The 63,865-nt window shown below is 36.9% G+C and overlaps 2 protein-coding genes across 2 annotated transcripts; one reads left to right on the top strand and one right to left on the bottom strand.

Moving 5' to 3' along the window:
• Positions 1 to 19,579: 19,579 nt before the first annotated feature.
• LOC115927634 lies at positions 19,580 to 21,463 on the top strand. Its single transcript, XM_030993747.1, has 2 exons — positions 19,580 to 20,628; positions 21,099 to 21,463. The coding sequence occupies exons 1-2, from the start codon at positions 19,638 to 19,640 to the stop codon at positions 21,461 to 21,463; spliced, it is 1,356 nt and encodes a 451-aa protein (XP_030849607.1). The 5' UTR covers positions 19,580 to 19,637.
• Positions 21,464 to 42,768: 21,305 nt separating this feature from the next.
• LOC115918871 (NSFL1 cofactor p47-like) lies at positions 42,769 to 60,377 on the bottom strand. The gene is given in 11 exon segments (XM_030993011.1): positions 42,769 to 43,971; positions 45,404 to 45,463; positions 46,761 to 46,919; positions 48,315 to 48,452; positions 49,452 to 49,561; positions 50,876 to 51,041; positions 52,471 to 52,551; positions 53,386 to 53,499; positions 54,845 to 55,008; positions 60,129 to 60,181; positions 60,184 to 60,377. Coding segments are annotated over 11 exon segments (1,242 nt in total). The 5' UTR covers positions 60,248 to 60,377; the 3' UTR covers positions 42,769 to 43,838.
• Between the last annotated feature and the right edge of the window lie 3,488 nt (positions 60,378 to 63,865).

Raw genomic sequence — 63,865 nt, forward strand, 5'->3', positions numbered from 1 at the left:
TCTGATCGATTCCACAACGTTTGTCATAATATTGGTTTAACCAGTGGCGCAGGTACGGGCTGAGAAGGACGTCAATCGAATGAGAGATGATGGAAAAGGGGGAATTCAAATAACGTGAGATCATTTAAGGAGATAGATTACTTTACAAATACTCTTAACAAATTATAATATTATGTGAATCAGTAAGAGGTGTATTAAAATATTATCATAAAATGCGTTTCGCCCTTAAGGTAGCAAAGAAGAAGAAAAAAAGAAGATAGGAGTGAAAGATAGAAAACATATAGGAAAAAAAACATAGAGAGAGAGTATGTATGTGTGTCTATTTCTCTTTAATATGCACAGTTTGTTCCACTCTAAAGGAGCAAGGGGTATATTTACCTCTCGACCTGGTCAATCTTCTTCCTCATTTTGGGGACCTTTTTACGTTACATGTTTAAACCCCTTATGCCACACCCTACCAATATTAAGTGTCCATTTGTATGTCTTTTCATCTTTTGTTACCAAATTAATTTCACTAGCATTAAAGGCATTATTGTTCTATCTACCTGGAACAAAGAAAAAGGACATAGACAACTAGTTTTGCAATTGGCCATGGTATTTATTAGTTGTAATATAGAAACTTTTCATCGTCATTAGACTAGTGGTATAACAAATATTTCAAATGAAAATAGTCTGTTAGCCTCACAATGAACAGCAGTTCTCTGGTTTGAGACACGTAGCGTTAAAATAATAAAAACAAATCAACGCAGTTCTCTGGCCTGAGACACGTAGCGTTCCCAAAATAAAAACAAATCGACGCAGTTCTCTGGCCTGAGACACGTAGCGTTCACATTAACACTTTATTGCCTAAAACTGAGGATAACGAAAGCAAAGGCCTTATTGGTCATCCTCCGCCTACAAGCAAAGTGTAAACGGGGTGTAAACAATACTTATTGCAATAAAATGACCCCAATTAGATTAAAACAAATCAACGCAGTTCTCTGGCCTGAAACACATAGCGTTCACCTAATAAAATAAAACCAAAACAACGCAGTTCTCTGGCCTGAGACACGTAGCGTTCACATAATAAAATAAAACCAATTCAACGCAGTTCTCTGGCCTGAGACACGTAGCGTTCACATAGTAAAAACAAATCAACGCAGTTCTCTGGCCTGAAACACATAGCGTTCACCTAATAAATAAAACCAAATCAACGCAGTTCTCTGGCCTGAGACACGTAGCGTTCACATAATAAAATAAAACCAATTCAACGCAGTTCTCTGGCCTGAGACACGTAGCATTCACATAGTAAAAACAAATCAACGCAGTTCTCTGGCCTGAAACACATAGCGTTCACCTAATAAATAAAACCAAATCAACGCAGTTCTCTGGCCTGAGACACGTAGCGTTCACATAATAAAATAAAACCAATTCAACGCAGTTCTCTGGCCTGAGACACGTAGCATTCACATAGTAAAAACAAATCAACGCAGTTCTCTGGCCTGAGACACGTAGCGTTCACATAATAAAACCAAATCAACGCAGTTCTCTGGCCTGAGACACGTAGCGTTCACATAATAAAATAAAACCAAATCAACGCAGTTCTCTGGCCTGAGACACGTAGCGTTCACATAAACACTTTCTTTCCTAAAACTGAGGATAACTAAAGCAAAGGCCTTATCGGTCATCCTCAGCCTACAAACCAAGTGTAAATGGGGTGACAATACTAATTGCATTAAAATTTCCCATCATTGGCTCGAAGCCTGTTATCTTGCAAACTGGTATGTTCAACATGTGCAAATTAAAGACAATTCCGCGGTTTGGCGGTCAAAATTGTAAGATTTTCTGCCTTAGGACAGGATTCAACAGTTTCATAAAGTACTGTTACAGAAGCACCCAAAATTCATATAGTACACAGTCATGACGATACATGTAGCATTGAGTATTAACGTATGACGTCATAATGTCTAAGGTTTCAAGGTTGCTGGTTCCGATCAATGTTGTGCTTAACAATGGTGTCACCGTGTGGTGAACACACCGGCGTCAAGCACTGCCCTGCTCCGAATGCCCTGCTCCGTGCGTTGCTTGAATGATTTTACAGTGAACCTCATACGCATGCTTTGTTGTTTAATAAGAACTAGTACCCTGGATTACGAACAAATATGACATTAGCACGTCGGTACTATATGCTGAGTACTATTGAAAACCATAGACATTCATAGACAATTCGCTAAAAGAAGATTATGTAAAGGCACTCTCAAATGTTAAGCAGAATGTAGGTATTGGTATTGATATATCTAAATGACTTGAAAATCAAATACTCTAGGAACACTTGTACAAGAGATGAAATACAATAAAAGAACTGTTCACAACTGTAGCGAAAGAAAGAGAAAGATTGATTTTAAGCCAAATCATACATATAATGTACTTAAAAATATTATGTATACTTCAGAAGCACCCAAAATTCATATAGTACACAGTCATGACGATACATGTAGCATTGAGTATTAACGTATGACGTCATAATGTCTAAGGTTTCAAGGTTGCTGGTTCCGATCAATGTTGTGCTTAACAATGGTGTCACCGTGTGGTGAACACACCGGCGTCAAGCACTGCCCTGCTCCGAATGCCCTGCTCCGTGCGTTGCTTGAATGATTTTACAGTGAACCTCATACGCATGCTTTGTTGTTTAATAAGAACTAGTACCCTGGATTACGAACAAATATGACATTAGCACGTCGGTACTATATGCTGAGTACTATTGAAAACCATAGACATTCATAGACAATTCGCTAAAAGAAGATTATGTAAAGGCACTCTCAAATGTTAAGCAGAATGTAGGTATTGGTATTGATATATCTAAATGACTTGAAAATCAAATACTCTAGGAACACTTGTACAAGAGATGAAATACAATAAAAGAACTGTTCACAACTGTAGCGAAAGAAAGAGAAAGATTGATTTTAAGCCAAATCATACATATAATGTACTTAAAAATATTATGTATACTTCAACTGATCTGCTACTGTTGTTCCACATTAAAGGCCTTGCATTAGCAAAAGTTCTCTCTTATCACGTTGACTTCAACATGGAAGAACACGTAATCTAGATTTGATAGAGTTTCATGATCTTTCTTATCCTTATGAAAATATTTATCTAATCACTTAATCCTTCTACATTGGATACAATGATAATACTAAGTCTTGTCACCAAAATATATCTCTGAAGAACTTTGTGTAACTACGGTTGGTTATCTGCATTTATAATTCTTCCTAGCGAAATAAAAATATTTGTTTCAAGGGAGGTCGGCATAAGCATACCCCCCCCCCCCTCTCCACGTTCACGAACCCCTGTAACGCTTCTCTATGCATAACAAGGAACGTGAATGCATTCATCCTATGCTAGACTGCTATGATTCATATTAATATTAATCTATTCACAAAACCCAACGGAGCACATCCTTTGTCAAAGCTCCTACATTATGTGTTTGGGGGAGGAATTTGTTTGCAAATTTGTGCCAAGTGAGCATCAGTTTGACGTGGGATGGTATACAAATAGACGCCATCTTGATTGGCACCTGATACACATGTTACACGAGGCTGGATGAATTGTACTTCTTCAAACAGTTTCAATTATAAAAGGAGCATCTAGATGATCAAATTTCTTTCTGACTTCACATTACGAAGAATAACATTGCAACATACCGGTATACAAGGTGAGCTTTACATTGTATGTAGGTCATTTTGCTGTGAAAAAGTTCGGTTTCATACAAGGAAGTGGATGAAAAATCGTAATTATGTGATCAAAGGAGAAACAGATGTATTTATGCGGGATGGCGTATGTTTATCTCTCTGGGGGAAGAAATATATGTTTTAATGTAACACTACCTTGTATAATGTGTTGGAGTATGAAGTTTTTAACGCTAACTATAAAATGCTTCGTAACATTGGTTTGAAAACACAAAGTAAGGGCAAAGTCTGATCCAATCCAAAAGGTATTTGATTTTATAACACCTTTTTCTTGCAGTTATAACGCGTTGCATCTATTGCCCTTATATTACGCTTCGGCCACTAGATAATATCACTTTTCAAGACCACTGCCATTAAAGCGTGCATACGATCCTTAACCTATGTAAAGAACAAGATCAACATGTCAATGTTGCTTTCAATAATTAATTCTGCAATTGTAATAATTTATACAAATCATATTACTAAATTGTGAAGTCCATTTTGTCTTATCAATAGAAAGCCTTTCAAAAATACAAATGTTTTGGGCAATGCATGTATAATATAGGTTTGCTCTCAGTGCCTTATTATTTTACATAGGTTTTATGTTGATCTTGCCAATGTTCATGACCATACAAGTGTTTGATTAAATAAATGCAAAAACAGTAAATGACATTTGTATATCAATTTCAAAGCAATTTCACTGAAGAAAGTACATTGGCATTTATTAATCATTCTTTGTTTTATGTGCATAAGGACATATTATTTAATAATGGAAGTCATTTTACTAAACATATTTTATTCTCTTCTTTTCCCTCTGTCTTTTCCTTCCTCCTTATTCTTCAATCCCCTCTTTCAATCTCTTCCTTTTTCACTTTGTCCTCGTCCTCTTTCTCTCCCTCCGTGGCTCCCCCATCCCTCCTGACGTTCCCTCATTCTTTCTCCCTTCCTTTTCTCTCTGTCTATCTCTTCCCCGCTCATCCAACCCATAACTGCCCCATCACCACCTCTCTCTCTCTCTCCCTCTCTCTCTCTCTCTCTCATCAGAATTGTTCTGGATACAGGTCAATACTCTGATCAGGATGGCGGCGAACTTCAGCTCAGCAGGAAACACCTGTGAAGGAGAGAACTGTGAGGTCATCACAGATGTGACGTACTACGTGAAGGAGAAGAAGACGCTCTGCGATGGCTGCGCCTCCAAAGAGGGATGCATCGGAAAAGCCAGAAAGGGTGGGTTGAATCTTTATTGTGAGGAGCATGATGAAGAAATGAAACTGTATTGTACAACGCATAATGTAGCAGTGTGTCAATTATGCGCAATGATAGATCATCGTGACATGTCTTGCGTGCAACAGGGTTTAGACCGCGCCATCATGGAAAGTAAACGGAGCCTAATCACTCTAAAAGAACAGGCAAAGGACAAATTGAAGCTGTGTCGAGTTTATGGAGATCAGATTCATAAGTGTAGAAAAGACACCGACACCCATCTACAAGCTTTGAAAGATGAAGTTGATTTTCTAATCAATAAGGCGATCCAAACAGACAAGGACAAAGAGAAGGAGGATGCTGCAAAAATCAACCAGGAGACTGATGAGAAGAATACAAAACTTCACGAGGAGATTAAACAAATCAATGAAAAGATTCGAAAAAACGATGAGGAGAAAAAAAATCTACTTGAATTAAACCGTTCAAATGCAGAGAGGAGACGAGAACCCATCGAAAATAAACGACATGGTCTTCAAACCGACATTAAAAAAATCGCTGAAGAGAACGAACGAAAGATTGGTGAATTGGAGAACGCATGGCAAAATGACACACACAAAACAGAGACTACAGTACAGACACTTGATACAGTACTCGAAAATGATACAAATGTCATCAAAGACGGGCATCGTGTACAGATATCGGTGAGTGATATATTAAAGAAGCCATTGAACGAGGGTGAGGTGAAACAAGTCACTAATACCATATCAGGTGTGAGGTTTGTGAAGGGTGCTGGGAGAAAGAAGTATGATGGGAGGATTGGTGGTTATGATGGGGAGTGGAAGCTCATTGATACAATCAATGTCAGTGATAACATCACATTCCCAGCCGCTGTAGGATACATAGATGAATGTAATGTGATCTTCACAGATAGCTTAATTGATAGCCGACATACTTACATGTTAGATATGAATACTAAAACCAGTGAGAGAGTGGTAACCAGTAGTGGTACATCATGGGTTTCTTCCTGCGCATTGCTGAATGATGGCAAGGTAGTATGCGGCAAACGCAGTAAAGGGTGTACAGGGGACAGTTTGACTGGATGCATCAGTGTGTATGACAGACAATGGAAGCACATCAATGACGTCACAATACCAAGACACACAACGCGTGATAACACAAGGGTGGATGTAGCTGTTGACCAGGATGGGATGATCATCGCTGTTGAGTCGACTCAGTCTAAGATATACGTCATCAACCCATCTGATGGTAAGATCATGAATACCATCACATGTAAACAGGGTATAAAAATGCGTGGTGTATTATCATCAGGTCATATCATCGCTCGACCCTCACGACCAGATCACAAATTGTTCATCATCGACAGACAGGGTGCTCAAACGGAAATCCCCCACAGTGGTGTCATCATGAATGCCTGCATCGATCCTATGACAGACGACCTCTACATTGTGACATCAGATTATGAGAGGAAGACGTGTGTGATTGATCAGGTGATGAGTGGGGATGACATGAAAAATAGAAGAGTAGCATCATTCCCTCTATCAACAGAACTGAGTGATAGGATGGGTCACCTTTTATTATCTGGGGTGATGATGACGTCATCAGGGAAACTGATTGCTTGCGATGGAGACAACATTCTCGTATTTACAAACAGATTCCTCCTCTAAATCGAATCTCCTTTGAATACATTTTTTCATGTTCATTACGTATGCACATGCATGCACGTAAACACATGATATCTACAAATTATTATTTTGATGTACTCATTTCGCTTCAATCTTTACAGACTAGAAAACCCTCATTTGATCATGGTTCCAACATGTTAAGTTCCTAAGATAGCATGACATGATGTCATCACTAGCATCCGAATAATTACATGCATATCTCAATTGTGTCTTATAACATGTACATAGATAAACAGGATAAACACTTTTCACATGAATAAATGAATCGTTATCATGTCTTTATTTCAAGGAAAAGTATAGCCATACATGAATTTGCATGAGTACAATTACAATTTCCATAATCAGGTGCAAGCCAAGTTTGTACTATGAATAATAAAATACAAAAAGCGGGAGAAAATCTATATATCACTGCTATCAATCTAATTGAAATCAGGTTTGATTATAATTTTCCATTTGCACTTTGTATTAACATGTATGTACATAAACAAATGGTTTGGCTATCACCACTAGCATTACAAAAATTACGTGTTTGTTATTACATGTAGCTAGACTAGATATGTTCTTATAAGAAAAGTGTAGCAATAATCATTACCATATTCGGTTCTAGCCAGGTTGGTGCAAGTATAATACAACAAGCAAGAGGAAATACAAAAATGCAAAAAAATTGAATAAAATCATAGTGACTCTAGGAGAAAATAAATGACTTTTATTGAAATACTTTAATAATGCAATACGATACAGAGTTTCCTGTTCTGTCAAAATACTATTTGCACGACATTAGCTCATAACATATGTTAATTCGTGCATTATACAGAGATTAAAGAAGATTCAAACTTAGGCATTTTAAATTTGTCTCGTTACATGTTGATATAGTTCATTGTGTTCTGCTAAGAGCAGTCCACACAGGAGAGCCCCCTTTAATTATATCTCTTTTCCACTCGATATTCTAGCCTTCTTCTTAATTATGTCATATGATCTGTCACATATAAGCTGAAAATTGGAATAATATTAATGTTACCAAATAAAAGAAAAAGGTTGCATAACCTTTCTATTTATCAAGAAACTATTCATATAACATGTTTATATGCTTTAATACACACATAACGTGTACATGTAGATAACTGCATTCTAAAGAGTATTAAGATTTAATTTGTTTTCTTGTTGTTGATTTTTTGTAATGATTTTGTGGTTGAGAGATATGTTAATATTATATGTACATTTACTTTTTTTATGGAAATATCTTACGACAATAAAGGAAAATTAATTGTTAATATACTACGCTGATGTAATCAGTTTAGAGCCCAAAAGGAGTAACCTCTGACTATATACTATGTTACTGTTCTTATATGGCTCAGAAAACCCAACATTTACACGATACACGCTCATTTATAGGTACATGTACACAGCTGCATTACACAAGTACATGTATAGGTATATTTGTTTGAAAACTTTTAATTTATTGATCGTTTTTAAGCTAGAGTAATCGACTAAGCTTTGTTTTCTGGTCATGAGTAAACATGATATTCCTTTTTATGACAATTATGGATACAAATATGGAAAGCAAAAACACTTTCTACCAAACCTACGACTAAGAAATAATTAATGGTACATCTTTCGTCTTGTCAATATCCAGCACACTTCTACACATATTATGCCATAAGTTGCATGTAATTTATCATGTACAAATTCGCATACAAAATGCTCACAACATGTAAACATGTATATAGCTGTATAATACCCAGTATTTTCAAGATTTAACTTTGTTGTTTCACTTTTTTTCTATGAGATTTGTTGTAATGTATATGTAGTTTAAAAGAAGTGATGCTAAAATAATGAAATATGTTGTAAATTGTTGTCATGATCGTCTTACACACTAACAACATGTAAATAGCTGTATACACCGAGCTTTTGAAAAGTAAATTTGTTGATATATCAATTTGGTTTTAGAGATTGTAATATATGCATTTATCCGAAAAGCATTTCTAATATAATGAATAATATAACAACTAAATAGGGCAAAGTCTCATTATCTATCAAGTACTGAGTATTTACATTACAAGTATGCTTGTGATATGTTCATAGTAGAAAGTACCCAGTATTTTGGTAAGATTCAACACTGTTAATGATTGTATTATTATTATATGATATATGTTAATCGTGTACATTTTTTTTGATAGAACATATACTGCGTTATATTGAGTTTGTGTATGATTCAAATTGTTTGCTTTTCATTTGACTACATATGACATGTTTATATTGTATGTATCCAACCAGTATATGTGATAGAAAAATAAATAGGTTGTATAGTCTCTGTATGTAGTTTGATAGAAGAGATGCTGAAATAATGAAAGAAGTTACACAGTTGAATCATCCCACACACTCACAACCTGTACATAGTTGCATTATACTAACTCAGTTTGTATAACATTCAGATTGTGGATTGTTCGTTTCGGTATGTGAAATGTTGATATATGTGTATCCACCAAGTATATATTAAATAATGTTATTAAGTAGGTTGCAACATAGTATCAAGCATTTTTAAGATTCAACACTGTTGATGTTATAATGTTCCTATGGGAAATATCGATGTTTGATAATAGTTTGATAAAACAGATAGTAGAATTATATTATAAGCTGCACAGTATGTCTTCTCTCACAATCACCAAATGTACATTATACTGATTACTGGCTTGTAATATTTAAATTTTAGATTTTGATTTGGCTATTGGACAAGTGTATAGATGTATACAGGTGAAGAACAATGGCGTATGTACATTTTAAAAAGGTATATTCATTACATCAAATAAAAGAACAATGCTGCAAGGTCATGGGGATGATGATGGCTCACAATGTAGTAAATAGCAAGGGTATGTCATCTTCAAGTATCAAAACATTATTTACATTTCGGGTATGCTCATGATATGTACATAGCTGCAAAATACCCAGTATTTGTAAGAATGCAATACTGTTGATTTGATAACTTTGCGATGGGAAATATCAAACTTTGATATAGTTTTCAAATGAATGGACTACGTGTAAGCTGCAAAGTTTCTCATCGCTTAAAACACCGCAAGTAGATCATACTAATTACTTGTAACATTTAAATGGTTTGTTTTCTATTTGCTCTGAGGCGTGATGATACATACATGTATCTTTCAAACAAGTGTTACAACTAATAATATAACAACGCTGTAAGGTCATGAGGATGATATGATGATGATGGCTTGAAATGTATTGTAAAGAGAGGGTTTGTTATCAATGTATCAAGAAACTATTTACATTACAAGTACGCTTATGAAATGTACATAGCCGCATAATTCATAGTATTTGTAAGATTTTTCTTGGTTGATTGCCAATTATTATATGAGATATGTTAAATTTTGTTGTGTAGGTTGATGAAAGAGATGTTATGACAGTAACATAAGCTGTGGTTTCTTCTTTCCATCTCATTCACTCACAGTATAAAGACCACGGCATGTTATGGTATCCAAGTCCGCATACTACCACTGGCAATCACTAATCTTCTTTGCCACTTGAAATGTTATATTCTTTTATTTGTTTGCTTCATTCGTTTGATTATTTTCGGGGGAGGGGTATTCTTCTTTTATCCTCTTGAATGTACAATATCGTTTGTATCGCTGCATGAGTTTATTTCTTGTTTGTTCATTTTGCTTGCTAGTTGATTTCGGTTTGCAGAAGATGAATACAATGAAAATGCTAAACGAATATACATAGTATATATACATAGTATTATACATACATTATTAGCTATCAAGAGACCGTTTATATTACACAGTCATGAAAATAGCTATCACATAGAGTACCACAGTATGACTTCATACTGGCCACGTTGTCAGGTTCAAAGCAATTTGTGCTCAACAGTGGTGTGGTGATCAGACCAGTCCCAACCACTGAATGTTCCCTATCCCAGCAGGAAGCCTGGATGATTTCACGGTGAACCTCATACGCAGGCCCTGACTGTTGTTTAGAACAAGTATAAACCAATACGACGAGCAAATATGATGTTAGCACTTCGGTACTCTGTCTTGTGTACTACTGGATACCATGGAAATCTATTGAGAGTTTGCTAGAAGATGATTATAACAAAGGCAATGTGTGAATGTGTGCCCTGTCAGTTCAGTTTTGGAACATTTGATAAGACATTAATCAGTTTGACATAACCACATTAAGGGGAAATTGCAGTTGATATTGTGTTGTTAAGTCATCATTAAAGTTTCCGTTGGTTATGAACATATTTTAATGTCTATAAACAATTTTCTTTATGCTTCAAACGTGTCTTCTAAATTTAAATGGTTATCTTTGTCAGTTTCATGAGAGATATCAAAATTAGAGGTAATCGGAAGGAAAATTAGATGAAGAAAAGGTTTAAAGTGATGGGTTTGTTACAATATTTTAAGAGGGGTAGGGGCATTGACCGGGATAGTGGGTAATAGTTGACAGGAGAGAGGGTGATAGTAGGGAACATGAGAGAGAGAGAGCAGGAGGAGGAGAGAAGTGAGTATTAGAGAGAGAGAGAGAGAGAGAGACCGAGACAGAGAGACAGAGATAGAAAGAGAGACAGAGGTGGTAAGGAAGAGAGAGACACAGAAACCTTCTTGCTATAACGAATCATGAGAAATACATTCATGAACATTTTTTTCTGAATGGCATGTTCCCTAAGTCCATGTTGCGCCCTCCCCCCCCCCCCCCCCCCTCATTTCACTGGTACTCCCTCATTGGCTGGATCCATGCTACAACATTGTACCTATCTTTAAATGTTCTCATTATGATTATCTATAATCATTTCTCTTAACTCCCCCGTCCCTTCTGTCTCTCTCAGATACAAACACTCATTTTCCTCCCTTCTCTCTTTCCTTCATTATCCCCTCTCTTGTCTGTTTTGTCCTCTCTTTCTCTCTCTTTCCCATTCCCTCTTTGTCTCGCTATCCTCTTTTCTCACTCTTACCTTCTCTCTTTCCTTCATTATCCCCTCTCTTGTCTGTTTTGTCCTCTCTTTCTCTCTCTTTTCCACTCCCTCTTTCTGTCGCTATCCCATTTTTTCACTCTTACCTCCTTTCTTTCCGTCTTTGTCTCCCCTCTCTATTTACTTCTTCATCCCCGATTTACCTTATCCTTTCACCCTTTATTTCCATATTTCACACTATCTACATCTTTTATTTCTGCCTTATCGTCTCTCTTACTATTTCCCTCCTCCTCCCCTACTTAATTACACTGTTTTCCTCAACCCACCCCCTCTCAATTATATTTTTTGCACAAAAAAAGAGTGAAAGTTTCAGATTATGTTATGCATATTTGATATATTCCAATGTTTATACAGAATACTTTCATAATACATATGTTTATACATGATCATGCTGCAAAACATTACACTTTGTCTCGCACCACAACAGTGTATGAAGCACTATCGATTATACAGAAATGTATTATTACTTTCACTAAAGTATTGTTTGCAAGATCAGGGGCGGCTTCGAGATTGTATAAATTGCAGGAGGAGTTCAATTCCTCAAAAATCTCGTGAAGAAAAAATGAAAGGAAAAACTATATGGCAAATATAGGGGTTCATTCATCCAACACTTTATGATTTATATGAAGCATACCAAAAAGGCATACAAGGAATTGAGAGTTACAGTGCCTACTTTGCCCCCTGGAACCACCCCTGCAGATTGTGCCAGGAACACATATTGCTCCTCTTCCCATGAATATTCATGAGGGAAACGCTGCTTCAACTTACATAAATATATTATGTACTTTTCATACATTCTCCATATTCATTAAGAAATATGTTCATGTGTTTCAAACAAGCTGTTTTGCATATCGATTTTACAATAACTCATGAAAGAAAGAGATCATATTATAAGGTTACATGTATGCAATATTTTGCATCAGTTTGAAATAGATTTAATTCAAAATTTGGTATTAAGTTTGAATTTCCCTTTAGATTCAACCACATCTAAACAAGCCTTAAAGGCACACTGTCCTACTTGTAGCTACTTGCTCCCTCTATATAGAAAACTTCCCCAATCGGTGCCTGCTGAAGTAGTAAAGCCTACCTTTAAGAGATAAAATAATTGGACAAGCTTATGTGTAATGCTTTCAACATAACTGTTCCAGGAGTTTCATTTTTGACAGACATGGCGCATTATAAATGTTCACTATTATTATTATTGCTGCATGAGATTATATCTTGTTTGTTATTTTCTCTGTTGTTTATTTCTGGTGCGCGGTATACAATAACAAAATAAACATGCAATACCATTTAAATAATTACACCGTTTTGTTATTTATCAGGAGACAATTCATATTACACAGTCATAAAAATAGATGTAGCATAGAGTATTAACGTATGACGTCATAATATTTAAATTGTCAATGTCGCAGGTTCCAATCGCCCCCCCCCCCCCCCACTCCGTGAACGGAGGATACTTAGTCCAGAATCTGGCCTATTTAATTTTGATCTCCACCATGCACGCTAACGCTACCTCTCCCTACTTACTTGCTACCAGCCGATGATGGCGTGATAGAGGGGTGTTTTCAAACGGAGGGAACATGCATATGCGTACCCTAAAAAACACTGAATGTGGGGGGGGGGCGGGGTTCCAATCAAAGCTGTGCTTAACAATGGTGTCACCGTGTGGTGATCACGCCTACGTCAGGCCAGGGAGGTGAAAGAAAAGGAGGCGAAACTCTTGTAAACGCATTCTTGAGTTCTAAAGCGTAACAATGGGATGTGTAACATTCCACTTGGCTTTGAAGTTCCATGCTCCGAACCGCGCTTCCACTGCGGGGACTTTCGGAAGCCAGGCACCAGTTTTACATTTATTACAAAATATTAAATTACCGGCAAAATTTTAGTGTAAATCAAAAACTTTATATGGGGATTTTATTGGGAATAGTGCATCAAACAAATTTTCAAATTTAAAACTCCGTCCTTCCTTTAATTTGTGTGCCAGAGTTGGTAAAAGAAAAATTACATCCTGTCAAAAACTCAATATTTTAGGATGATGCGCTAATTTGTGCATGCTTTAATGTCCCGTTATTTGATCCATGGTTTACAATCTTCAATAACATTAAGTTTGCTAATGCGTGTTTTCGCGTGTTTTTTGTATTTTTCAAGTTTAAAAAAGGATGAAAGTGTTCGCTTGTTCTACTCTTTACACATTCAACAATGGATGAGAAATCATTGGAAGGGACAGCGAACAGTTGCAGTGATACCATTTTTTGATGTAGGAATTCTAACTCCTGAAATGTCATGCGCTCTTTTATCTCACCACCTGGTCAACAGTTGCAGATTAGCGCATAACTTTTCGGCGGCTTGGAGCATGGGGTCAAAGGAGAGCGGCTTGATTCCAGTCCTTCTCTATCACGTCCCTGGTCAGGCACTGCCCTGCTCCAGTGCGTTGCTTGAATGATTTCACAGTGAACCTCATACGCATGCTTTGTTGTTAAGAACTAGTACCCTGGATTAAGAGCAAATATGACATTAGCGCTTTGGTACTATATGCTGAGTACTATTGAAAACCTGGAACCTGAAACCTGAAGCTAGAATATGTAAAGGCACTCTCAATCGTTAAGCAGAATGTAAGTATTGGTATTGATATATCTAAATGATTTCAAAATCAAATACTCTAGGAACACTTGTGCAAGAGATGAACACAACTGTAGCGAAAAAGAGAGAAAGATTGATTTTAAGCCAAATCATACAGATACTGTACATAAAAATATTATGTATACTTCAACTGATCTGCTACTTTTGTTCCACAGTAAAGGCCTTGCATTAGCAAAAGTTCTCTCTTCTCACGTTGACTTCAACATGGAAGAACACGTTATCTAGAGTTGATGGAGTTTCATGATCTTTCTTACCCTTATGGAAATACTTATCTAATCAATTAATCCTTCGACATTGGATAGAATGGCAATACAAAGTCGTGTGACCGAAATATACCTCTGAAGAAATTTGTCTAATTTGTCTGCATTGTATATAACTCTTCCTAGCAAAATAAAAAGATTTGTTTCAAGGGAGGTCGGCATAATCATACTTCTCCCCCCCCCCCCCCCCCACTACACGTCCACGAACCCCTGTAACGCTTCTATAGCCATAACAAGGAACGTGAATGCATTCATCCTATGCTAGACTGCTATGATTCATATTCATATTAATCTATTCACAAAGACCAACGGAGCACATCCTTTTTCAACGCTCCTACATTGTGAGTTTGGGGGAGGAATTCGTTTGCAAATTTGTACCTAGTGAGCATCAGTTTGACGTGGGATGGTATACAAATAGACGCCATCTTGATTGGCACCAGATACACATGTTACACGAGGTTGGATGCATTGTGCTTCTTCAAACAGTTTCAATCATAAAAAAAGCATCTAGATAATCAGCTTTCTGTCTGACTTCACATTACGAAGATTTGAATTGCAACATACCGGTATTAAGGTGAGCTTAACGTTATATGTAGGTCATTTTGCTGTGAAAAAGTTTGGTTTCATACAAGGAAGTTGATGAAAAATACGTAACTATGCGATAAAGGGGTATTTATGCGGGATGGAGTATGTTTATCTTATCTGGAGGAAGAAATATGAGAATACAAAGTTAAATTTATGGGATATCAACCTGTCTATTTTGTTCATTTTCTTTACTTCTCACAAAATTGATAAATCAGGAAGATTCCTGGCAACGAAATGACTGAATACATTGTTTTTCTCACTTGCTCACAATATTTAAAAAATCTAGATAGTATATTTTTGAGTTGGAGGCTTTCACCACCAAAATATGTATATTTGTACACAAAATGGAAAACAAATATTCTGATACCTTTTGGATAATGGTGACGTAAAACAAAGAAACAGAGACTCTTGGAGGGAAAATTAGATGGAAAAGAAGTTTCAAGTTGCGGGTTTGTCACTTGACAGAAATATTATGAAAGGAAGCAATAGCAAGGGAGTGGGAGATAGAGAGGGAGACTAAGAGAAAGAAAGAAAGTTGGGGAACAAAGGAATTGATAGAGAAAGAGAAAGAGAGAGCAGGGGAGAGGGGGGAGAGAAAGTTGGGGAACAAAGGAATCGATAGGAAAAAGAGAAATATAGAGAAGGAGAGAGTGAGGGAAGAAGACATATATTAGATATAGAAGGAAAGAGAGAGCAGGAAGAGACAACTAATGACAGATAATTATAATGATCTAAGACGTTTGCACTGTTGTACCATAGGTCCAGGCAATGAGGGGTCATCGGTGAAATAGGGGGTGAAAAAGAGAGGGGAGGGGGAGCAACATGCACTCAGGGTACATGCCATGAGGTAAAATATTAATGCATGTAATTCTCAAATATTGTTGTAGTGAGAATATTGAAATAAGTTGGATATCAAATACTCAATAAAGACCATTCCTGCACGAGATGAAATAACATACAAACACTACACACGACTGTAGTGAAAGAAAGAGAAAGCATGATTTAAAACAGATACTAGTCTTGTTCAGACGGAGGCAGGTTACCCTTGGGTAAAGGTCGTGTTAAGAGCTAGTCAGGGTAAATATGGTACGGTAGGTGTTAAGGTTGGAGTAATAACCGTCTGAAAGATGATCGTGTCAGCTACACCAACCTTTACCCCGAGCTATTTACTCCTGGAAAAATCCACGAGTAACTCGCTAACACTACTAGAGGGTAGCGTAAGTTGGCCATGTTGATGCACTCACTTACATCCGGGAGTATCTGTGACGTTTCACGAGCCATCTATACACAGACTTTGGCTAACTTGGTTTCACTGGGTCACAACATGGCGTTTGTTCTTTTGTTTGGTGCTTGCCCAACAAAACAGTAGTCGCCATAAAGAAGGCCGGAATTCACGAAGAAGGTTTGTCGACAAACCTAGGTTTATGTGCGTCATATGACGCGTTTTGACGCGTTTCAGACCAAGGTTTGTCTGAACCTTGGTCTGAAACGCATGGAAACGCGTCATATAACGCAAATAAATCTAGGTTTGTCTACAAATCTCCTTTGTGAATTGGGGCCATTGTGTCAAACTCAAACCGGGTTGGCCAAACTCTGTGTATATATGGCTCTGAGTAAGTTACGCTGGTCGGTGGAAGGGTCGTGTTAACTAAATCGTGGCAAGCTAGTCCTAGTAAGAGAATGTGGACAACTTATGGTGTAAGTGAAATATAAATGAGGATTTACTGATGCAGGGATTAACTCACGCCGAATAGCAAAACCCCACCTAAACAAATATGTAGTTTAGATTATTATTTATACTTCAACTGATCTGCTACATCTGCTCCACAGCGAACGCCTTGCATTAACAGAATCTCTCCACTCACTTTGTCTTTAGCATTGAAAGAACACGTAATCCAAAGCTTTTAGAGATTCATAAATCCGTCTTTAATACCCTGATGCAACCATTGATCTAATGACTTTATTAAGGACTTTTAGATTTGCGTGGACTGATACGTGTGACGTTCATTCAAGGCAGTGCATTATTTAGGACGTCGATCGTAGCAATCTACGTTGTCGTTGTGCAATTCTAAAAGATATAACTTGTAAAAGATTTTTGTCTAACTACAGCTGGTTATTTCCTTTTAGGGATTAGGATAAGCGCGCCCCCCCCCCCCTGACACGATTCAATGGATTGAGATCACAAGGAATGTCAATGCATTCAGTTATATTCATGATAAATATTTCACAAATAGAGCAACGGAGCACATCTTTTGTCAACGCTCGTTCATTGTGTGTTTTGGGGACAATTACTCTGTTTTTCTACTTGCCATATGCATGCACTGTATGCATGCATGAGTGGAAAATGCCCATGAAATTGTGTGCAAATTTTGGCCAAGTGAGCATCAGTTTGACGTACAACTAGAGGCCATCTTGATTTGCACTTTAATACAAATATTACGATTAATACAGGTTGGAGGAGTTTTGTATCAGCTTTCTTTCTGACTTCATATTACGAAGGTTAAAATCGCAACAAACTGGTGTGTAAAGTGGGCTGTAAATTGAATGTATATCATTTTTGCTTTGAACAAGGTTGGTTTCATAAAAGGAAGGGGATGAAAAATATATACAATTGTAAAATGCAATAAAAATAGAAACAGATGTATGCATGTGAGATGGGGTATGTATGTCTTATTTGGAAGTAAAAAGATGAGAATTCAAATTATGAATCCACTTTATATAAGAAAGCTTTCAGAAATTAAGGTCCTACAACATGAAAATAATTGTTAATAATATCTCACACTGTATGTCTCTTTCTCTTTCTTCTTTTCTCTATCTCTTACTGCCCGAATTGCGTCATTATTTGCTTGGCATGGCACCCGAATATAACCTTATTTATTGTATTTCTATATCGAAATGAAATGTATGCCACAACAAAATTTTCTCTTTTTACCACTCGTGGATTTACTTATCGAAAAATTGATAAATCATATGATTCCTGGCAAGGAGATACAATGTTTTTCTCGCTTGCTCGCAATATTTGGGACCCGAGCAATATCTTTTCAGACGAGAGACCCTATTTACAATGGAAAATAAATCAAAACGCATGTATCTTATTAGTTAACGTACCACATAAAGTAAAACATTATTTACTTTGAATTTAAAATGAACCTCATGGGATAAGACTAGATGATACTTGATTGTTTCCATAAATACAATTATAATTGTTCATAATCTAGAATGAGAAGTGGTTTAAACATCACATTACTTACAGTGCCGTTACTCGTTTTCTATGAAATTGTTATTCTCATATATTCTCTCAACGTTAGACAACAGAATACTTTTCTATGAGTATCATAATTCAATCAAACACTTTATGATTATATTGACGGAATGGTTTCAATATGTTTTAATGTAACACTAACTTGTATGATGTGTTGGAGTATGAGGTTGTTAACGCTAACTATAAAATGCGTCGTAACATTGGTTTTAAAACACAAAGTAAGGGCTCAGTCTAATCCAATCCAAAAGGTTTTTTGAATTTATAACACCTTTTTGTTGCAGTTATAACGCGTTGCATACATTGGCCTTATATTATGGTTCGGCCACTTGATAATAGGGACTTGTAGAGTATGCACGACGAGAACGCGGACTGCCCTTTTAAGGCAATGTGACGTCACTGTCAGTGCCTCAAAAGGACGTCACATTGCCTTAAAAGGCCAGTCCACGTTCTCGTCGTGCAGAATATAAAAGTCCCTAACATCACCTTTCAAGAACAATGCCATTAAAACGCGCATACGATCCTAAACCTATGTAAATAACAAGATCAACATGTCAATTTTGCTTTGAATCATTAATTCCGCAATTTCAATAATTTATACAAATCATGTTACTATAAAATTGTGAAGTCCATTTTGTCTAATCCTTCGAAAGCCTTTCAAAAATACACATGTTTTGGGAAATGCATGTATAATATAGGTCACGACCACTTACTGACACAAAATATATATTTAATTTATTTGTTATTTGCTCTCAGTGCATTATTCAATATATACAGAGGTTAAATGTTGATCTTGTAGATGCGCATCGCCAATGTTCAAAATGATACAAGTGTTTGATTAAAATGTATGAAAAAACAGTAAATGACCTTTGTATATCAATTTCAAAGCAATTTCACTGAAGGAAATACAATGGCATTCATCAGCATTATTTTTTATAATGTTTATGAGGACATATTATTAATGGAAGTCATTTTACTAAACATATTTTATTATCTTCTTTTCAATCTGTCTTTCCCTTCCTCCTTCTTCTTCAATCCCCTCTTTAAATCTCTTTCTTTTTCACTTTTTACTCATCCTCTTCCTCTCCCTCCGTGGCTCCCGCATCCCTCCTAACGTTCACTCAATCTTTCTCCCTTCCTTTCCTCCCTGTTTATCTCTTCCCTGTTCATCCAACCCATAATTTCCCCTCCCCCCTCTCTCTCTCCCTCTCTCTCTCTCTCCCGATGTCTCTCTCTCTCTCTCTCTCTCTCTCTTGAGAATTGTTCTTTCTACAGGACAATACTCTGATCAAGATGGCGGCACACTTCAGCTCTGCAGAAAACATCTGTGAAGGAGAGAACTGTCAATCAATCACAGATGTGACGTACTACGTGAAGGAGAAGAAGAAGCTCTGCGATGACTGTGCCTCCAAAGAGGAATGCATCGGAAAAGTTAGAAAGGGTAGGCCAAATCTGTATTGTGAGAAGCATGATGGTGAAGAAATCAAACTGTATTGTAAAACACATAATGTAGCAGTGTGTCAATTATGCGCAACGATAGATCATCGTGACATGTCTTGCATGCAACAGGATATAGAGGGCGCCATCATGGATAGTAGAGCAAGACTAAACATTCTAAAAGAAAAGGCAAAGGACAAATTGGAGCTTTGTCGAGTTATTGGAGTTCAGATTCATCAGTGTAGGACAGACACCGACACCCATCTTCAAGCTTTGAAAGATGAAGTAGATGCGGTAATCAATGAGGCGATCCAAACAGACAAAGACAAAGAGAAGGAGGATGCTGCAAAAATCAACCAGGATACAGATGAAAAGAATCAGAAACTTCAAGATGAGATTCAGAAGATAAAGGAAAAGATTGGAAAGAACGATGAAGAGAGAGAAAAACGACTTGAACTAAACCGTACAAATGCAGAGAGGAGACGAGAACCCATTGACAATAAAGAGCATGGTCTTCAAACAGACATTAAGAACATCGCTGAAGAGAAAAAAAGAAAGATTAGTGAGTTGGAGAAAGCATGGCAGGATAACACAAAAACCACAAAGACTACAGTACAGACACTCGATACAGTGCTCGAAAATGATCAAAATGTCGTAAAAGACGGGCATCGTGTGAAGACATCGGTGAGTGATGAACTAAAGAAGCCACTGAATGAGGGTGAGGTGAAACAAATCACTGATACTATATCGGGTGTGAGGTTTGTAAAGGGTGCTGGGAGAAAGAAGTATGATGGGAGGATTGATGGGTATGATGGGGAGTGGAAGCTCATTGATACACTCAATGTCGGTGATAAAATCAAATTTCCAGCCGTTGTAGGATACATATATGAATGCAATGTAATCATCACAGATAGCTTAAGTGATAGCCTACATACTTACATGTTAAATATATATACTAAAAACAGTCAGAGAGTGATAACCAGTAGTGGTACATCACGGATCCTCTCCTGTGCATTGCTGAATGATGGCAAAAAAGTATGCGGTATTATATACTCAGTAGAGGTTGTACAGGGGACAGTTTGACTGAATCAATCAGTGTCTATGACAGAAAATGGAAGCACATCCATGACGTCACAATACCAAAAAACACAACGCGTGATAACGCAAGGGTGGATGTAGCTGTTGACCGGGATGGGATGATCATCGCTGCTGAGTGGTGTCAGTCTCAGATATACGTCATCAACCCATCTGATGGTAAGATCATGAATACCATCACATGTAAACAGGATATAATAATGTATGGTGTACTATCATCAGGTCATATCATCGCTCAACCCTTCCCACCGGATCACAGAGTGTTCATTATCGACAGACAAGGTGCCCAAAGGGAAATCTCCCACAGTGGTGTCATCCTCAATGCCTGCATCGATCCTATGACAGACGACCTCTACGTCGTGACATCAGATGATGAGTATGGTACGTGTGTGATTGATCAGGTGATGAGCGGGGATGAAATCGAGAAGAGAAGAGTAGCATCATTCCCTCTATCAACCGAACTGGACTCACTGGAGGATAGGGAGTGTCACCTTCTATCATCTCGGGTGTTGATGACGTCATCAGGGAAACTTTTTGCTTGCGATGGAGACAATATTCTCGTATTCAAAAACAGATTTATCCTCTAAAATCGTATCCACTTTGAATACAGTTTTCCATGTTCACTACCGTAACGTACACACACGTTTAATACGTACAAACACATTGATGTGGTTATCATAACTAGCATCCCGAAAATGACATGTTTATTTTAATATGTGTGTTAGAACATAAATGTCTATCAAGAGACTAATTACTTGGGCAGCAGAAATGCCAAAGCGATGGATCGACGAAACCGCGCACCGGGACGACCAGCTATAGCCACACACCTAGGAATATCATTGTTAAATTCAATAGCTATCGCACCCGAAAACAGGTCTACAGTGCACGATCTAAGTTAAAGAATCTTAGCGATGAGAATAAACACCATGTCTACATCAATGAAAGCCTCACTATTAAGAAGCGGAAAGAACTTCTTTGGAAGGTTAGAAACAAATTAAGGAAATCATTGATAAGACATGGACCCAAGTAATTTTCAAACTGTCGAGTCAGGAATTCCACAGGGATCAATACTGGGTCATTATTTTTTTGCCTCTATGTGAATGGTATTTGTAACCTGCAACTCCAAGACAAAGCTTTCCTCAATGCAGATGACACGGCAGTGTTTCATCATGAAAAGGATCATAAAGTTTGTGAATGCAATCTCCCCAAAAGACTTTTCAAGTATCCTGAAATGGCTAAAATAAGATGGATGGTTTTTTAAATGCAAATAAAAGCCAAACAATACTATTTGGTTACAAAAGAAAAAATCTAAATAATAATATTTGTATTCAATACAGTGATAATATACTCGACTCAGTCAAAACTAAGAAAACAAATATCTAGGTGTAACAGATAAATGTCTATCATGGTCGCTACATGTAAGATAAGTTGTTAAGAAAGTATCGGGTACGATTGCCTGCATTAGACGTATACGCCATTATATTTCCCGTAACATTCTGATTACATTATACACTCTAAAAAAAAACTGCTCAATTTGAGTCAAAATGTTACTCTTTTGAGTAGTCAAAAGGGAACCACCCGACTTTTGAGTAAACTTTACTCAGCATGTGTTGAGTAACAAATCTACTCATCTGTTGAGTAAAAATATTACTCAATAAAAGACTAAATCTCTACTCAGTTTGAATGAGTCAACCTTTACTCAATATTTACTCCTTTGTTGAGCGGTTCCCTTTTTTACTCAGTACTGAGTAGAAACGTAATCAACTCATGTCGAGTAAGAAACTGCTCATGAGTTGAGCCAAGTTTTACTCAATTAACGAGTACATGTTTTGACTCAAATTGTTTGAGCAATTTTTTGCTCAAATATTGAGTATGATGTTATCTGGGTAACGCTTAGTTGCTTAATCAATATTGAGTAAAAACATGTACTAAGTTAAGTACATGTTTTTACTCAATACTGATTAAAACAAAGGTGGATTCAACTAGGGTTTGAAACATCTTGTAGCAGTAGTCAACTGCTGCTTTCAATGAAGAGCATGAATAGGCGCTTCTCTCGATGACTACGTAACACTGTCCTGGCTTCATTGGTGTCCCTCGAAGTACAATCAAAAGCAGTTAGCTCCTTCCTCTGAAGGAGGCCAGAAAAAAAGTCCAAGCCAGTTCCTTCCTAAAATGATAAAAATGTTGATATGTAGTTAACATGATAGTAATTAACAAGGTAGAGGTTAATTTATGTGCATTAAGTTTCGATAGGATGATGACAACTAATTGGTTTTGATAAAATCGGGGGGGGGAGGAAGTTGTCCTAATCCGAGTCCTAGGGGGTAATTGTCCTCTGGGTTGGTTGTCTTCAGAGGGTTATTTTCTGGGGGGGGGCGTAATTGTCCCGCTGGTAATTGGCCAATTGCCCAGGGGTAATTGTCCTACAACCATCTGCATCAATAGGCCTACCCCAGGCCAATACGTGTTTAATACAAATACAATAAAGTAGGCTAGCTATTACCGGTCACTAAATTAATGCATGCACACTCGCCCTTAGAGAATTGCCCAAGTTCACAATCAAAATAATGACATCGACAGTGACAACAATAATTACACAATGTTGATCAACACAGTGTCCTTGAAACTTGACTAAATATCACACGGTAGCTCTTTTAATATTATCATGAGGATTTCTTACCTAGAAATGTCGGTTGGAGCTGATCCAAGCTCGATCCATGAGCTCAGAATTTCTTCCCAATGTGTCACATCTATCTCAGTTCTTTTGCATCCACTATGAACATGACAGACAAAGAAAGCGGACAAAATATACAGTTCCTCAGGTACACAAAGGAACATCCCTTCACTGCTATTATGTAGAAAGGTGAATATGCATGTGACACCTGTTCTACACATGTTTACATAATAGCAGAGAAGGGATGTTCCTTTGTCTACCTGGGGAACTGTATATTTTGTCCGCTTTCTTTGTCAGTCATCTCTCTGCACGCGCACATGCATGCACGAGACAGCTAATACACAACCGTAGTTTACTCAAAATTGACACAAACGAAGTTCTTACTCAATGTTGAGTCATTGATTTACTCTTTATCGAAGGTAACATTTTTTTTTTTAATTTTTAAATCATCAACGACCTATCACCACCATTTCAAATCCATGTATTAGTACAAAACTGGTATTGTATTCTACTCGTTCTAAACAGTCCATTATTCATTCAAAAATGTAAAAACAAATTTTAAAATAAAAACCTTAGCGGTTTCAGGGGCTAAATTATTATAAATTACCCTGTAATATTCACAATTGTAAGTCTCTGCAAAGTCTTTGTTTTCCTCTTTCTTATTTATATTAGATTGAGTTGAATTATTGTATATGCCATGTATATTTGTACCTTTGTATGTATGTTTTGAATTTATGTTTTCATCGTTGTATAACGTTATTACTCTCTTGGAGATCAGGTCCAGAAATGGACTTGAAATAAGACCACCCTGTTGAAATAAAACTATAATACATAATAAATAAATAAAGGTACATACCTGCTTTACACCAAGTACATGTTTAGGTATATTCATGTAATAGTTTTAAGTTGATTAACCGCTTTTTTCAGCTAGTGAAATCCAATCAAATTTGTTTTATAGTCATGAGTAAACAAGATATAAAATTATGGGGGGGTGACAGGCAAAAAGACTTTCTTACAACTGAGCACAAATTGAATGATACACCTTTTGTCTCGTCAATATTTCTAACAAACCCTTGTAAATAATATGCTTAACATTGCATAGCATTGTAATGTATCATGCAATAACATGCATAGCAAATATGCTTAGAACATATAAACATGGTTGATTATATTATTTACTATATGCATTTTGACATGTTATTACAAAAAGAAAGAAAGAGTGTGTTTGCTGGATATAAATTTCCTTCTATTTTGCTATAAACAGTGCGTTGAAAATTGATTTATATCACATAATTATATGTTTCCAAACAGAATATTCATTTATTACATTACATTGTAAAGTGATTTATATGTTCATAAACAGAATATTGATTTACATTAATGAAGTTTCATAAATATAATACAATACATGTTTATAGCTGCATAATACCCAGTACTTGTGAGATACACATTTGTTGATTTTGTCATCTTTCTGTGAGACTATTTGTTATGTAGCATGTAGTTTAATAAAAGATGCTATACTATTGCATGAGGGTTTTTTTTTTTAATCTAACGCACAACTTGTATAAAGCTGCATTATACTAAGTTTCTGCAACGTTTGATTCAATTTGTTGACTTTATTTTGGTAAGGCATATGTACATATTATGTATTCAACAAGTGCATTTTGATTGAATGACTAATACGATACACCATATAAATAGTTTGTAAAGGCTCGTTATCTTTAACAAATTAAAAACATTAAAACTATGCTCATTATAATATACATAGAATAATACCCAAATATTTGCAAAGATTCAACATTATTGATGTTATCATTTCGTTTAATGGAATTTTTTTCCCTAGTCAAATGCAATAACATTGAAATAAAACTCACACAATGTAGATGGCTGTACATTGTTTAGTTTGTCTAAGATTCAATATGTTAATTTATAATTTTGTTTTGATACATTCAATATATTAATGTTCCCAAAAAGTATATTTGATAGAATGAATAATATTATAATTATATATATGGAAAATTTCCATTATCTATCAAGGAAGTATTTATGTTACAAGTATGCTTATGGTATCTTAATAACACAATAAACCCAGTATTTGTAAAAATTAAAATCTGTTGATCTAGTTATTATCTTATGCTATATGTTAATCTTTGATAGAACAGATACTGCGTATTAAGTATTAGTATGATTTAATTTGTTGATTTTTCATCTGGCTATATGATATGTTGATTGTTTAAAGATACCAGTTTTGTGTGTTGAAACGTGAAATTAAATGCTATACAATGAAATAAATTACAGAGTTTTGTTATATATCAGGAGACCATAGGGTACCGAAGTATGGCGTCATACTGACTAAGTTGTCAAGGTTACTGGCTCCAAACGATTGCGTGCTCAACAATAGTGTGGTGATCATACCAGCGCCAACCACTGAATTTGCCCTGTACCAGCCCGTAGATTGAGTGATGTCAGTGTAAATCTCATACGCAGGCTCTGAACTAGTAAACTGGACGACGAGCGAATATCATGTTAGCGATTCTGTACTCTGTTCTGAGTACAATTGATAACCATGGTCATCCATTAACAGTTTGCTAGAAGATGATTATGCAAAGGCAATGCCAAGCTCTACCCGGAATGCAATTAACAGACATTTTCGTGCACAAATATTGTTTTTTAAGGCATTAACATTACATGTATTCAATGCCAACTCATATTCGGAATATTCAACAAGACATTAATGGGTTTTATATTAACTAATTGGGGAAATTCTTTTTAGCAGATGCATCTATTTATTATATTTCGAAGCCATCAAACAATTTTTCATTGGTTATAACAATCTTTGTCTATGTATAATGGCTTTATGCTTTAAACATGTCTTCAACATTTAAATGGTTCTCAATGTGAGTTTCAGCAGAACTTTCAAGTTAGACGCTTGAGAGGAACGAAGGGACGAAAGTATTGACAGTGAAAACATAATAGAATTGAAAACAGGAGAATGGGAGATAGATGAAAAGAGAGAAAGAGAGAGAGAGAGAGAGAGATAAGGAGGGAAAGCGAGATTTACAAAAAAGTAAGAGATAGAGAGAAAGAGAGGGGGAGATGAAAAGGAAGCATAATCACGGAAGTGGTTAGGGCGAGAGAGGAGAGAGATAATGGAGAAAAGGGAGTGCAGGGAGAAATGCTATAAAGAAGTACAAAGAGTAAGGGGAAAAAAGAAAGAGATATATACATGAGGGGAAGACAGATGTAGATATAGATACTCATAATGAGAACATGTTAAGATATTTATTATTTGTAAAAAAAAAGGGTCTAGCCAATACCAGGGCACCAGTGAAATAGGGGGGGGGGAATGCACAATAGGGTACATGCCATTCAGCCAAATGTTCGTAAACAAAACATTCAACATTTGTTACAGTATTTCGGATATACTTTTTCTAACTACAGCTGGTTATTTGCATCATATAGATACCCCCCCCCCTCACTCCACCCATGTTACGCTTCTTTTGACATCACGATGAGTGTTAATGCATTCATCCTATGCTAGACTGCTATGATTCATATTCATAACAGTCTATTCACAAAGAGCAACAGAGCATATCTGTTGTCAACGCTCATACATTGTGTGTTTGGGGGACAATTACTTGTTTTCTCTACTTGCAATATTAATGCACTGTATGCATGCAAGCCATGTGTGAAGAATGCCCATACATTTGTGAGCAAATCGAGTCAGTGGCAAGTGATCATCAGTTTCACGTAGGCTGGCATACAGTAAGACGCCATCTTGATTTGTACTTAATACACATATCACAATAGGTGAATTTCTCGATCTAGAATATCAACTTTCTTTCTGCCTTGACATTACGAAGGTGAAATTCGCAAGAAGCTGATATTTAAGGTAAGCTGTACATTTTAGGTTAAACTTAATATAATTTGGAGTGGACTTTAAAAGATTATTATTATTGTTATTGTATGTAGGTTATTTTGCTGTGAACAAGGTTAGGGCCATATAGGAAAGTGAATGAGAAAGGGTAATTAGGCAATAACAGGAAAACGGGTTCATGCATTTGGAATTGGTGCGTGTTTTTTCTTGAAAAAGAAAGATGAGAATACAAAAGAAAAAGCCACTTTAAGAAAGTTTTCAGATAGATTACAGCCTACAACATGACTAGAAATGTGAGCGATATCTTCTTCTATATGTCTCTATCTTTTGCGTCCCTTCTCTATTTCCCACTGCACGAATTTCGTCATGTTTCGGGAAGCATGGTTCCCATATATAACATTATTTATTTCATTTCTATATCGAAATGGCAACAAGATGGCTGAACATATCATATGGATAGTATCGTTTTCAGCCGAGAGGCTGTCATACGGCTCTCACACTTAAATGTTCCCGTACACCTTTGTGCACGAGGAATGAAAATTAGTTCCTCTGATGATTTGTTTAAATAGGGTGACGTGAAAATCCTAAACGGGTGCCGCAAATTAAAAGAGCTAACAAATGCTTATCTCGTAGACAAAATACTGGTGCACCCCTCCTCCCCTCAATAATTCTCGCTACCCCAAATAGCGATTCTGCCGAGATCCGGGGAAAATCCTGAAAACGCGCATTGCATTATGGGATAGCTTTTCGACATTACAGCTTCCTGTGCAGGCGCGCGATAGCGCAAACGTAAAACGCCGTCGCCACACAACGTGTATGCACCGAATATGTCGTCTGCTCGGTCTTGTTTTTTTTTCGCAAATATTTCAACGTTTATTTGAACATTTCATTCGTTGTTTTTTGCGTCTTTTGACATCAGTGACGATGGTTTTCTTTTGTGAGGCTGCACAGTGCTGGGCTCATGATTCCAAGCGTAAGAACCCTGAAAATGGGGGTGGATGAAGGCCGTGACTTGGGATGGGACTCTATACCGGAAGTTGTAGTGACGACCCGAGAGAGTGAAAATTACCTCGTCTCGCGAATTTCGAGATTTTCGTACCTATTTAGGGTAGCGAGAATTGAGTCCACAATATGCTACTGGGTTTGTGCACTTTACATTCGATCACCTGTTCCTTGCAGTTATAAAGCGATGCATACATTGCTCCACATGTCTCAGCCACTTGATAATATAACTTCAAAAAAAAGAAAACGCTCTATTATACACAGTCAAATACCTATGTTAACAACAAGATGAAAATGTCAATTTGCTTTAACTATTATTAATTGTAATGATTCATGCAAACCATATAAATAAATACATATATTATATAGAGATTTATTTCTAGTCATGATAATGCTGTAGAAAGTACTATTTATTTTGCAAAGCATGTGAAATAGAGCTTCATTATAGACACTAAGAATGAAAGAAACTATTCATTTTATCTACATTTCATATGATATGCTCTCAGTGCATTTTTGTTTATGTAAATTTTATTTAAATACCATACGACTGTTTGAATACATGGATGAGAAGAACAGTACGTGACCTTTTATAGCAACTCAAAAGCAAATACATCGCATGAAATACGTCCACTGGTATTCTTTTGATTTAATATATGTATACTTACATTTTACTAATGGAGTTCATTGTAATAAATAAAGTCCATTCCCTTCCTCTCGTTCTATCCCTCCCTTCATCCCTCCTTCTCTCTCCCTTCATCCATCCATCCTACCCCTTATTCTCCCCACCCCTCTTTCTTTCTTTCACTCTCTCTCTCTCTCTCTCCACTTTCTCTTCCACTCTCTCTCTCTCCCTCTCTCTCCTAATGCGGCGGCCTCTTTCTCCCCATCTCTGTCTCTCTCTCACTCTCTCTCTCTCTCTCTCTCTCTCTCTCTCTCTCTCTCTCTCTCTCTCTCTTTGTATCTACAGGTCAATACTCTGATCAGGATGGCTGCGAACTTCAGCTCAGCAGGAAACATCTGTGAAGGAGAAAACTGTCAGTCAATCACAGATGTGACGTACTACGTGAAGGAGAAGAAGAAGCTCTGCGATGACTGCGCCTCTAAAGAGGAATGCATGGGAAAGGCAGGAAAGGGTAGGCCCAATCTTTATTGTGCGAAGCATGGTGGTGAAGAAATCAAACTGTATTGTAAAACACATAATGTAGCAGTGTGTCAATTATGCGCAATGATAGATCATCGTGACATGTCTTGCGTACGACAGGATATAGAGGGCGCCATCATGGATAGTAGAGCAATACTAGACATTATGAAAGAAAAGGCAAATGACAAATTGAAGCTTTGTCGAGTTTATGGATATCAGATTCATCAGTGTAGGAAAGATACCGACATCCATCTACAAACTTTGAAAGATGAAGTTGATTCGGTAATCAATGAGGCAATCCAAACAGACAAAGACAAAGAGAAGGAGGATGCTGCAAGAATCAACCGGGAGATTGATGAGAAGAATAACAAACTTCAAGATGAGATTAAACGAATCAATGAAAAGATGCAAAAGAACAATGAGGAGAGAGGGAAGCGACTTGAGCTAAACCATACAAATGCAGAGAAAAGACGAGAACCCATTAACAACAAACAACATGTTCTGCAAACAGACATTAAAAACATCGCTGAAGAGAAAGAGAGAAAGATTGGACAGTTAGAGATATCTTGGCAAGATAACACAACAACCACAGAGACTACAGTACAGACACTCGATACAGTACTCAAAGATGATTCAAATGTCGTTAAAGACGGGCATCGTGTGAAGACATCAGTGAGTGATGAACTAAAGAAGCCACTGAACGAGGATGAGGTGAAACACATCACTGGTACCATATCGGGTGTGAGGTTCGTGAAGGGTGCTGGGAGAAAGAAGTGCATATATGATGGGAGGATTGATGGGTATGATGGGGAGTGGAAGCTAATTGATAAAATCAATGTCAGTGATAAAATCACATTCCCAGCCGTTGTAGGATACATAGATGAATGTAATGTGATCATCACAGATAGATTACGTGGTAGCAAACATACGTACATGTTAGATATGAACACTAAATACAGTCAGAGAGTGATAACCGGTAGTGATACATCATGGGTTTCTTCCTGTGCATTGCTGAATGATAGCAACGTAGTACGCTGTAAATACAGTAAAGGGTGTACAGGGGACAGTTTGACTGGAATCATCAGTGTTTATGACATACAAGGGAAGCACATTAATGACGTCACAATATCCAGAAACACAACGGGTTGTGACGCAAGGGTGGATGTAGCTGTTGACCAGAATGGGATGATCATCGCTGCTGAGTGGAATCAGTCTAAGATATACGTCATCAACCCAGCTGATGGTAAGATCATGAATACCATCACATGTAAACAGGATATAATAATGCGTGGTGTTCAATCATCAGGTCATATCATCGCTCAACCCTACCCACTAGATCACAGAGTGTTCAACGTCGACAGACAGGGTGCTCAAAGGGTAATCCCCCATAGTGGTGTCATCCTGAATGCCTGCATCGATCCTTTGACAGACGACCTCTACGTCGTGACATCAGATGATGAGTACAAGACATGTGTGATTGATCAGGTGATGAGTGGAGATGACATGAAGAACAGAAGAGTAGCATCATTCCCTCTGTCAACTAGACTCGGTAATAGGAAGGGACACCTTGCTGCATCTCGGGTGATGATGACGTCATCGGGAAAACTGTTTGTTAGCGATGGAGACAGCATTCTCGTTTTTAAAAACAGATTTACCCTCTAAATCAAATCCTGTTTGAATACAATTGTCCATGTTCGCTACGTATACACATGCATGTACATAAACACATGATATCTTCAAAATATTATATTGATGTACTCATTGCGCTTCAATCGTTACAGACTAGAACACCCTTATTTGACCATGGCTCCTAAGATAGAGAGACATGATGCCATCACTAGCATCCGAATAATTACATGCATATCTCTATTGTGTCTTATAACATGTACATAGATAAACAGGATAAACACTTTCCACATGAATAAATGAATCGTTATCATTTCTTTATTTCAAGGAAAAGTATAGCCATACATGAATTTGCATGAGTACAATTACAATCACAATAATCAGGTTCAAGCCAAGTTTGTACTATGAATAATAGAATACAAAAAGCAAGAGAAAATCTATCACTGTTATTGATCTAAATCAAATCAAATGTTTGATTACAATTTTCCATATGCACTTTGTATTTAAATATATGTACATAAACAAATAATATGGCTATCACCACCATCATTACAATAATTACATGTAAATCTAAATATGTTGGTTGTTACATGTAACTAGATTAGATACGATTATATGATATACAGGATCAAGGATTGTCCCATTTAAATAAATAAATTGTTGTAATCATTTCTTGTTTTATAAGAAAAGTGTGGCAATCAAGTATTTGCTTAAGTATAATAACCATTACCATATTATGTTCTAGCTAGGTTTGTGCAAATAGAATACAACAAGCAAGAGGAAATACAAAAATGCACAAATAGAATTAAAATCATAATGACTTTGGGAGGAGATAAATGACTTTTATTCAAATACTCTAATAATGCAATACGATACAAAGTTTCCTGATCTGTAAAGATACTATTTGCACGACATTATCTCATAACATATGTTAATTCATGCATTATACCAAGATTAAAGAAGATTCAAGCTTAGACATTTTACAATTTTCTCTGTTACATGTTGATATAGTTCATTGTGTTTTGCTAAGGGCAGTTCACACAGGAGAGCCCCTTTCAATTATATTTCCATCCAACCCGATATGTTAGCCTTCTTCTTCATTATGATTTATGATCCGTCACCTATCAGCTGGAAATTGGAATAAAATAAATGTTATCAAATGAAAGAAAAAGGTTGCATAACCGCCCTATTTATCAAGAAATTATTCATATCACATATGATTATATGCTGCAATACACACATAACGTGTACATGTAGATGACTGCATTCTTAAGAGTACTATTTAATTTGTTTGTTTATTTTTGTTTTCGATTGAGAGATACGTTGATATATATTATACGTACATTTACTTTTGTATGGACATAAAAAAACAATGAAGGAAAATGTTCCAGTTCGTTAAGAGACTACGTTTATTTAATCAGTTTAGAGCCAAAAGGGAGTAAATTTAGACTATATACATGTACTATGTTATTGGTCTTATATGGCTCAGAAAACCCAACATGTACACGATACACGCCCATTTATAGGTATATGTATATAGCTGCATTACTCTAAGTACATGTATAGGTATATTCGTTTAAAAGCTATATTTTTTTTTTCCGCTAGAGAAATCAAATCATGTGTTTTAAAGTCATAAGTTAACAAGATATATACTTTTTTGACAATTGTGGGGGGGGGGGGGAGCAGGCCCAAACACTTTCTATCAATTATACTACTGATAACAAATTGTTTTTGTTAACATCTTTTGTCTTGTCGATATCTTTAATAAACCGTTTAAAATAATATGCTTTAAATTGCATGGCATTGTTATCTATCGTGCAGGAATATGCATTTTAAATATGCTCAGAACATGTAAACATGTATATAGCTACATAATAACCATTATCTGTAAGATTTAACGTTGTTATTTTATGAATATGCTATGACAATTTTTGCTATGAATGTGTAGTTCCTTAGTAGCGATGCTAACATAAGAATGAAATAAGTTGCATAGTTTTGTCTTTTAACATACTAACAACTTCTAAACAGCTGTATCATACTGAGTTTGTATGTATATATGATTCAATTTGTTGAATTTGCAAATTTGCTATGAGGCATGTTGATATATATGTATCAAACGAGCTTACTTGGTAGAATGTCTGAGTAAAATAACAATCCATTAGGTTGCAAAGTCTCATTATCCCTATTTACATTACAAGTATGATCACGATTTGTACATAGATGTATAATAACAAGTGTTTGTACGATTCAACGCTTTCGATGTTATAACGTTGCAGTGGAACATTTAAACCTTTGATATGTAATTTTTGAAAGGCAAATGATACAATATTAGATAAGTTGCATACCTTTGTCATCTAATAAAGTCATAACATGTAACTAACTGCATAAAATACTATTTGGGGCAACTTTCATTTGTTGTTTCCATTCTACTATGAAATATGTTGATATTTGTATCCAACAAGTGTTTTCAATAAAATTAATAATATCACAATCAAATGAGCTACAAAGTCTTGTTATTTTGTATGAAATCGTTCACATTAAAAGTATGCTCACAACATGTATATAGCGAAATAATTACCCAGTATCTGTAAGATTCAAAATGTGTGTTTATATTAGTTTGCTACGAGATAGCTTAATCTTTGTTTGTAGTTTGTAAGAAGCGATGTATAAAAATATAATAAGTTGCAGTCTTGTTATATAACACTCTCACAACATGTTAATAGTTGCATAATACTAAGTTCTGCAACAACAGATTTCGTTATTTGTTTTAATTTTGTTATGAGATATGTTGGTATTTGTATCCGAGAAGTATGTTAGATTTAATGATATACCAATTAAATACGTCGACGTTTCATTATCTATCAAGAAAGTATTTACAATAAAAATACACTCACGATATATAATATGCTTTAGAATGCATGCAAGAATTTGCATTTTAAATATGCTCAGAACATGTCAACATGTATATAGATGTATAATACCCAGTATTTGTAATATTTAGTTTCGTTATTTTATGAATGTTTTATGACGCAAAAGCAATGCTAAAATAGTGGAATAATTTGCACAGTTTTGTCTTTTAAAATACTCACAACTTGTAAACAGCTGTATTATACTGGTTTTGTGTGGTATGATTTATGTTGTTGAATTTATAAATTTGCCATGAGTAATGTTGATACATGTACATCCAACACGATTACTTGGTAGAATGTCTGAATAATATAACGATCAATTAGGTTGCAAAGTGTCCTTATCTATCACCAAGATATTTACATTGCAAGTATGCTCATGATATGTACATAGCAGTATAATAACAAGTATTTTTACGATTCAACGCTATTGAGTCCATAATGCTGCAATGGAACATGTGGACCATTGATATGTATTTTTTGAATGGCAAATGCTACATTATTATAAGTTGCAGACTTCTGTCATTTAATAGACTCATAACGTGTAAGTAGCTGCATATAATACTATTGTTGGGTAAATGTCGTTGTTTTGTTTTTATTCTGCTATGAAATATGTTGATATGTGTATCCAAAAAGTGCTTTCAATTATAATGATCAATATAACAATCAAATGGGCTGCAACGACTTGTAATTTTCTAAGAAATCCTTCACATTACAAGTATGCTCACAACTTGTTCATAGCAATATAATACCCAATATTTGTAAGATTAAAAAAAAAATTGTTTATATCAGTTTGCTACGAGATATCTTAATCTTTGTTTATAGTTTATGAGAAGCGATTTATAACAACAAATATGTTGCAGTCTTGTTATCTAACACACTCACAGCATGTAAATAGCTGCATTATACTAAGTTTCTGCAACATTGGATTTTGTTAACTTTTAATTTTGTTATGACATATGTTGATACATGTAACCAAGAAGTATATTTGATATATTCAGTAATATAACAATTGAATAAGGCGAAGATTAATTATCTATCAAGAAGTATTTGCATGGCAAATATGCTCATATACATAACAGCATAATATCCCGTATTTGTAAGTTTCAATACTGTTGATTGTATAATGTTGCCATGAGAAATATGAATCTCCGATATGTAGTTTGATAGAACGGATACAATAACTTGTAACATTTAAATAGTTGATTTTTTTTAATTGCTTTTAGACATTTTGATACATACCTGTGTCTATCAAACAAGTATTACAACAAATATTATAACAATGCTGCAAGGTCATGAAGATGATGATGACGATGATAATAATGCCATATAATGGCATAGCGGTGGTTTGCTATCGACATGTATCAAACAATTATTGACATTACAAGTAATCTAATGAAATGTATATATATGAAGCAGCATAATTCCCGGTATTTGTAAGATTTGAATTTGTTGATTACTATTCATTGTATGAGATATGATCTTTTTTCTTCATATTCCCCCCCCCCCTACCGGGATTTTATTGATTTTCGAATTAACTAACAAATTAAATAACAAATATTCAGGGTGATTTAGCCTACATTTATAATATAGATGAAATTGACTACTCAAGATATATAACAAATATATGTTGAACTGTTGAGGTTTACAGAAGACGAACATATTTTCAATAATGTACTTCTGATGTTCATGGAAAGAAAAAGGAAAAAAAATACAAAAAACACATATTATCGTGTGATTATTGGGCTACATAATTACATTGTTGTGACAACTGCTAATGATTTGGAAAATACATTTTCAATCGGCAACACCTTAAAGATGATGCACAATAATCCAGTTTGGAGCTATAGTTGTATGTGCATTGCCGTTTTGGTTGTGTTTTTGGTTTGGCCTCATTATTAGGCAATGTTAATTCAATTTTGGGTAGAAAAAAGCGAAAGAACATTTTTTTTTTTACTGATTTGCTGCAAGTTGGGGCAAGCACAATCGCGCTTATAAGGCGATGTTAATTACATATTTGGGAGTGAGCGTATAGCGAGCAAGCAAAAATACTCTTTTCTTTCAATGATAATTGGTATATAAACATATATTTTTATGTTGCAGGTCGGAATGACACAAATCAACTCATATATCAATCACTAAAATCAATCAATTCATCAATTCTGGCGAACGAGGAAACAATATCTCTTAAAATAACGTTTGGTACTTATTTAGCATAGCGAGCAAGCAAAAAAAATCAATTCTCTTTTAATAGAAATTAATACATGAACTTGTTTTTATTGCTGCAGGTCGGGATATCAATTCCTTTTTGGCGAGAGGGAGAAAAAACACTTCCATTTGTAATGATATTGTTGCAGGTCAAAGGTGGACACAATTATTGTTTTCAAAGCAATGTCTATTCCATTTATTCGCGAGCGAGCATAGCGAGCGAGAAAAAATAAATTAGTCGCTTTTAGTAACATTTGGTACATAAATTGGGTGTTATTGTTGCCATGGTTGCAGGTCGGGGCCCGTCGGGAGAAGAAACTCAAAAGCGAAAGGAGTGAAGGGAGTTCGAGCGACCGAACTGGTCATGAGGGTACTTCTGCATTTTCAAAAGTAGAATTGAAGGATTTGATATAGGCCCACACTACTTGTGAGCTTTGTTAAACATTTTCAGGAAAAAAACTGTACGTTTTCAAAATATCTGGGGTTACCTGCCCCCCCCCCCCATGCGTACAGCCATGGTCTTCTTTTTTTTTAATTTTCCCATTTTTTTTCTTTTTTTAATATCCCCATTTTTTTCTTTCCTTTTCTTTTCCCTTTTTCTTCCTGTTCTCTTCTTCTTTCTTTTTTCTTTCCTTTTCCTTTTTCTCTTTCTTTTCTTTTCCCTTTTTTTTCTCTCTCCCCTTTTTTTTTCTCGTTTCCTCTTCCCCCTTCCCCCTTTTTCTTTTTCCCCCTGGAGCCCGTCAGGGGGGGGGGGCACTCTGCCCCCCCCCTCAGGTACGCTACTGTTTCTACTTGTACAGCGGCTATCTCCTATTGAGTTATATTTATATATTCATGAGTTATGTTATATTTATGTCATGGAGAGTCATTTATGAATGATTTTTGGTATGCACGAACTTAAAGGGACTTTGTAACATTGTTCAAATGAGAGATAGTGGTGCTAAGGTAGTGACTTCAAGGCTAGATGTACAATTAAAAATAATCTGAAAATTTGAGTGAAAACGGATCATTATTCATGGTACAAATTGGGAAAAACTGATCTGATCGATTCCTTAATTCTCCCAACTATATTATTCTACTTCTATTCTGCTACTTGTCAAAGCCTGTTCAGCATCAAGACAAGGACAATTTTATTACATGTTAGGTGAATGTAAATCGTCACAAAGCAATAAAATGGCTCTACATTATATTTCAGACAGTTAAGTGTTGACAGATTTTTATTGCCTGTTTTACGTATTTTTCTCATGGAAAAACGGTTGGGAAAGTTCAAAAATGGTTGGGAAAATTTACTGTTAATCACTGTTAGAGGGTGCCTCACATCGACGCCTTCAAAGAAAACCATAGATATCTTTGTGGTTTGAGAATTTGTTAAGGATTTTTTGCATGTCAGAGGGTTAGTATATAGTAGAAGGAATATAGTAAGTAACATTTTATACACAAATTAAGCATTTTTTTTTCATCAACCTTCAACAATGTTACCGAGTCACTTTAACGTCATGGGTAAGCTTCTGGTCACACCCATGTTCATGCGCGCGTCATGATGGACTGTACATTATGCGTGGAATATAAATGGAATATGGGTTTCTTTTTTAATAGATCAAATCTCCCATGGAGTTCCTACATGCGTTGTTTCGATCAGTGCGGCAGATCACCTAATTCGTCTTCGTGATGATTTTCAATGTCTAGTTGTTGTTTTGTCTCTTTTTTTTTCAGTGTGGGTTTGTTTGTTTTTCGGGGGAGGGACATTCTTCTTTTATTCTATCATGAAGTGTACTATATCATTTGAATTATTGCATGAGTTTTTTTGCATGTTTGTTATTGTTGGTGTGTGGTAAATAAATACAAATTAAAGGTACTACAAAGTTTTGGGAACTTTTAAAAACTGGGTGGATAGTGATTCTTTACAATTTTGATATATTTGGATGCCCCTGTGGATGTATTATAAGCACTAGAACATTTAGCCCCTGAAACACTTCTGCTTTCGAGAAAAATTGAATATAAATATTACCCGGGTGCTCCGGTAGATTTTGATAAATTTCAAATAGCGCCTACACAGGCGTGAAAATAGCTGTATGGAGTACCAAAGTATGACGTCATAATGGCAAGTTGTCAAGGTTGCTTGTTCCAAACAATTTTGAGCTAAACAATGGCGCGGTGATCACACCAGCGCCAACCACTGAATTTGCCCTGTTCCAGCTCGTTGCTTGAATGATTTCAAGATGAACACAGGCTCTTTGATGGAGAACTAGTAATTTGTACGACGAGCGAATATGACGCTAGCACTTCCATCAAGACCGTATTCTATACCAAGTATTATTGATAACCCTGGAAATATATAAATAGTTTGCTAGATAATGATTATGAAAAGGCACTCTCAATCTTTACCCAGAATGCAGTTAACCAAAATTTTCGTGAAAACAATAACATCAACTTTTCACATAATGCATTGCTAGCTCATTTGGGGGATATTCGACAAGACATTAATCAGTTTGACAGTACCAAATTGAGAAGAAAGAAATCTTGAATATATTCATTGTATGGTGAAGTTATCAGAACATTTTCTGTTGGTTATGAAAATCTTAGTCTATTTCAAATTGGCTTTATACATGAATATCTTCATTGTATGGTGAAGTTATCAGGAAATTTTCCATTGGTAATGAAAATCTTTGTCTATTAAAAATTGGCTTTATGCTTGAAACAAGTCTTCCAAATCTAAATGTTTGTCATGGTAACGTCTCATTAGAGATTTCAATATTAGAGGCAATCAGAAAGAAGAGTTAAATAAAGTTTGAAATTATGGGTCTGTTAAATTACACACAAAAAATATTAGGGGTTGGGGGTATGGCAGTGAAAGCGGAAAATAATTGATAAACAGAAGAGAGGGAGATAGAAGGGAAGATTATGTAGATATATAGAGAGAGAGAAGGAGTCATGTGAAAGCTTCTAAGCCAATAAGATGCTCTCTAACATATACCCTTTTTTCATATGATATATCAGAGTATCTGTTTAATCCATTAATCCAATAGCATGCGGTAGCTTCTCAACCGATAAAATGCTCTCTAACAAATGCCATATTTTATACGAGATTTTAAAGTAGATATTCATTGATTTTAAAAACTAAAGTCATTTTCATTATTGCAAAGTTGAAACTTTGATTCGACAAGGTTAACAGAATTCAATGCTTGGAAACATTCGAAGTAATGATTATTATAAATTACAAAACGCTTAAATACAGCCCCGGCATAGCACCTGAAGAGCTCTCCGAAAGCTGCTGAGATGTGTGAGATCACGGTATGGACATGATTTGCACAAGCAGACGATGTCCCATGACATCTCACACATTTTCAGTGCCTGTTTTCTCATCTTCTCTTGAGTTCTTTCTCTTTCTTCACTACCGACAGGTTAACTATATAATATATTGCCTCACTCTAAACCCCGCGCATGGTTTTATTTTGATGAAAAATGCAGCGATACAAAAATAAAGGAATCTGTCGCTTGTAAACAAAATAAGACGCCATTGTATATTCAGCTGCACACACCGCGCTGTTCGGCGGTTCAAGAGGGAACACATGCCGTCCTCAATATCATTCCGGGGGTTTTACAATTTGAAAGTCTGGTTTCTTTGATTGTTAATTAACCCCTATCCTTTGTATTTACAAGCAAAAAAAAAAGTTATCAGAATCGGGTCATATCCCCTTTTGAATGGTTTGACATGCCATTACATTTATATACACTAAACTCATTATAATTTGAGAAATAATAGCTTTGCAATTATGTTCATTCTTTATGGGATGTCGTCTGCTTGGGCAGTATTGGTCCATATAGTGACGTCATTAAAACATCATTATTTTTCCGGCGAATCTCTCGTATATCCCAGCTGCTATGGAGGGGGTTGTATTTGTATATTTATAAATCACCCGATATGTAGTTGACCTCAAACTTGTACGATGGACATCTGTTAGCTTACCAGTTTCTAGTGATACAGTAGTTGACATATTTTTGATTTTCTTTGAATTTCACCTTTAATGTAAAATAAAGTGTATAACAAAATGATCAGTGTCATGTGAAAGCTTCTAAGCCAATGAGATGTTCTCTAACAAATGCCATATTTTATACGAGATTTTAATGTAAAATAAAGTGTATAACAAAATGATCAGTGTCATGTGATAGCTTTTAAGCCAATGAGATGTTCTCTAACAAATGCCATAATTTATACGAGATTTTAATGTAAAATAAAGTGTATAACAAAATAATCAGTGTCATGTGATAACTTCTAAGCCAATGTGATGCTCTCTAACAAATACCATATTTCACATGAGATTTTAATGTAAAATAAAGTGTATAACAAAATGATCAGTGTCATGTGATAGCTTCTAAGCCAATGAGATGCTCTCTAACAAATACCATATTTTATACGAGATTTTAATGTAAAATAAAGTGCATACCAAAATAATCAGTGTCATGTGATAGCTTCTAAGCCAATGAGATGCTCTCTAACATATACCCTTTTTCATATGATATATTGGAGTATCTGTTTAATCTATTAATCCAATAGAACTACTCCAAAATGGTTATGAGGCCAAAAATGAGGTTGAATAACGCATGTTATGTCATTTCGCTTGCAGAATTTTATTGAACCATTGAAATTGAACCACAATTTGTAGAGTGCGTCCCAGAACAAACGAAACCGAGAACTATCGATGTTTTATCATAACTTAGTCACATTTATCATCAATAAATGACACATATTTGGAAAGCTTAGACTCTCCTCTTTCATTTGATGCAACTCATATAATGCATATTTCACGCATGAGAGATTTAAATGAATTTGAAGAGAGGAAACCAAAAATTCATTTGGCGGACGGTATCTGAATTTCAAAGAGAAAATTACATTTCTAGAAAGTTGAGTTTCCGCTCTTTCAGTCATGCATGAAGTTTTTCGTCTACGGCTGATTGTTAACGAAACGGAGTTAAGTCTTTTGTTAATTCGTTTAGTGAAATTATGGAAATGCAAGCACTACTTTAAACAAACAGAACTTGGTTATTCCTAGTTCATTTTTCCTTATTGAGGTGTCATATGAAAGGGCAGAAACTCAACTTTCTAGAAATGTGATTTTCTCTTTGAAATTCAGATACCGTCCGCCAATTGAATTTTTGGTTTCCTCTCTTCAAATTCATTTAAATCACTCATGCATTATATGAGTTGCATCAAATGAAAGAGGAGGGTCTAAGCTTTCCAAATATGTGTCATTTATTAATTATAATTGTGATTAAGTTATGATAAAACATCGATAATTCTCGGTTTCGTTTTTTCTGGAACGCACTGTATAATAACAGCATCATACTATACGAATTGTTGGGAAACATGGCATGGATTAAAATATCAAGACTAAAGAGGAACACCATCAGAATTTTTTTAGCAGCTTTTAACTTTTTCTTAATCACACTAAATCTCATTGTTATATATCATTGTTTGTTTTGTATTTGTATGATTGAGAAACAAAATAAAGTGAATCAGATATCATGGACTTATATTTCATTTGACATTTATTTTTGAACATTTCACATTATGTCATGTGCTTTAAGTGTCTGAAGTGTCGAGCACATGCTAAAGAAGAAAAAAATTGCTTATATATTGTATTTCAATTGACATTTATTTCTTAACATTTCACACAGTCATGCGACTGACACAATTTTCATCAATCAATGGTCTACTATAAATGAATATTTCTGATTATATTTTTTTAGTCTACTTGAATGAAATTTGTGTACGTTTAGAGGGAAAAAAAACAATACATATTTTCACGACCTTCGTGTGCTTGATATAGCTACTGTAAATCAATGTGAAATCTCCATGTGAAAGTCTGTTCTGAATATAAGACATTTAAATGAAATTTGTATAAAGAAACATTGTGTAAAGAATCATTGTACAGTGGAAAGGTAACACATGTATATATACAGACTGGACAAAAATATTTTTCAAAGAAACATCGTATGAAGAAAATACAGTCAACTCTGCCTAAGTCCACAGAAATAGCTTGGACTTAATAGAAATTTGACTTATATAAAGTGTAAAACAATAGAATATAAGGACAGTGGACTTTAAAGGGATAGTTGAGTTCTGTTGAAGAGGGCGCTACACAAAATAATTTTTTGTGAGATAATGAAAAACTGAGTGTCAAATTTGAAAGAATATACAATCTAATTGACAAAATCATCTTTGTTTGATCAAAATTGGTTCAGAGACGGCTGAAATATCCATAAATATAATGATTTATAATACTTGTGTACCACCACAAATATTAGATAATTTGAAAAAGCTGTTGAAAAAAACGAAATAGCGCCTTTTAGCGGGTTTTTGTTGGCATTTTCGTGTTGGTTATATTATGCACAACCAGTCGGCCCATGTATTGTTATTTCTAATTAAATAATTAATTAACGGTCACCATATTTTTTTGAAAGTAGAGCTGAATTGGTATGATTGAATTGGCTAAATTTCATACATTATGGGTCTAAAATCACCTTCATAGCAATTTTAGGTTCTAAAAGGGCACTAGTAATGTCATAGATAAGAATAAGAGCAATAACCAGGCACTTTGAAGGCATTTGTGGTCTGAAAACAGAACTCGACTATCCCTAAGTAGACAGTCGACTTACGCAGAGTTGACTGTGTTTTCAAAGTGACTTCTTAACTTCTTGTCTGTAAACCTTATTACACCAGGGGAATACAAAACGAGTATACCATCTTATCTACCTTAAACAATAAGGGTTTGTTATGACATTGTTCTTTATAATGAGAGGGGCATATGGCAGGAACTTCCACAAAGGCCTCTTTCAAAAGATGGATCGAACCCACAACCTTTGCATTTCCAGTTAAGAGCTTAAACCACTCAAGTACCGACGACATCTCTTTGAAGCAAAATTGCCATGTCTTCAAAAATTTGATGGCAGGAGGATCGTGTAATGTATTGTGGGCATTAGAATAATTAAGGACTTTTCACATCTGACAGAGGCAAATACGAGGCTCAAACTTGGTGATAGTATGTATCACCATATAGGAAGATGCTCTGATCAGATTTTGAGTAAACTGGTCAACGGTCAAAGGTCGCACAGGTGAAAAGGAACATAATTCACATACTCCTTTTCTGTGTAAATTTAATAAGATACTAAGATGTGAGGGAGTACAAGCTGACTCATAAAAAAACTACGAAAAAACAAAAATGTGGTTAACTGCATCAAATCTGAACGAGCCTGAACCCACTGTCTATTGACCGGTCTCATTCCTATAGGCTTAGTACAGAAACGACCCTGTTCCTGTAGGCATTGGGGTAAGAAATGTAGTTAATCCTACACGATAATACCCCTCTTGCTGGCTATGTATAAAAATGAATTTGAAAACAAGTTTGTTATCATTTCATGACACCATAACATATCTATATGTTTGAAATTCTAATACAACAAAACATGCACATCGTCTCTCCAGAGACAAAAACGTGAACTAAAGCACAAATAATAAATAAACCAAAAGCTACGTCAACCGTTGGACGATGACCGCATTCATTAGTTTGGCGCCCTCTATCGTCTGGCTGGTGTCGGTGAGAGTCTTATTTGGAAATGTTGTCAAGAGGTTGAAGGATTGTCCGCTATACTGGGGTCTTGATCTGATGGTGAAACTCAAAGTTAAGGACATCTTTTTCATTCATTTGGTTATTTATTTCCAACTTCATATAAAACAATAGATCATTACAATAGTATACATTATACAAAAAATGACATGCAATCATACATGTAAACAGTATCAGAGACACCAAATTCAACAGTCGAAAATGAGAAAAGGGGAACTAAAATAAGGCCAGAGTTTCTTGTAAAATAATCTGAAACAGAATAAAAAGCTAACCGACCTTGTAATTGGTACATTTGTATTGTGATATGGGATGTTATAGATGTGATATAAAATGTATGTGACCTTACACATGTGATACATGATCAAATACGACCATGCTGTGCTGGATTCAAAGCTATTAAAGTATGTGTGTTATTTTCATTAAGTAATACAGCCACACGACACCACACCCCACGGCCGCGTCATACCAAAAGACGTTAAAAGACGGGTGTTGCTGCTACCTTGTTTGCCGTTGAACAATAAGGGGATAGAGCAACGTCGATCTGGCGCTGCTCAGTGGCTGCCGGGCTCGCGATCAATTGGGCAAAAAGAATTTCCATTTTCAGTTTAACTTAATAAAATTTGGAGTGGACCTTAAAAGATTATTATTATTATTATTATTATTGCAGCGGTGGGATTCAAACCCATGCTATCAAAATGACTGGTGCCAAAAACCATATTGCATGTGTGAAAGCAGGAATATGGAAGAAACAGAATGGCGAGAGTTCTAAATAAAACGACCCAAAAAACAAGTGAGTCAAGAATGATTGAAATACCCGTATGAGATTACTAAATCTACCGTATATTGACTCAAAATGACAATTTGGTTTGTAGATTATGACGCAGCCACAGTCAACTCCCCTGTTTATTTTGTACACAAATATCTTTACTTTCTGTTTTTCTTCAAAGTGCCTTGAAAGGCATCATAACTTACTTATTTGGCAGCTAAAATGAACGTAAATAATAATGTAAAAGTCGATATACACATTTTGGAACACCTGGATTCAAGATAGTGTGATGGGAAATCTAAAACAGTTACCAACAGGATTAGATCTGGTTCATAAAATAGTTGTGTACACAAAAATAAAAATCGAATTAAAAGTAAATTGATAAATAACTATTTGGTGTAGAGATATTGGAAGCTGATATATTTTAGTACAGAGGAAATAGCAGAGGACCTTTAAAACTATATCAAGGGTTTGCCGATTTGTATTTGATCTACTACAACTTTAGGCAGTCTTAAAATTCAGGTCTTTTATTGCATTTTCCCCACACTTTTACTGATCAGTTCTTCTCATTTTGTTTGCTTTTATGAAACCAGCTCGATATCAGGTTGGACTTCCCCTTTGATACAAGAGGCATATTCACTGAAGTTATGGCAATATAAATAATGCAGTAAAGTGAAAAATATTAATGAAAAGAAAGGATACGCAGTGACGAAATTCCTGATATCTCCGACTGTGTGACTGTGGTTGAATTTTCCTGTAAGTCTGAGAAAGAAAGAAATAGAAGGAAAGAAATTCATTAAAAAGGCCTTTAAAGGCAGGTGGTCTTCAATTACAGGTTCCTGTAGTACATGTTTTAATAATAATCCATGTTCAAAGGGAACAAAGAATGTGGTATCTATAGATAGGTGGTCTTTCTATACAGGTGGTTGCTAAAGCAGGTTTGACTGTACATACCTTGGGTTCATTCTCACACATATAAATCAATGAAAGCAAACATTTAGGTTGGCAAAATACCATATTTCTACTATATATTGTTCCACATTAGAATGTATTTCTATAGTGATAACCACTACATGTACAAGTCAACTTATATCTAACAACATTATCCTGTCAAATTCATAGAGTACATGCAAGAGTGTCGATATTCTGATTTTCATGCGGTTCTCTGAAGTAAATAAAGAACATATAGAACATATCTGCCATGCAAGGTAGTCAAGACGCTTCAATAGGGACTTTTAGATTCGCACGAAGACAATAGGTCTATGCTACGATCGACGTCCTTTTAAAGCACTGCCGTGAATGGAAGTACCACGTATCAGTCCACGCAAATCTAAAAGTCCCTACTGTAACCCTATTGGGAGCTAGGCTAGCGATTCAAGGAATCATTCAACACCATTCAAGGAATTCCTTCCGATTGGTACCATCTGCCACTCTCCACCCAGGTTTATACGGGTGCCTGGCAATTGATGGAGTAATAACAATAATTGCAGGGCCCACAGGAAGTCAGAGAAGTATTGGTTGGTTTGTTTCTTTTAACTGACTTCTATGAAAGCATTTGTTTGCTTGTAAATAAGCAACCAGGGGACAGACGGATTTTAATCCTCTCCGAGGGACTTTGTAATGACGATAAATGCCTTACCAAAGGGGCACTGGCGCATCAAATTGGTTTTGAACCCGGACTTCCCGGTTACGAGACCACTGCTCTACCACTGAGCCATTGTGCCTCACAAGTAATAAAGGGAGTGTAGCATGACAAATACTGGTTAACACCATCTCAGCTCCTTTTGGACAACTGCATGTAAACGAATGGACTCAATTAACGGAAGTCAGCGACTTAATCTCTACATGGTCAGCGTTTGCGAAACAGACCGAAGTCCTCTCCACGCTTCGGTTTTGCGTATGTTGCACGCATGTGATTGCCGTGGTCACGTCTTCTGTAGTCGTATTGTACCCGATTGGCCCCGAGTCAGGCCGCGGGAAAGACACATAGTCTTGTCATGCTACACTCTCTTTAATACCAATGTGGCTACCTTGGGTAAATGCGCGTTTCTTGACCTACCTGGAACCATCTGCTAATCTAAGCTGCAGTGTTGTAGTGGGTTGGTTAGGGTCCACATCTATCGAAGCTGCCGAGGTTGGTGTTGCACCCGATGACTGTTGTGATGGAGTCCCTTGGGACTGCACACTAGGCGCTCCTGGGTTCATGGTCGGTGTGGGACTGGGAGAGGCACAAACAAAATATTTTGAAAGTATTGTTGTGATTATTCAACACTTTTAAAACCCCACAGCACTACTTATAGCCCTCTATGTAGAAAACAATGCCTAATCAGTGCCTGTTGGTCCCCTATGATCCTCTTTTTCTTATTTTAATTGAGAGCTGATTTGATGACATAACCACCTGTCAGTGACCTTGCAGGGAGGTCTAATCCCCCAGGCCAAGCTAGTGCAGATAGGCTTTAATGCACATTTTCCAGTAGGTACCAGTAGAAAGAAATTCCTTGAAAGCTGTGAGGACTGATATCGGTGTCCGAGCAGAGCCGGGGTAATATTGGAGAGCACTAAGCAACTTCTGTGGTGGATATGTGCACTATAGAAATATCCAATATTATCATTATCAATTTCGACACCAATATAAACAAGTGCACATTTTGCCCTATTCAGATATGATGTGGTAAAACTGCAGCAATTTTAACGGTGATGTAAAGTGTAATACGTTTTATATTTCTGTATCTTATAACATATAGCTCAGTGAAAACTTGCAGGCTCTATGTTGCCGGCAGTTGCCATACATTTACACATTTCAAAATAAATTGCGGCAGTTTATAACGTCATATTTGAATGACCCCTTACTTTATATCAAGAGCAAAAGAAGAAATGAAACTCCATATAAAATTCAGTTTAGTGTACATCAAATACATGAGAAGGATACAAACTGAAATTTGACATTGGAATATAAAACATGACAGAATGTAATTGAGCTTGAAAAAGGAGAGGTTTACCAGAAAATGAGATATTCTTGGGTCTTAATGGGAAAAAGACCTTACCCACTTAACATAACAATGTGTCTAGAGAAACTCTACAAATAGATTGCTTAGGATTAGTTATAATAATAATGATAATAGTAATATTCCGCTTATATAGCGCATGTCTCTAAGCGCTTTACATATGTACTATTACTCAGGTCATTGGATTCAGTGCTTGCCCGCACACACTGTGTGCCCAATCTCCACTCCCTAAGGAGCATTCCAGGCAGGCGTTACATGACGCTCAAAAACTGTTTGACCAACAGAGATGGTCGCATCCTACCGGGTACCTACTTAACACCTGGGTGAAGAGTAGCAAGTGCAGGTTAATGTCTTGCCAAAGGATATTAGTGCCGTGTCGGGATTCGAACCCTCGACCTTCGCATCTCCAGTCAAGCCCTCTAAACCACTTGGCCACGACACTCCCACACAGTTCCAAGGAACCATTTCACAAAGCCAATGACAAATGACAAATATCAGTGACAAATCTGCTGATAACCAATCAGAAGCAAGGATTTCAGTAGCTTATAACAAAAACTGTCATTTGTCACTGATGACAAGTTTTGTGAAACACCCCCCAAGGTCCTTACCTGCCCAACATAACACCATGTCCAGTGAAAGCTTTGGTGCTCTGCTTGGGTCTACTGAACTCCTCACTCCGATGATCTTCTAGATCTAGGCTCACCTCACCTCCCTTCCCCAGCTGCAGCAGCTCATCTGGGATCTCCCTGGAGAGAGGGAGAGAAAGAGAGAGATAGAGGAAGAGAGAGAGATCAAGAGAGCAAGAAAGAGAGATAGAGCAATGAAGAGAGAGATAAAGCAAGAAAGAGAAAGATAGAGCAAGAAAGAAAGATAGAGAAAGAAAGAGAAAGAGTTAGTAGGAAATCATGTTCATAATGTAATATGAAAGAAGAGAAAATAAGCCTTTTGATGATTTGTAAATTAAACAAACAGTAATTTGGAATTATTGACAAATTCAACCATAAATCTTGATTTCCTTTTTTCTGAAACACCCAGTATATTATAAGACTTAAACGTCAAGCACTTTACATATATAATTACTACCCTGCTCATCGGGTTCAGGCTTGCCCGAACACAATGTACGCACATTCTCCACTCCCTGGGAAGCATTCCAGCCACATGCCATTTGAAAGATGCTCACAATGCTGAGCAAGCCACAATGACTGTTGCATCCTATCAGGTAATCATTCCACACTTGGGTGGAGAGTGTAAAATCATAAGAACAATAATAACATCAACATTTATATCCCACAAGTATTTATCCCACGGGATGCTCAAGGAACCTATAAAGTAGTAGTAATACTCCCCAGGGAGTGGAGAAGGTGTACACTTGAGGTACATGAATGAATACGATGACCGAAGGAATAATATCTGTTGTATTAAGCACTTTATTAATCTAGATTTATTATCATTATTAATATTACCCTGGCTTTAGCCCAGCTACCCTTTGGTGCTAAAGGCATTCAAGTAAAACATGCATGTCAGGCTGTCAGGTACCCATTCACTACACCTGGGTTGAGAGTAACAATTTTATAGTTATGCCTTGCCAAAGATTAGTGCCACAGCGGAACTCAAACCGCAAACCACAGTACGGAGACATATCCAGTAGACCACGACACCTCTCGTCATGTGGATTAGTGTCGCACCAAAGGATGTTAGTGGTGGGCTGCGATTTTAAGAATAAATGAATGGAAGCACTAACTTACCCTTTCATGATAGCTTTGAGGAAGGCATCATTCTGTGGTTCCCTATAATCTCTGAGTTCACCATCATCAATACTAAAACCAGTCTTCCACATCTTAAGAACTACATGCCTCTGTGAGGATAGAGAAAGAAAGAGAGGGATGCAAAACTTAAAGCCACACTGCCCTACTTGTAGCTACTTGCTCCCTCTAAATGAAAACAATGCCTAAACGGTGACCATTGGTCCCCCATGATCCTCTTTTTCTTATGTTAATTAAGAGCTGAGTTGATGAGATAACCACCTGTCCAGTGACCTTGCAGGGTGGTCTAATCCCTCCTATAAACTAGTACAGATAAGCTTTAAGAACGACATGTCTCTGTGAAGATAGAGATAAAGAGAGGGATGTAAAACTCAAAGTTCATCATCAATAAACTAAAACCAGTCTTCCATATCTTAAAAACTACATGCCTCTGTGAGGATAGAGAAAGAAAGAGATACAAAACTCAAAGTTCATCATCAATAAACTAAAACCAGTCTTCCACATCTTAAAAACTACATGCCTCTGTGAGGATAGAGAAAGGAAGAGATACAAAACTCAAAGTTCATCATCATTATACTAAAATCAATCTTCTACATCTTACATGTCTCTCTGAGGACAGAGAGAAAAGGAGAGGGATACAAAACGTATATGTTTTGAAAGTTAAACATTAGATCTCTATACAAAAGTGGGTAAAATTGTTGACAAAGGCTGGCATAATTAACAGCAGAATATTTCTGAGGCAAAGTTTTTGTATTGAAATTAAAAGTTGACAACAGTAGATTTGTGGGGGATTCCCCTACTCTGTACCTAGTGTTATTGATAGAACCCCCCCCCCCCCCCCCCCGCCCTCACCTGTGAGTATAGACTTATACTAACCTTCTTGGCCTTGGACCAGGCATTGTACCAGAGGTGCCTGGTAACGGTACCACAGGTTCCTGGGGGATTCCCCTAGTCTGTACCCAGTATTATTGATAGCACACCCCTCCCCTATGAGTAGAAACTTCTACTAACCTCTCTTGGCCTGGGACCAGGCATTATACCGGTACCACAGGTTCCTGGGGGGATTCCCCTTGTCTGTACCCAGTGTTATTGATAGCACATCCCTCCCCTATGAGTAGAAACTTCTACTACCCTCTCTTGGCCTGGGACCAGGCATTGTACCGGAGGTGCCTGGTACCGGTACCACAGGTTCCTGGGGGGATTCCCCTTGTCTGTACCCAGTGTTATTGATAGCTCATCCCTCCCCTATGAGTAGAAACTTCTACTACCCTCTCTTGGCCTGGGACCAGGCATTGTACCAGAGGTGCCTGGTACCGGTAGCACAGGTTCCTGGGGGGATTCCCCTAGTCTGTAGCCAGTGTTATTGATAGCACACCCCTCCCCTATGAGTAGAAACTTATACTAACCTCTCTTGGCTTGGGACCAGGCATTGTACCAGAGGTGCCTGGTACTGGTACCACAGGTTCCTGGGGAGATTCCCCTAGTCTGTAGCCGGCACCCCTGAAGGCTCTTGAGGTGTTTCTTGGCTGGGATGTTGAAGGGCTGCCACCGGCTACCTCCTCTGCACCATGCCTGAAACATAATGCATACAGTATATATTCAAATTATCCTCCTGAATTTTCTATCGACAATCCACTAGGAAATGCTGATAAATTCCATCAATAGAATGCTTCTTTCAATATACTGACCGATTCTCTCCATTAGGTTGGTCCTAAAATGCGGAATTCCCTTCCTCCTTTTTTTTACAGTATGTCGGATTTAATAATTCATTCTAAAGACTTTACAAGAAGCATCTTCTCTTTCTTTATTATGCATAATTTATTTTAAGACCACACCTCTAATACTAAATACTTCCATTTTTTTTTCATTTTTTTTCTTCTTCCAAGTATATGTTATTATTACTTCTGCGCCTGGTGCATTCAATTGTCAAGCCTTATTGGCTTCATCGGATGCACCATCTTCCATTTGTACTATGGTTTATACTTACATATTTTCTTTTTTTGAATGCGATTATGTAAATTTATACGTAATTTTGATATTGTTATCTGTAATGAAATTCCATATTTCATCTTTGTATATATTGTCATGATGATGGAAATAAATGTCAATTCACATGTCAATTCAAAGCCTGAATGGCTACAATGTGGTTGGCAGTCCATCTGCATATTTAATGTACTGGAGCAGCGTTTCTTAACCTTTTTTAAGTCATGTCACCCTTTTGCGTCACCCCAATCCAAAATCCATTGACAGAACATTCATTTTGCATCACTCTGAAATGCGTGACACATCACATACACATCAGCACATTTGTTTCTAACTTTATGTCTTATAAAGAGCTGCGACTGATCCAAAAAAATTGCAAGTTTACAGTTTCCTATCTCTTATTATGTACATAGTTGCGATTGATATCAATCACAAATAAGTTTATTAATATTATATTTATAGTCGGGGCCCATATACCTGAATCTCAGTTCGTTTGACTCTCGACTCAATCTCTTTCTCCGTCATTCTCTTGATCTAACCTCCTTTTTCTAGAGCTTTTGCAATCATTCATTTTCCCTTTTTCTATCTTTCTTTCTTTCTGTTTGCCTTCTACTATTTTCCTCCATTTTTCCCTGTTTTATTTGTTTTCCCAACAAATCTATAATTTCTTAGCTACATATTTTTTTCAATGTATTGATTTTCTAAGCATACTTTGTTCATGTTATATTGTAAAACAGCATCTGAGGAACTAACACTTCAACAAGCTCTGCTTCTAGTTAGTTCCTCTATTCTTGTGCTTTTTCTATTATATTTGTCGTTTCATTGCATATTTTTGTAATATAATTTTTTATTGTATTATGTTTTGCATGAGAAATAAAAACATTTGAATCATCAATTAATCCTTGGTGATACAAACATGCAAGAACTTTGTAACTGGAATGGAAAGGGGGATGAAAGCAGAGATGGTTCAAGCAAGCTGACCTCAGGTCAAAGGTCAAATGTCATAGGTACTACTCACTCTTTAGCCTGTTTGAAGATGTCTTTGACGAGACTGTCCGATTCCACCTTCTTCTTCTTGGGACCGACCACCTGCTGACCGCTGGAATGAGAATGGTATCAAATATTAGAGGATCATTCCATGGGGTTGGGGTCACTTTGTGACATACCACAAGTGGGAAACTATAGATGTCTGCTATCAACCAAAACATTGTTTGCTCAAACTGGGTTTAGCATGAAAAGCATAGCCAACTACATGTATGTGTACAAGTAATCTAGCTACAATGAGAATGGTAAGAAATATTAGAGGGTTGTTCCATGGGGTCAGGCTAATTTTGTGACATACCACAAGTGAGAAACTGTAGATGTCTGCTATCAACCAAAACAATGTTTGCTCAAACTGAGTTTAGCATAAAAAGCATAGCCAACTATGTTTACAAGTAATCTAGCTGCATGGTGAATTAATATTATAGACCCAAAGTTTAAATTCGATGTCCATGTAACGCTGAAATAAGAAACACATATTAAGCAAAGATTTTGAAGAGAAGTAACTGAAACAGGAATAATTCTGGCAAGGCACTTTATATATACCGGTACATTGCTTTAAAAATTTCAGCAGATGATTTCATCTTCAGTGTGTACTATTTTTATTTTTTGAAATCAGAGTTTGCGCAAACTTTCCCGGACCTGCTATTCTCATTTTCTGCTACTATTAAAACCAGCTTAATATCAGGGTGCACTTCCCCTTGAACCGTTAGCAGTTTTGTCTCACGTATGAGTGACGTTTAGTTTGATATTTTAATCCAAAATGCTCAACATGCCTGGAGCAGAACATTACGAAAAAATCACTGGGAACTGTATCTGACCTGTTTCTCTCATTTTCTTGCTTCTATCAAATCGAACTTAATATCAGGGTGGGCTTCCCCTTTAACTTTACCTGCCATGCTCTGGTCCACCCGCGTAGAAGGCTTGTCCTTCTTCATCACTGTCATCATTGGCTTTCTTAGATGAATAGTCACCCAGAGTGGCTATACGACTGCTGCTTCCTCCTCTGGAAAAGAAATAAAAATTCAATTATCAAGTTAAAGGCCGTCTGTACTAGTTCGGCCAGAAGGGATTAGACCACCCAGCGAGGTCACCCAGAGTGGCTAAACAACTGCTGCTTCCTCCTCTGACAAAGAAAACAAAAATGCAATTATCAAGTTAAAGGCCGTCTGTACTAGTTCGGCCAGAAGGGATTAGACCACCCAGCGAGGTCACCCAGAGTGGCTAAACAACTGCTGCTTCCTCCTCTGACAAAGAAAACAAAAATGCAATTATCAAGTTGAAGGCCGTCTGTACTAGTTCGGCCAGAAGGGATTAGACCACCCAGCAAGGTCACTGACAGAGTGGCTACACGACTGCTGCTTCCACCTCTGACAATGAACAAAAAAAAGTGGAATTATCAAGTTGAAGGCCGTCTGTACTAGTTCGGCCAGAAGGGATTAGACCACCCAGCAAGGTCACTGACAGAGTGGCTACACGACTGCTGCTTCCACCTCTGACAATGAACAAAAAAAGTGGAATTATCAAGTTGAAGGCCGTCTGTACTAGTTCGGCCAGAAGGGATTAGACCACCCAGCAAGGTCACTGACAGAGTGGCTACACGACTGCTGCTTCCACCTCTGACAATGAACAAAAAAAAGTGGAATTATCAAGTTGAAGGCCGTCTGTACTAGTTCGGCCAGAAGGGATTAGACCACCCAACGAGACTGCGAGGTCACTGACAGGTGGTTATCTCATCAACTCAGCTCTCAATTAACATAAGAAAAAGAGGGTCATGGGGGACCAACAGTCACCGATTGTGGAAGTCTTCTATATATAGGGAGCAAGTAGGTACAAGTAATTAATTCACTTTCTAGACCAGTATTTTTTAACCGTATTAATTAAAGTCACGGCACGCTCTTTAGAAATAAAATGTTTTGTGTCTGAGTTATTCTGAGTCTTTGATTTTGACGTGAATAGGTCGACTAATATTTGCCTTTCACATAAAATAAATATGCTTGGGTATGAAATTCAAAATGTATTTGTTCCACTTTTACATCAACATGCAAAACAATTCAGATTCGTATCGTACATAGTAAAGAGTAACAAAACATTACGGGTAGTGTATGGTTGATAGCCAAATGTTCTGAGTGAAGTGCAAATACATCAGGCATTACAAAATAATGAACCTTCGGAATAACGCAATAAATTTTTTGAAATTATGAACCTTATTTCATTTTTGGAATCTTGAATCTCGTGGTAATGTGGTAACTGTAAATTTTGTTTTGGAATTGAAAACTTTTGGAATTGAAAACTTTTGGAATAATGAACCTTCAGAAGAAAACAAATGAGTGCCACCTGAGTAGACCTACCTTCCTTTTGGGGCTGATCCTTTAGCTTTGCCTCCTCCCTGTGGCTGAGCTGCAGGAGGTGGTTCAACCCTAGGGGGTTCAGGCTGTCTTTCAGAGGGAGGGTCTCTGCTTGGTGGATCAGTAACCATGTCATCTGAGTTATCATAGAAACTCTCTAGCGCTACCTGTAATAATCAGAAGGAAAAAAAATTATTTTACTTTATTTGAATTTGATTTATTGGTTTCTGCATCTTTTTTGGTTTGATACAATATTTCAAGTGTATATAATTTTATACAGATAATATACGAAATTAAACAAATATATTGAGTGCATAATTAATATACATTAGATGCAGGAGGGCTACAGAATAAGCAAAGTAGCTTGATGGCCTGCAGCCCTCAACTTAGAGACAACAATAAAAAATAAAATAAAATAAAAAGCAGAAGAGTTAGCTCCATGTACATGTACATGTACATATATATCACCTTATTAAGTAAAACCTGTCTATTGTGGCCAGCCAAGGGAAGCAGAGTGGCCGCTGTAGACAGGTGGGTATTCTACTGTCTACAACACACAGTTCTTTCTTAAAGGAGACAACATACTTTGCCACTATAGAAAGGTGGCCTTTATAGGGAGGTGGCTACCTAAAAAAGACAGAAGTTTCATCTAGATCTTTTCAGCAGAATGTCAAATACAAAACAGCATATATAGCAGTCTTTTAACATTACAAAGAATGAAATGCAAGTGCTTCAGTTTTTTAAGAGGTATCTACATGGATCTGGGCTAACTCGGACCAGGGGACAACTCGGCCCAGCTGCAAAACGGTCATTCTTTGTCATTTTACCCTAACTCTAACTCTACATGTAACTCTAAACCTAACCCTAAACCTAAACATGCAAAAAATGAGTTTTTAGAGCTGGACCGAGTTGCCCCCTGGTCCGAGTTAGCCCGACTCCATCTACATGTATCTGCCCACGAGTGGACAGTTTAGATAATGTTTCAAAATGTGATGGTTCCCATCCAAATTTATACACTTTCTCACAGGTTTCAGTGCAAACAATTTGCAGCAATTTGTAGTGAAACCTGTCAGGAAGTGTATATTATAATATCTTCGTTTTAAGAAAAAAATTAAGAAAATTGACACCAAACAGATAAGAAAGATAACCACTTTGAAATGCTGTCCATTATTGAAACAATTGTTAAAGATTTAGTTGATTTGTGGATTTTGAGATATGTAATATACTCCACGCTCGAGTCAAGGTAAACGAGGACGTTTCATATTTCCGATCTGCATGTTGGTGATGCGAAAAACAGATTCCCCAATGATTTTCTTGATGCATTTTACATTGACTCTGTACACGTTATGAGCGATAGTCATAAATCCACAATAAGCCAGTTCACGGTTGCAGTCTGAGCATGAGCAGATAAAGGTAATTGCAGAACAAATTTTGAAATACATGGAGACGAAATACTGGATACGTGCTCATGAAAGTTATGTAACATTATTCATGCATGCACATTCAGTGCACTCCATGGTACACAGGTGGAAGTATTCTTTGAAAAGGGGGGAACAAAGGCTATTTATAAAGCACCTCCATCGCTGTAGGAGTGATTATTTCAAAATGTACAAAGTGGGACCTCTTCATGTTTTGAAGATCTGTGGATATTCGGGGTCATTGCAGTAAGGTGCTAACAGTGAACTGGTCTATTAGCGCCAGACGGACAACCCATGAAAGTAGACCCTAGACGGTGAACTGGGGTTATTTTCTTACGTGGTATCTGTTTTTCGCATCACCAGCGCATGGTTCGAAACCTGCAGATTGCCGATGAAAAAAAATGTCTGCGAAAAACTTGGATGATCCTTATTTTAATTTTAGGACGCAAGTTGTCCACGTTTACGAGGATATCCTTAATTATTGGACGATCCTCATACTTGGACCAGTACCAGCATTGATCATGAGCATTGAACCCGTTCTGTTGAATGGGCATTTGATAGACTCTAGGCCTAACTTGATAAAGATGCATTTTATTTTTAGGTTTTTAGAGACCTAGATCTAGACTAGAGTAAAGGAGCCGGTTTTCGGCCACTTAAGACAAAATCCTATTTTTTATCATTTTTTGTTCAAATCATGAAGCAAATATTATTATTATTTAAACAAAACAAGAATCCCCAGAAAAAAATCATGAATTGCCATGACAATATTCATTTCAATTTTCACTGTTTCGTAGTCAGTTTTCGGCATAGCGTACCAGTTTTCGGCCGCATGTACAAAGTCAATAGGAAGCGCGCGCACGCGCCGTGCGCTTCCGCGCTGATCCATAGCACTAGCGGGCGGAGCAGATATCCCACGCCGGAGCTCCCCGGAGCTCGCCAGGCCGAAAACTAGTACTGCGGTGATCGGATATTGGAATCTGAATTGGACAGAGATATCGTGTGTGCGTTGCGGTGTGCGGCTGCATTGATTTAATACATGCGATGAGATACTTTTGAGCTTGCGACTAGCACAAAATCGGGCTCTAAATCTGAAAAATACTTGAAATAAAGCTCATTTTACGGTACCCATATTTCTTACAGACACGCGTAAGATACTCAATTTTTTAGATTCGGGTAGCGGGACCGCCGATTACATCGCTAAAATGTGATATTTTAGGATATATTTTTCATTGCAAATGTGGTTCTTCAGTGACACTGGCATGGTATGGTATGTGTGGTATATGTGTTATGCTATTATGCAATGTATTTTAGAGGGATTTTACCTTGCATCCAACCAATCGGCCGAAAACTGGAGCTGGCCGATTACCGGCTCCTTTACTCTAGGGTAGCGCGCCCAGTATTCGGTCTATTCCCAGTATTCGGTCAGACAGTTTCAACAGCTGTAACAATTTAAAAAATAATTTATGAGCCACGAAACTTGCACAAATCAGGCAGCTGAACAACTTTTCTTAATTCTCAAAATTAAATCAGATTTAGGGCCCCGGAAAGATCTCCAACTTAGCTCGAAATTGGTCAGTGTCGCACAACTTTCCGCACTTCCCCGTTCTCTTAGCACATGCGCTAACATGCATAGCCATATGTAGAAGTCTATTGCGAAACAACTACGTGTGCTGTCACAATGAATTTAGTATGTGTGTGAAGAGAATCACTTCCGTGTTCGCTCCATCGCAGCGAATTTGCAAATGACGCACTTGCCGATGTGCAAGAGGTATTTATACAATATCCTTGCCATGCGGTATCGCTCAGCCAGTATTCGGTCAACGCATTGACATCCAGTGCTTTATCGCGCAATTGTGTGAAAATAGTGCGCAAATACGCTAGCTCCTTTGCAACGGAGATACCACGCACAAATCGCATGCCCGAATTCTAATTGGCGTGACCGAATTCTGGCCAGAAAAATGCTCCGTCTTCTTTCGGAAGTATTTTGCTTATCATCAGTAGGGGCGCTGGTCCGAGAATGAGGATCGTCTTCATAAACGAGGATCGTCTTCGTAAACACGGACTGATGCGTCCTTAAAAATAAGGACCGTCTGCATTTTTGGAGACGTTTCATATTTTAGATCGGCACATTGGCGATCCAAAAAACGGATTCTGCAATGATTTTCTTGATGTATTTTACATTGACATTGTACAGAGACCTTCACATTATAAGCAATAAATCCTTGGGAAGACGGACAACCCATAAAAGTAGACGGTGAACTAGGGTTATTTTCCCCCAGGGAATCCGTTTTTGGCATCGCCAGCAGGCCGTTCTGTAACATGAAACCCCCAGAGCGCTGATGAAAAAAAACGTCCTCGAAAATGCAGACAACCCTTATTTTTGAGGACGCATTTTGTCCTTGTTTATGAGGATATCCTTGTTTATGCGGACGATCCTCATTCTCGGACCAGCGCCCCTACTGATCATCATTCTATATTTTAAGTGACTATAAAATCCTGTTAGAGGAATAATTTTTTTTTTCTTTTGATGGGTAGATTGCCAAATAAAAGAGGTAAGAATTCAAAATATTAGTGATTTCCCCTTAAGTGACCGAATACTGGGCACTCTACCCTAGACCTAGATCTATTCTAAATCTATAAATATTCTGTTCACATGGCCAAATGGGGACCAATAATATAGCTTTGCTTGCCAATTGCTACATCAATCATGGTTATGGAAACCACTTGTTCGTCAACATGGACACGCTTGTGTTTAGGCAAAGTCTCACACGAACAGATGAACACTCGACTCATTCAGTCGGGGTCCAGACAACTCGCCACAAAGACAACCCGCCCCAAGACAACCCGCCACAATACCCTGGACATCCCGCCACAATACCCTGGACAACTCGCCACAGCCTTTTCGGACAACTCGCCACACTTTTTCCCATCATGATTTCTAGATCTAAAATGAAATGAAATTGTCATTTTTCATGATTTTCGTGCTTTTATAAACACAGTCATTACAAAGAATAAAGAATAAAGTTGATTTCCCTAATTGTAACAATAATATATATTGAAATGAAATTGTCATTTTTCATGATTTTCGTGCTTTTATAAACAGTCATTAAAAAGAATAAAGTTGATTTCCCTTGTAACAATAATATACTTTTGATCTAGTCTAGAGGTCTATAACAGCTGCATTTTTCTGTCCCAGAATTTTTTTATGGTAGGATACTGGAAGCACTGGCGTACTGATGGGGGGGGGGGCAGGTAATATTAGAATGTAAAGATACGCCAAAGATACATAGCAGCATATTCCTACCATTAAAAAGTTTCCTGAGACATGAACTTAAAAATCGTAGTCGTAACTCGTAGTCGTAGTACGCCTGGCTTGGGTTCGTCCAAAATAGATTCTTGTTGCAAGCGCAAGGAAAATCATCTTTATTCTTTAGAACAGCTCTCAAAATACTCACAATTTCCATGTTTCCTGTCATAACTGTGTTTATAAAGCACGAAAATCATGAAAAATGACAATTTCATCTAAGTCTAAGTAAGATGAGGGATTTTAGATCTAGAAATCATGAGGGGAAAAAAGTGTGGCGAGTTGTCCGAAAAGGCTGTGGCGAGTTGTCCAGGGTATTGTGGCGGGGTTGTCCAGGGTATTGTGGCGGGATGTCCAGGGTATTGTGGGCGGGTTGTCTTGGGGCGGGTTGTCTTTGTGGCGAGTTGTCCGGGATTCACTCACGAAGAATCACTCACTCAACTCAGCTCAGCCTCAGTTATGACAGTGCGCTAAAATTGAGTTGGATATCCCCGTTACTTTCCCGACATAGACTAGATCTACACCGTCAATAGTAAAGTTCCATTATAGAATCTCAATATCTTACCTCCAACTTCCATCCTGACGACTCAAGAAAGAACGAAGCTCTTTCCCTTTCGCCCCAGTAACGCCAATAAACTGGGTGAGGAGTCCATCTTTCTCGAGCTCTGCACTGGTGGCTGCCATTTTGATGATAATTTCTTTCTGGCAAAGTAGTCTACTGCCCTCTATGTATTACTTTGCGAACATAATTTTAGTTTATTTTATTTTTTCTACATTCATTTACCTTTTTTTGATTTTGAAATTGTAAAATATGACAACACATTAACATAGATATGAAACAATAATTTAATATAATGATCATATACAAGAGAATCATGAAAAACTCCAAACATACCAGAAAGGTGAAGATACATAATTAGATTTCGAACGTCCACTTTTTAAATGAATCGTTACTTTATGATCACCCGGTATGATCATTCTTGTTCATGTTCCGTTTCTTTTTATTCTTTATAAATATATTGATTACCAACAAGGTAAGTAAGATAGGGTATTTGTTCATCAACATATCACAGAGAGAGGGGGTGTGTGAAAGAGGAACACAGAGCTGGTATAATAATGATACAAATTAAAAATTTAATTGACAAAAGTTATTTCATCCAAGTTAGTGCATGGGAATGCACTTCAAAGGAATTGATTTACAAAAAAGGTGATTTTGAGGCAAGAGAAAAATACATTTCCACATTAACAGGCAACATTATTCATCAATCATCAATTCACTATATTGTGTGTTCTAAAACTCTAAGTTCAGGTTAGCATTAAAGTGAGGGATATGTTTGAAATTCGCCCTGATTTTTTTTAAAAACTTGAAGTGTGAATTATACCTCAGATGTGGTTGTTGTTGTGTTTTTTTTTGGGGGGGGTGGGATTTTTTTCCCCGTATTTTTGGTCGGCCGAAGTTGATAATTTAGCCAAGGAAATAATCGTGAATCTAAATGTGCTAAAGATAAAAATCTAGAGGTAAAACATGTCAGAGATAAAAGCATCAGAGGTAAAAATACCGGACTCTGGTGTATAAAACGTCAGACATAAAAATGTATGCTTACAAAACCAAATTTAGTATGTATTCAGATATGTATGTATTTCATAATAAACATATATAAATATATATATATTGATAGCACACTTGATGAGAAATCTTTTAATTTGGACTTCGTATAAGTCCTAATTAAATGTTACAGATTTTCTTGGAGTACTATATACTAGAAATAACTTTCGCTGGGATGCCCGCGTTGACCGTCCGTGTACAAATATCGAAATGCGTTGGTATTTTATATAAGTTGAAGTTTAATAATGTATCATTCCCTACATCATTTACATACCTCCCTCATATCTCCGTATCTGACATATTTTATTATCCCCCCCCCCCCCCAAAAAAAAAAAAAAAAAAAAAAAATCATCAAGTGGTATGAAATGTTTAGCTAATAATCCAATGGAAACGTCAACCGGGGGGGGATGTGAACAAGCAAATTTCTTATAAAGTACGCTTAAAGGCCCACTGCACTACTTGTAGCTACTTGCGCCCTCTATATAACAAACAATGCCTAATCGGTGACCATTGGTCCCCCATGATCCTCTTTTTCTTATGTTAACTGAGAGCTGGGTTGATAAGATAACCACCTGTCCAGTGACATTGCAGGGCGATCTAATCCCTCCTGTAAACTATGGCAGATAAGCTTTAAATCTTTTTCAAATTCTACCAAAAAGTGTTTTGAAAAGACGGAATTATCTATTTATTTAAGAGGCTTCATGGATTGATCTGTAAAGGAAGTTATACTGTTTTGCCCGTTCCGTTTTATATGTTTTGCTTTTGTAGTGCATGGATGACTACCCCCCCCCCCCCCCCCCCGGAGGCCGCCTCTGGTTGATATTATATAGATCTATAGGTTTGCAATTATATAGGGTCGAGTGGCTTATTCATGTCGACTTTTTCATTGAGATCCGTTTAAAAAAAAGTGCATGTAGGTCTAGTATAAGGATCTCTCTCTCTCTCTCTCTCTCTAGCTGGGCTCTTTTGTGTAGCGCCATCTTTCGTTCAAAATTTGAAAGTCGGTTCTAAATCATCATGGCAGACACAACGAAGCAAGAGGAGAAGAAACCGGAGCCCAAAAGTGACAAAATGACAAAAATGACAAGAAGACCGAAGATGAAAAGGAGCAGGATTTGGTAAGAATCAGTCATTATTTAATTTAATGTGAGCGTTATGGTTTTGTTTATTATAGGGATTTCAGAAAGTAAAGGTTCAATGCTGTCTACTGATGATGACAATGCAAGTTTTATGAAAACATCATGAAAAGGAGCGGATGGGACCAGGCTAAAATTGTGTATAATGGTTGTGTGACCGTTCGTGTGACTAGGCTAGTTTGCGCATGTTCTTGGTTCGCTATTTAGATTTCGAAAATCTGATATCTCCAATGAAAAAATGAACATCAAATTACACGATGACAAAATTTTCTTTGGAATATGGTGTGAAATAATGAAAATATAGACAGATTTTGCAGTCATTTGCGAATTGCATCCTTTCCGAAAAATGTGAACTTGTCGAACAACTAACCGAACAGGGTCTGGAAATCTTCATTTTGAGAGCAGATTTCCTCAAAATTGTAAATAAAAAGTACCACCATCTGATTGTATGACATTTTCCGGCAATCCTATACTTTAGTGCGTTTTATTTATTTGGTTTTCTAACTTCAGTTAGCTCTATACTACATAGAGTAAAGTACCCGGTAATCGGTCAGCTCCGGTTTTTTCGGCCAATTGGTTGGATACATGGTAAAATCACTTTAAAATACATCGCATAATAGCATAACACATATCCCACACATACCATACCATGCCAGTGTCACTGAAGAACCACATTTGCAATGAAAAATATATCCTAAATATCACATTTTAGCGATGTAATCGGCGGTCCCGCTACCCAAATCTGAAAAATCGAGTTTCTTACGCGTGTATGTAAGAAATATGGGTACCATAAAATGAGCTTTATTTCAAGTATTTTTCAGATATAGAGCCCGATTTTGTGCTGGTCGCAAGCTCAAAAGTATCTCATCGCATGTATTAAATCAATGCAGCCGCACACACCGCGACGCACACACGATATGTCTGTCTATTTAGATTCCAACTTCCGATCACCGCTGTGCCTGTATTCGGTCAGGCGAGCACCCGGGAGCTCCGGCGTGGGATACCTGCTCCGCCCGCTTGTGCTATACATCAGCGCGGAAACGCACAGCGCGCGCGAGCGCTTCCTATTGACTTTGTACATGCGGCCGTAAACTGAAACGCTCGGCCGATAACCGGCTCCAAAACAGTGAAAATTGAAATGAATATTGTCATGGCAATTCGTGATTTTTTTGGGGGATTCTTTTTTGTTTAAACAATAATAATATTTGCTTCATGATTTGAACAAGAAATGATAATAAATAGGAAGTAAAGAGTCCAATAAATAGGATTTTGTCTTAAGTGGCCGAAAACCGGGTACTTTACTCTACGTTGTGTCATACGGCCGTGCGCATGGGCGCGCACACGCGGATTTTAAAGTGACACACTGGTTATTGAATCTACAGTCCTGACCTACTTGTTTAGTGGCTTTCTTTCAAAAAGGGGATGTAGATCTATATATGTATGAGGTAAATTACCTATTTCGTTTTAAGGGGTTTTATTAATTAGAACAGTGGCAGAATTGTCTAAAGGTGATGACAAGAGGGAAGGGTGGGGATTGGTGGGGGGGGGGGGGGGGGGGGG

This window comes from Strongylocentrotus purpuratus, unplaced genomic scaffold (assembly GCF_000002235.5).
Source record: "Strongylocentrotus purpuratus isolate Spur 01 unplaced genomic scaffold, Spur_5.0 spur5_scaffold_20, whole genome shotgun sequence".
In the NCBI taxonomy this organism is placed as follows: Eukaryota; Metazoa; Echinodermata; class Echinoidea; order Camarodonta; family Strongylocentrotidae; genus Strongylocentrotus; species Strongylocentrotus purpuratus.

What these genes read in the sequence shown, in the direction of transcription:
- LOC115927634 (XM_030993747.1), top strand. Translation starts at nt 19,638, where the DNA reads ATGGCGGCACACTTCAGCTCTGCAGAAAACATCTGTGAAGGAGAGAAC. An exon ending in CATTGATACACTCAATGTCG is followed by an intron (nt 20,629 to 21,098) that starts GTGATAAAATCA and finishes TACTATCATCAG; the next exon opens with GTCATATCATCGCTCAACCC.